We start from the raw sequence: 72,089 nt of genomic DNA, 5'->3' as shown, positions 1-72,089 counted from the left end.
CTGAAATTCAGCTCTAGTGTCTTTATTTCTGGAAGCAGCTAAGAATGCAGTGTTGAGCAACTTTCATCCTTAGCATGTTTTGCATTTACCTATCTATATTGTGCAACACTGAACCTGCTCTTGGAATATCCTTCATTTGTTTCACTAGGACTGAAATTATCAAACCTCTTAGTGATAAAGGTGGAAACACAGACAAGAGGTTGCCCCAATACTCAAAAATTCTTTGTCCTTTATCAGATCTATATCCTTGAATCTTGCTGAGCTTCTGCGATATGCAGCTCAAAGCAAGATCAAAAAATAGTTTACAAGTTATGATAGTTATATAGAATATGCTATTAGGCAATCATAAACAAGTGTAGTAGAAATGTAAGTATTTTAAAATGTCTATTTTAGCTTGCTCCACCTTATCAATATGCTGATGAAAATCAAGAGAAGAAAAGTTTAGCATTTATGAAGTCTATATCAGTTCTCCTCGGAAGGAGTCCGTGGCACAAGAAAACTTGTCTTCCCCCAGGTTTCCCAGGCCATCGGTCAGCATGTGAAACTCGCTAACGGAGGCCAAGCCTCATCCCCTTCTCCCACTTGCCCAACCTGCAGTTTCTTCCGGATGCAGCTGAAATGCTAAAATTGTTTTCACCACAGATGCAAAGGCCCAAGTTCTGCCAGTGACCTTTTCTAGGGCTCGCCTGGACCCCAGGTAATGGCTTGTCTCCTGTTCTCTGTGTTTATTTTTTCATAAAACAATTAGAAAAACCTCAGCCAAAAGAATATTAAAAGCATTAAGTCAAACACTCAGAAGTTAGGAAAGGTGATATTTAACAAGAAACTTTAAACAAAGGTTACTTATGCAAATTTAAAATGGCCTTCTTCTGTCAAGGTACGTGCAACTGGGTACTGCTTACTTATTTTTCACATGACTGGTGCCTTTTCCAGGGCACTCAATTAGCAATGCTGCAGGAATTAATCAGGCTTCTGTGGGTATACCACCAATGACAAAGGACTCTACATCAGTTCTTGAGGCAGGTACGAAGGTACAGGTGCAGAGTGCCTGTGGACGTGATCTAGGCTTGCTTAGATCCAGTAGCATCTTAGACTAATACGGATATTGCTGACATTCCCCGTCTAATCTCAAAGCACCTATTCCTCAGCTGTTAGCCTTGCTGCAACAGCGGGATGCCGTTCTGACACCACAGGGATGATATGACCACATCTATTTGTTCAAACTGGAGCACAGCCTTTCCTAAAAGTCTCTCTTAGATAGTAACTGCTCTCAGCTGAGAGTAACTTAAAAGTGCATTGCAATGCATTTCCATTTCAGCGATGCTCTGCGTCTTGAGGCCTCTCTACTTACAGGACAGAGCAGCTTTTTCCTTCACTGCAAGGTCATTTTTCTGTCAGATAAAACTGTACTATTTATGTGGTACTGTAAAACTGCAATTACTTGTGATATAATAAGCTTCCCCTGGAGTATTCTGTGGGTTATCTATGTGCTTCTGTGGCTGTTACCTCTATACATGCTGCAGATGTACAATTTTCTTTTGGCTTTGCTGCTACTATTATGAGATTCTATTAAGTTAAAAAACATCAATAATTATTGCTGATAAGTCCTCAGTCAGTGACGAAAATGATGGTGGTGTTCCTGGTGCATATTATATTTCAGGTGTTTTGTCTTATCTTCAGTGACATTTACAATTTAATACATACACAGCCATTCTGTGGAAACATTAGATATTTCAAATATATATTGAGAAATTGCTTTGTTCTGCTCCAGGGTTGAGTTTTTAAAAACATGCTGTCTCCACCGTTCCACAAAATCTTAGGAGTAGCTTTTTTCCTGCTTCCATGCTGTGCTCAAGGTAATCCAGCAGGAACTCCTCCACTGCTTGTTTTTGCACACTTGCCTGAAGATGGGATAGATGAAGACTTTACATCAGGTACATGCAGTTACCATCTCCATTTTTATGTACATGTACGGTTGTGTTCCATTGTTATGCTTTGTAAACTCAGTGCTATGCTGTATAATCTGATGTGGGTTCTACTTGATAGAAAATAGACAGATCCTTCTTAATTCTTTGGACCAAGATGCTTAGATCTCTACTACTTAATGACACAATGGTTCAGTTCACAGAGGAAAGGATATCACTTTCTGTAACACAGGGCACAAGGAACTTGTTGCTAGGTGTTAGGTTAGATCTGTAAGCAAGTGCTTGAACAGCCTGAAGGATTCTGTCAACAATCCCTAGACAGTTAAAAATCAACTAAGCCTACTGCACAGGTACCAGTGTTTTGCCCAGACTGACCCAATCACTTAGAGAGTGAAGACTAACTCAGTCTGCTCATTCAAGTTTTCCGTAAACATCACTGCTCTGCAGGTTGTTCCCAGGAGTGGGAACGTACTCCCTATCCTTACGCAGATCAATGTGTGAAGAGATCTCCTATTTAAAACACAGCAGCAAACTAAAACAGGTAAGCCATTCTTAAAGTTCATATTAATTTCACATTATTACCTCTGCTTTATTGTGAAAGCCAAGATTCAAACTGTAACATGAAGTGCATAATAGCTGGTTTTGTTCACAGGTTTTCTACCACTGCTTGATGATGAAATAGGAGACGTTACCCATCAGTTAGAACACTGGATTTCCAGACTTGAAGGAGGTAATTTATTTGCCTTTACTTTGTGCTGTAGCTTGATTAGTGAGCATAAACAAGATGAGCAACAAAATGGCTTCTTATGAAAAAGGCAGAATTCTCTGTGGTTTTATTGCATTCCATTTATATTTTGTTCTCTGGTAGATGGAGGTGTGATAACTCTCAAATGGAGGGGCAGTGGCTTTTCAAAAACTAGTAGGAGACACCTAGTTAACAGTTCTGGACTATGGGTACAAGCAAGGCAGAAATTTATCAGATTAAAATCCCTGCCTGTGCAGAAGTGCTCCGTGGGCACCTGATGCTCCTAACAGACAAACACGCTGAACACTAAAAACATACAAAAACTATCACGACCAGATGACATCTATCCTTCTATGCTACAAACCATCTCAGAGAGCTTATACAGAGTACAGAGACTCAAAAAAAAGTTTTCCTCTCCTTTACCTTTTCCTGGGTTTAATCGAAAGTTCCCTCTAAGGTGGAAAAGAGCAGGAATTACAACTGGCAGCAAAGTGACCTCAAAACAATGCATTAGAGATTAACAGCTTTCACCTCATCTTTCAGTCCTCCACTTGGAAAAGATGATAACGGCATCTGGAGGAAAAATATTTGCTAGCAATGGAAAAAAACCTGATCTCAATACTGCATTGAAAAAATGCAAACAGGCTGGAGGGTCTATTGCTACTCCAAGGAACCCAGCTGAGAACAAAGCCATTCTGTACTTCGTGAAATGCTTTAATACTTACACCTACCTGGGGATAAAGGAATCTCTAATGCTGAGCAAATTCCAGTTGCTGGATACTAGACAGCTGAGCTATACAAACTGGCATTTAAATGAACCTTCTGGCAAAGGGGAAGAGGAATGTGTGGATGTGTACACTGATGGCACCTGGAATGACAAAAGGTGCAACCAGAATCGCCTGATTGTCTGCCAGTTTTAGTGCTTCCCCCGCTGCTCTCTGGCAGGCTTCCTGCAATACACTTGCTTGTCCCTTGTTTCTTCATTTGCAGCCAGTCAACTCAGGTAAGGAAGCATGATAAATAAAAGTCACTCTTTCCCAGCCTGATTTGCCTTTTAAACAAATGCCAGCCATCAAGAGGAAATTACTTATAACAAAAGCAGTGGCCATTTTGCCTGTTCTGTTATTCATTGCCCACTGACTTTCTTTATCTGACTGCCTCTGGGCTCCTACTGCTCTGTTAGCCTGCTGACTTATTACAAGAGCAAAAAGTAGATTTCTTGGGCACATACCAAAAGCAATTTGCAGCCACAAGATCCTCCAGCACCCCTTTACCCAGAATCCTCGAAGTTGTGCATATTTCGATCCCTTTCTGTAGGTTTCCTTCCCCCAGCCTACCCATACAGACACTCCTGCTACCACTGCTGTTGCTCAGCCTGCATTTCTTTGGTCATCTTCACCCATAACAGATCCCCTGACATAATAAGCAGTGCTGCTAGGGTGACACAGAACTATGAGCACAAGAGGGTCTTGCCCACTTTACACTTCCCGTGGGAAAGCTTTAGAGTCAGCAAGTCTTTAATCTTCATATAGCAGAAATGTGGTGGCCAGAAGCCACCCATCCTGAGCCCCTCCAGCAACTCCTAGTCTGTTTCCTGACTCAGAGTGGTAGCAGCACAAGAAGCCCAAGGTCCCATGCCATGTGGGATACGTGTGGAAAGAAATGCACAGGAGCTGACAGCAGTTACAGTGCCCACGCGGCTTAGGGAGGCTGGCAGAGTCATGACAAAGTCAAGTTTTTTAAAACTAGTGCAGATTCAGATACAGCTAATTTGTGGGCACCACAGAGCTGCTTGGCAAACCCTTGCTTGGTGGATGCCTACATTTCTGAAGCAGCCTGTACTCTGCACTCATTGCATAAACTGCTCAGAACCTGCACCCTCCAGCTCAAACTACAGGATTAAGACAAAGCTTTCTGAACAATGTCGTTACTGGAGTCCAATCACCCACAGAAGTTGAGTATTCCCAAGGTCAGATTCATAATTGTGCAGTATAAAAGGCATATCCAGAGATGTCTATGACTTTTTTTTCTTTCCTCTGGGACAGCTGACTTCAACATAGCTTAGGCAATGAAGGCTCTGCATAAACTCCATGACATGATACAAAGGCTGGTTGAGAATCTGGACGTGCTTCCATATATATAAATCTAAATGCCTGGCTGTTAGTCACACTCACATGCACCTTTTTAGTTCCAGGTTGGTCATGGAGAGCTGAGCAAGGAAACATCTAGCTCTAGAGCCAGACCATGCTCTCTCTGATGAGGAGACAGAACAGTCAAAGTATGAAGGTAGCTGGGGAGGGAAGGCACGCTCACAGCTGGTATGAATGCAGGGGCCAGCAAAGAGAGTGCTTGGAACCCCGTAGCCATGCACATTGCTGTCATTCCAGAGCAGCAACTGGCCACGGACAGCATTCCTGCACAGACTCAAATTCAATTACTCAAATATTTTGAGTACGTGTTCTCACCACCTATTCTGTGACAAGGCATGGATCTTCACGGCCTCTGTTCAACCTTCCGCTTGATGTCATGGCCTGTAAATCACTCTTGCTGTTATTCTCTGCAAACAAAGCGATTTATCTTACAGGTATTGGGATAATTAATGCAACAGGGCTAATGTCAAACCAAGACACCTTTCTGCTTCAACAATTTGGTGCCTGCAGGTTGTTTACCTCCACAGGTTACTTAACTATTCCCTGCAACTATGTCCAAATCCTTCATCACAATAATGAGTACTACATAGCACCATGTTTTCTTGTTCTACAAGCTGTAAAATTATCCTAACATATGCAAAGAAAAAAAATTTGAAAACAAACTCAGTTTATCCAACGCATCTTTTCAGTGCATAAGCAGATCTACAACCAGTTAAGTAATGCCTTGTTTCTTGACAACATAGCCAAAACAAACTACTGAGCCCTATATCATGTAAGGTCTAGGTAGACTGTTATGTTACTGTGTTACCCAGTTGCAACAGCTACATAGAGGGGAAGTGAGCACTCAGGAGACCATAGGCACTGTTTCACTTTCAAGCTGTATTCTTACTCTTACTGACAAATGTTTTACAGCTCACCAGTATCTGCCTGCACCCATCAGCTCACCCACCCACAGTTTTCAGCCTTGCATGACTCCTGTTGTGAAACTCCGCCACGAGCACAAGGAAACAGGAACACAGGCATCCCCTCCTGCAGTAGTTTTCCACTCGTCATATTCCAATAAAGTTTAGGAAGTTTGCAATGATTAACATCAGCCTGAGAATGAAGCTGGACCCCCCAAAAAATTTAAAGCCGTGGTAAGTTTTTCTATTTTATCCTGCTTATCTCCAGGGGGTTACAGAGTTACTTCAAAAATAGAGCTAATTGCAAGTGTGCGAAAGAAAGTGGCTGCCTTCAGTGTCAGCCTAATGAACATGGGCCACAGCAGAAATATTCCTCCACCAATCTGTGTTTGGGCACTTTTCCCTGTGGACTCCCAGGGAAAAGGTTAAGGACTTAATGTGTCACTCACAGCTATCTATGCTAGCCCCATTCAGACACTCTAGCTGCTTGTAGTACCCAATGAGGACCTAAAACCTCAAATAAAGCAGATATTTCTCACCCTGCCTGAAGCTGCTCCCTCCAGCAACCCTGCCAAGAGCAGACAGGTCTGGAACCAGCAGTCTTTGGCCTGATAAGCAGATTGGTTCAGAATTTGGGCACGTAATCTTTTTTCCTAAATCTGAATGAGGGGGCAGCACAGCACCCACTGATTTGTAGAAAGACAGGATTCCTCACAGCTGGCAACTGTTTTCTTCAAAGTTGTTTTCCAAAATATTTATGAACTTATTTTAAAAGCATAATCTACCCTATCCTAACCTTAAATACTAGTTGCAACTTATAAGACTGCCACCATTTTCCATGTATTTACCAGTACTCATGCAGGTGCTGGATCACCCAGCTTGCTGACTACCTGTGCAGTGGTGTTCAATTCTCAGCCGAAGGAGAGCACTGTTTCCAAAGGTGAGTGTAATAACACCACCACCAGGATTACATTAAGTCTTATTACTCTTAAGAGTTAGTAGAAAATGGGATAAGCAGATTTCTTAGAAAGAAAATTTAAAAGGGACTTGGTTTTGGTAGGCTCAGTGAAATATTCATGTCAAATATCAAGAGAGATGGAAGTTGCATGTCAAGTTTGGGAGGAAAAGTGTTACTGATTCTGCCTTGCACAGTGGAAAACAATCTTCCCTCCCCACCCCTCCGACCCCAAGCAAATGTTCAGAAAATAGGTTTTATTTCTATAAAAATTATTCTTAACAGTTATTTTCTGCAAAAACATCCTAGTTCATATTTTCTGTGTTCTGTAAGAGTTTAACAAAATCTGTTGCTAGTTAGGTGACCCTGAGATCTAAAGGGACATTCTTGAATTCTGAACTTTGTTTTGAGTAGGTGCCAATATACACGCACCCCTTTGGACATATCAATTCCAAGACAGATAGTTACACAAACTTCACTGTCCCCACCAATGGGTTTTTAACGCAGGCTGCAGTTTGGCCTTCACATCTTTCCTTGTCGTCAGCCAAGTTCTCAATGGAGTACCGTGCACAGATTAAAGGGCCACTTCTCAGGGACTGTGCAATGCTACCTCCACAACAGCATGGAGCAGAGCCAGCTTAACAAAGCCTCTGAAAAGGTTTTATATGCTTTTTACCGATACCGCATCAGCCTGACTGTAGCCCTGATTTTGCAAATATTTAAATAAAATTCAGCTTGTAAGTAGCAGATGTTGAACATTGTTGGAAGAGAGTTGCATGTATGGACCCCTTGGATCTGCAATAACCTTAGGGGCATCAGCCTTCATGGTCTGAAGGCTGCACATGCTACTCATTAATAACTCAGATTCTGAGCAGTTATTATTATCAGATTTACATTACCGACAAAATAAGATAATTTACAAGGAAAGGCCAAGTGGTTTCCTGAAAAAAAAAAAAAAAAGGGCCATGATTTTTCACTACAAGTGACTGTCTCCTAAAGGAGCTTGTGCATGTGTGAAGAGCCAGCTCTTGTTTTGCTGATCCTGAGCAAACTGCGATCAAGGCAGAATGGCTTCATCCTTTCTTTGGGAAGGATTGTGCCACTTTAAGAGCACCAAGTGGGAGGTGATACAGGCACCACTGTAAAAACAAGTACCTGTGCAGGCTGCTGCACTCACCTGAGCTTTGCATAGCTGAGGGACACTGCCCTCACCCTCCCTGGTTTGGACGGGTTGGACACCTCTAACACACACTCTGGCTGCCCCATAGTGGAGGATGGACACCCAAACAAAGCGACTTGATTTTATCTGGAAGACTCGCAAGACACCTTGAGGACACTGAGAAGGTAAGAGTGGACAGAAAAGAGCTGAATGCCTACAGGGCCACACAGGCTTTAGAGAAAGCCAGAACTTGTTTCAGGTAGCCAAGTTGAAAAAAATGCAAACATGCAACTCAAATTCAACTGCTTGCTGGCCTTTCTGCAAAAATAAGAGGATAACCAGATTAGAAATAATTTAGCTAAGAGGTTGTCAGCAGGGAAGGTATGAAGAGGAAAATGTCTGGAAGTGCAAAGCATAATGTAATCCTTTATTTTCATTTTAAAATTAGCAGACCTTCAGCTTGCATAAGTTTATTCAAAACTGTTTAAAGTTAAATGTTTCAGAACAGGAAATGTCTATTTGCCTTATAGATGTATATAACCCCTCTCCGCAACACACTCAAGAGCCAGAAAACTAAGACACATGCCAGGAATTCTAAGATAACACATAAAGCCACCTTATTAGACAAAATACAAAAATCAGAATTTACATGTCCATAAAAAAAGTCATTTGTGCATACTTTAGCAGCAGAGAAACACTTCTGTTGCATTTTGACTTTCATTGTAGTCACCTGCTTACTTTGGAAGTGAGATGAAACATACTGCAACTAGAGGCACGATCAACAAAATCCTGCCAGCAGTGTGCTATACTACTTTTTCATTATTAAATATGATCTGTCTTCATCATACCTTTCTTTTTAACATCTTCTCCCAAATTTTGCACATCTGATCTCTGCACCCAAACTTCATATTGTTTTCAAAATTCTTTAAGCTAGATTTGCATCCTGTAATGACTTTACTCACAGAAAGCTAAATATATACAGGTTTTACTTAAAAGTAATCAGAATAAACTACAGCATGGTTTATAAAGGCTAAAATCATTTTGAAAATGAATACTGAAATATTTATAATTAGCACTTCATTCAGTTGTTATTTGTAGAGGAGATATAATACAAGCAAATTCAGTGATATGTCTTTTAATATTTTATGATTCTGGGAATTTTCATAACACTTTTAGTTTGAAAGGTTTGTCCCTCTAGAGATCAAAGGAGTGTTATTAGATCTTTCTGAAGTTTTACATAGTTGAAATACAAACCTTCCTCTATGGCATTAAACTCCTGAATTTGATTTCAGGTTTTTACAGGAGTTTTAAGTGACACTTAATTTGCAGTATAGTTGTCTGTTGATCATCACCCTCATTTTGAGTCAGTTACTGTGCAAGAAATCCAGGTCTCAGAACTTTTCACATTTCTACTCTTTGCTACCTCTTATAACAGTCACAGAAGTGCACAGGAATTCACCTTCCTGCAGCTGCACACTATGAGACATTGCAGCATTGATGACCTCTTCAGAAAACTAGTCATGTGTAATGTCTTTAAATGTTAATAGGAAGTTGGCAGTTATGTTAGCGAATAAGTACACAGTAAAACTTGTTTTCCCCACTGGAAGGCTAAAGATTTAAATCACTGAGTGGAACAGGAAACAAAACAAGTTCACTGCTGTTGCTAGTTTAGCCCTTTTGACTTGTTCTTCCATTAAAATAAGAACATGCCTGGGACAAGAGGTGTTCACACCTCTGCAAAATGGGAAGTGTTCTGCAGCTCCAGTTGTGCTAAAGCAAAAGAGTTGATCTGTGTATTTAACTGGGCAGTTCTCACATCTAGATAATAAAACCCCTCCCCACATAAAGCGCAATAAGCCCTGTTGGTATAACATACTGAAAATTCAATATTACATATATGCTTTTATCTGATATACTTAATCAGCATAATTTAGTGGAATTGCTGACCTGCTAAAATACCAAAAATGATTATATAAAGAGATGACTAATATTCAGTCTTTAACATTTCTGATACATGTTTTTGTTTAGTACTATTGATTATGGGTTTTCATCCAATCTGACTGTATTAATCTCCACCAGGCAAACTAGTGATTGAATGCTGTCACTTGATTAGACAAAGATGAGCCTGTGATTAAGATATTCCTTAAAGTGCCAATACAACTACGTTATGTAGGACTTGTTTTGTACTGTCTGCTCTAGCTTCAGTCCATTGCAGTAATAATGAAAATTCAAGCTTACACTGAATAGGACCCTGCCTTTGGGGATGGAGAAGGAAAAAGGGAAGGATTGATTCTCACTTAAATATTACTGAACAGTACAATGAATGGCCTAGAGCTCTCGTAGAAAATTTATCTGGCTGATTGGTCTTTTTTAAAGGCACAATCATTTCTTTTAATGTAAGAATATCTTTTCTCATGCCTCCTCCTCCCCTCAACATGGAATGTGGAAGAGGCTAAATAAGTTGTGATTACTTGACAAGATACATGGTAAACACCAGTGCCCTGCTACCAGCTTCAGGGACAGCAGCAAATCCAAGCCTCCTAGTATGTGTTTCCAGACAGGTTTTTCAAATGATACTTACTGCTGAGACACATATGCCTTCATTTGTCAGTATTTTCTTGCCTAAAAGAAAATCTGGGGTAGAACCTGGTGCTGTTGCCAAGAGTTTCAAGTAACACTAGAAACAAAAAAATCTTACAGCAGCCCACCCAGCACAGAATTAAACACCAAATTCACCTGTTTGGACATTAGTCAAGGGTCTAATTTCCTTGATGTTCTTCCATAAATACTCAGACACAAGCCTGTAAGTGTCAGCCTCAGGCATGTTTATGCTTGCTTTACAAATATTTAGTAGCAAGGTTTTTACTCAGTAAGAAGGGTACTGAGTAGTTCACCAGTGGGGGATTTGGTCTTTTGTAGGCAGAGGTTCTCATCTGCCTGAAGTCATTCAACTCCACAAATCACTCCAGACTCGCATGATTTACACAAAATAATTTCTTTCCAAAAAAATGTAAATATTGGTGTAAACCTGAAATGCTGTTGAGGGAGATGAGGGAATTGCAGCTTTTCTGTTGGAACTGAAGATGAGGGAAGGCAAACAGTCTTTACCCACACTTCTTGTTTGCTTCCAACTGAGTCTTTTGCTCAGATGCTTTCTGATTGACATTGTGTTGTAGTTACTAACCAGGATATCCTGATAGAAAAAGGAGAAAATTAACTCATTTCACTGATATGAAACAGGCCTTGCAGACTTTGATCCATTCTGCCTTTTAGTGGCTCCACTTACAAATTTACTAGGCTCACAAAGTATTGCTTAAAACTTGTTTTTCTGTTCCCGGAGGTTAGCCAGCAGTACTAGATTTATAACCTTTCCAGACAGATAGAAAAAAATATTACATGATAGTCAATTACGCTGAAGTTTGGAGGAAGACAAATTACACAAGTAGGTGCCAGTTCTGAGACCAGTTCATCTTTCTGCCCCATGTGAAACATCTTCAAAGGAGCAACTGAGAGCACATAGACTGGGAGGCCACAGCCTCCCACAAGCATGTTGCTCAGGAACCTTCTCATGTTACAATGACGCCTATAAGATTCACAAGGCTGTTTTGAAGCTTTACACTTCTGTAGACTGCAAGTCAGCCTTGTTTTGTATAACACTGTTGCTATCTTCAGCATTTGGCCTCATGATACTTTGAGGAATCATAGCTTTCCCCCCTGAGTTGTGATAGAGAGAGAAATACATCTGGGTTTTCATAAGGTTTTCCTTTTCCCTACTGTTAGCTCTCTAAAATGAAAAGATATTCATGAGTAACTTACAGAAAAAAAATGCAAGAGTAACAGAGGGAAAGAACTGACTTTTCAACCTAGTTTCATTACAGCTAGACAATCCATCAGTGCCTGCAGCAGGCAGGAGAAGATCTCTTAAACAGTTTCAGCAGGTGGATGAAGTTTGGGGTAGATTCATTGCAGGGCAGAAGCCACAAGGCAGCTGTCTCAGCTGCACCCTGCCCATCCCCTTCACTGGAAGGGAACAGCCCACACCAATGAGTAAATTATCCCATCTGCCTACATGTGGTTTTGCTTTTTGTAGCCTTAACCTTTGATTATTAGGAAATCAAATAGTCAGACAATATTTTCTGGCTTTTCGATATTTCAGCAGGCTCTAAGCAGGCAGATAAGTACATCAGCTAAATATACTGTAGTGCAAGTCTCTTGTTTCCTGCTTATACAGTCTTCTGCAACAGCTGTGTGCCACAATCTTAAAGATATTACAATTTATAAATGGATCTGTGCTAAGATAAGGGCAGCAGTGAAGTAATCCACAATCTAAGACATACATTTTTTACAAGACCTAGTTTAGATTGTATTAAACATATACAGTTCATGGAAGCATACCAGCTTTATGTAACAAGGTTATAATTTTGTTCTCTGTGGAGGGTATAAGGATAGAATTGTGATATTCCTAAGGATTCTATTCACTGTACTAAAATGACCACTTCTTTAATATCCAAAAAGGTCTCCCATCAACTATAGTTCAAAACCAAACTAATTTGTGTAGCTTCAGACAAATCTTAAACAAAACACTGGAAATAGAAGGTATAACCAGGAATCACACCTCTCTAATAGGCCTCTTTTTTCTCCTCTCCAAATTCCTGCATTATTGTATAATTCTCTAAAGAAGTCATTTATTGCATTCCATTGGTTGCTTTCAGCTCCAATCCTTGCAGAGGCCTTTACTCTTCTACCCAGTTGTTAAACTTAGGGGATAGATCTAGAGCATCCTTCACTCAAAAATATTTTGTGGTTTAGAGACCAGATTTGATATGCTCACACATCCACTGATGGGGATTGTAGTTGAGATAAAGAACTTTAAAAGCTCCAGTGACAGCATGTATTTATTCTGAAAGAAATACCACTGCTTTTGTATTTCTAGAGCTATGTTTTCTTTGACCACTATTTTGATTCATTCATACCCTCCCATAATCAAACCTTAGAAGTTTCAAAAGCTGGCAGGGATACTGGGTGTTTGGAAAGATTATTTTACCACATATAGCCTGTGTGCAAACACTGCCAATGTGAGAAACACCTTGTTAACTGAGCAGCAGTCCCAGGTCTTTTACAGCTGTGCTGACTGAAATGCAGGCAAGCAACATTTAGCAGGGTCATTGAGTCATGGTCTCCAGCTGATTGCACAGCACTGCAGTTTAGCAGACTTGCTTGTCAGCACCTGCTTCTATTTGGGATTGATTCAATTGTCATGAATGTACATTATTTATGATGTATCTGACTGAAAATTATGTAATATAGAAATACCGATGTATGACATGACCCTCTTGCCATATAGGCATCATTATGAAGAGCTGCTGATGTATTCAGTACCCAAACAACTAAAGCAAGCTGCATGTGCGCCCCTGGGCCGTGCAGCTCTCACTCACAAGCCCAAAGCCTTAAAACATGAGAACATGAGTGCGGGGAAAACGCAGATTAGGTAGGTGAAGGGCAAACTAATAGTTTGGGGACATGATATGAGACCTGCTATCATTTACTAGACATCAGCAGCTTTTCTAGCTTAGGCCAATGTAGTCAACAGCTCTGACAGGCAAACAAGGCCCTTGGCAAATGAACTGCTGCTCTTTACAGCCTTGACTCTTCGGAGCTGTCTCTGCACCTCATAGACCTTCCCATCACCTCCCAATTGCTTTTGCAATATCACTCCCACCATTATCTTCTGACTGCAAGGCACTTCAGCTCCTCGGAAGGGCCAAGGCAGACAGAACCCCAGCAGGGCCTCCCAGTGAGCGCTTCCCCCTGCAGACACACATAGGGCTGAAACCATAGGGCTTACTTTCTCAGCAGCAGCAGAAAGCAGAGCCTTCCTTCATCCTCAGCATCCAGGGTGTCTTAGGACCTCTAGTTCTCACACAACATGGTATATAGTTCAGGTGAAGATCACTGGAAGTTTGTTTTGTGGGAGTTTAACCGGTGTGACCTTCCCTTCACAGCCAGGATTTAAGGAAAGGGGCAGTGCTCTGCTCTCCTCCTCATCAGACTGGGCTGCTGAGGGAGCAGTGGGTGCCCTCACTGAATTTTTTCCCTTAGCCAGATGCTGGTGAGGGATTAATAGAGCAGAAAACAAGCACAGGTATTTCCCATGCAAACTATGACTGAATAACTGCTTGTCCAAACAGGGGAATTGCAACAAACTGAAAACAGAATGAGGAAGAGAATGAAATAACAGAAAGAATTGAAATAAAAGCTGGAGAAGGAAGCAAAAGTAGCAGCAGCAATAGGTTAATAGAAAGTGCCTGACAGAGAAAAAAAGCAAGAACAAGAGACCACAAAGCAAGTCAGAAATTAAGATACATAAAGGAATTTATTGATGGACAAAGAAAACAGAATTGGAGTACAAGAGGCCCACATCTGACATCCCCAGTGCAGCAGCCGTGTGCAGCACGAGGCAGCCCCCTGAGCACAAACTTCCCTTCCCCACAGCTGCCTCCCCTGGTGTGAACAGCCTCACACTTACCTTCATCCACCAACTGAGGAGAAAGAAGAAAAACTCAAGAGTGCCACAAGAAAGGTCAGCGTACCACATAGCCTGATGAGCTCCAGAGCACAGCCCCCCTCAGTCAGAGCTGCAGGTCTGAGCAGATGAAGACCAAGCAAAACAAGCAGCTGTTTTGTAGCTCGGAGGACACCAGACAGAGAACACAGCTGGCTGCATGGAACAAGCCTTGTGGGCAGCATTCCAGCACCAGTCCTGCCACAGGTATGTGTTTTAGGTGGCAGCAGCCGTGAGCACGCTCCAGGCTCTGAGCTATAGAAGCTTCATCCACATCCTCCATACTTTTCCCCAGTCTGCAAGACCTGACATTGGTCTGAACTGTAAAACATCACACAGCCTTGAGAGAGCTGAGGTTTCTGAAAGGTCTTAGCACCGCTGCAAGGCAGACACTGACCCTGGCTGGACAGGCACAACTAAATCTGGAAAACATATTTTGCACTGTCAAAGTCTCTCAAAAAAAGCTGAAGGGGTACTTCAATAGCAAGAAGAGAAAGTAACATACAAGAAAGGATCGCACTAGAGAGCCAAGGTCTGACTGAAGAGCAGCCTAGTTCATTTAGCAGCCAAGAGACACTCCATATAGAGCCTGCCTCACAGATAGCTAGCCTTCTTTAATAAATATCATTACCTAAGTCCTCCAGGATTTGTTACCAGACATCTGCTGCTTTTCTTCACAGGCCACAGGAAAAAACTCTGAGCTGAGGGCAATTTTAACATTGTTAAGGCATGTACAAAGTTACCAGCAACTTATTAGCTTCTGGTATGCACTCACATTCATTTACTCTCTCCAAACAAGCATATTCTATTAACCCTGTTTCAGTCTTCTCTTTCTCTCAAAGGTCAGGATTTAGTGACAAAAACCCACTATACCTCTCTCTCTCTGAAAAGCAATGCACAAACCTGAAATCTCCTCTGGTGAGATCTAGGCCAAATCCCCTGGCTGAAGGCAGCAGTGCAGCCTCTCAGGAAACCTCTTCACTGTCAGAGCACAAGAGAAAGAAGTTATGGGGTGAAAAAACCCTTCCCAGCCCCTGCCCACCACCTTTTATGCATTCACTCTCCTCATGGCTTCATTACGGCTTTCAGGTGTGTGGCTCCTGTGCTGAAGAATTCCATTGAGCTCTTGATTAACTGGGACACACCTGTTGACAGTCCTGGCTCTTTGTCTCAATACCAACATGATTGAATTCCTTCCTAACTGGTCTACTTTTTCTTTTTCTGTTTTGCAAAAATAAAAACTTGTGACTTATTAGCTCTGCTGCTGCTCTGCACATACTCCCCAGTGCCTGGCTGCTAAACCTCCCTGCATCTTGAGCTCATACTTGTTTGATTAAAACATTTCAAATAGAAATCAGTTTTCAACAGATTTAACGGTTTAATTAAAATGCTTCTATAATCATTCTCAAAGTAAGTAATTCTTTACTGAGTGTCCATTGAAGTTCTCTAGCAAGCAAAAAGTTTATAAAGCATACTTTATAGCAAAAAATAGATAAAATATGCATTCTAATTGTGGATAACTTACCGTTCTCCCTTCTTTCTATTGTATTCTTTTATTCTCAGTTCTAGCTTTCATATATGTCAGTGTAATAATAATTTTGTACAATGATGTGGGAGGGGAGGACCTTAAAAAAAAAAAATTAAAGAGAAGATGACAAACGCCCAAGTGTCTGGAATGGAATTTCAAGGTAGACACAGTGTTTTACACCAGAATCAGCAACTACAACCAAGCCAAAAGGGCAAGCTGGTGATCCACTGAGGCTCTTGTGGGGACAGAGAGAGAGAGCAGGAGCACTTCCGGGGCCTGCAGCCGGGGAAAATGGGTTTGTTCTTCAGGATTAGAAATTAATGGGCAAGAGAGTCTGATAACCCTATGCTGGGTAAAACAAGCACATCTATACAGTCATAATGCCTACTTGCAAGAAAGTCATGCAGTGCATTTTTTGCTTTACAGCTTTGGACTTCTGACATGGAGGAAATCACAGTGGAAACGGTCCTTGCCCCATGGGAAATACTGCTGGTCATTTTTGCTGCAGTGCTGGTAATGAGTTTTCTCATGTTGCTGCCTCCCGCTGCGGTGGTGATCTGGAGAATGAAGCACGTTCCGCAGATGTCGCTGCACGGCTCGGTGTGAGCCAGCCCTGGTCTGAGCTGTAGCGCCACCAGTCCCTTGCACGGATGGTTCAGAATGATAACACCTCTTGGGATCACTCTCACTGCCCAGAATTCATCCAAAAGTGATAGGTTTCCCAGCCTATTGCAGCTAACTTCTCATGAAGAGAGAATAGGCGTAATTTTGTCTTCATGTGCTACAGTTCTCAACACTTTGCCTTCCATTTTTTGGCTACATTATAATTACTGTTCTTGGCTTAGTTCCTAGACTGACTACTTCTCTTGCATTATGATGAAGACTGAAAGGGAAGCTAGCATAATACAGCATTGTGTTCCCTGAACTAATATCAAGAAAGCCTGCCTTTCTATGGTTACTCTGTAAATATTACCGAAGCTAAGATGACTGAGAGTTATGCAGGTGGACATGTCAAAAGCATGCAGTATACTCCGAGGAGGCAGTGGTTTAGTCTGGCTGTACTGTGAAACCTAAACCAACCCCAACAGAGAATGGCGAGATAAATAAGCATCCTACGTTTCTTTGATCTGATCTGAAAACTTATTGGCCTAAAATGTTTTTTGTTTCTTTCCTTCTATATGCACTTTCCTTTCTTCACAAATCCTGAGTGCCAGAACACAAAGCCCTCCCCATCCCAGGGCTGGAACAGGAGCATGGGGGTGGCCTGATGCTCAGACATGCCCGGCCAGACACTGACTTAAGTTTAATGCAAACATACAGCAACTATTTGCCTGAATTACATTATGCAAACTTACTCTGGGAAACACTGTGATTAAGTTTAGTTTTTGGCTGTGTTGTAAAGGCGTACTGGTTCAACATCCCTTTCTCATATATAAATAATAACTTTGATGGTGGCAATAGAACAAAATTGCTACTGTACAAGTTTATAGGGAAAAAAAAAAAGACAAAAACCAAACCAACAAAAACAAACAAACAACCCCCCCCCAAAAAAAAAACCCCACAACAACACCACCACCACACACACACACAAAACCCCCACACCACCCAAGCTCCATCTTAATATCAAATTCATGCCACATCAAATTAAAGTTTTCCAGCCTAATTCTTCCACATGATGGGATGCTCATTAGCAAGATTTCTGATGCACAGATTTAATAGTTTCTGTTAGTTTATGAGAGCAGCAGGTTTGATTTCCTCATGAAATCCAATACCGAGTTTCTCTTCTTTTGTTGATTGGTTTGGAAATTCACAAGAATAGCTCAACAAAACTCAGAGAAAAATGTTTTTTAGCACCAGTAGAAAAATTATATGGGAAAGTGCTCAGTGCCTCACCTATTTTAAATAAAATCAGCACCAGCTGATAACGGATTGGCTGGAAGTAAAAGTCTCAAAGACATTTAACAGTTGGACTCGATGATCTTCAGAATCTTTTCCAACCTAAATGATTCTATGATTCTGTAATTTCATTTCATACAGATTATTTGTTTGCCAGAAACAAATAAACCAACCCACCAGTGACTGAAAACACATCTTTTTCTTTAAGACTACAGAATTTTTGTCTCCAACACAATGACTTAAGTTACTGCCTCATAGTTTATAAGCAGCCCAAGCAGCCAACTCATCCCTTTGTTGGTGTAATTATCTGCTACACTCATACTCATATGACTGTCTGGTTCTGGGCCCAAAAGCAACCGATGATTTTTTTGCTTGTAATGACTGGATTCCGAGTCTGAAATATGGTATGCAATTTTATATATCTGAATCATTTAACTGATTAATGAGGTAAAGGTCAATTAACCATCATGTACCGCATAACTATGCTGTCTGTATCTGAGAGATTCACAGGAAAAGGGAAAAGGTAAAGAAGAGAAAGTAAACATAGACCGATGAACTGTACATCTTCAGATCTACAGCTTCAGCATTTGCTCAACAAACAGAAGAAAATTAAAACAAAACCCGAGGCACAAATTTCACTGAAAACCAAGCAAGCAGTAACTAAGATTTTTGTTTAGATTTTGTAATAATTCACATGCACGTCTGTTCTGTAGCTGTAAACTCTACAAATAAACTGGATTTCCAGTGCTATTTTGCCTTTGTTCTTCACTTGCACTGAGTACGAGGCAGCCAACAGCCTGGGTTTTCTGCTCTTCACACTTCTTACCCTGTGACTTTGGTTTTCCAGAGCAGACACACACATTGTGGGGGGGGCAGGTCTGAAAAAGGGAGAACTCATGGAAGTAAGAGGATTGAAGCAGGAAAAGGTGGGGTTTTTATTTAATGAGAAGAATCAACAACAACAACAAAAATCACTTGGATATTTGTTCATGTTTAAAACTCTTATCAATTCAGGTGACCAGCTAAATTTCTGCTAACTCTGGCAACAGCCAAACCTCCCCCAAGTTTAGCCCACATTTGGAAATAAAATGAAGAGGGGAAAAAAAAAAGGCGGGGGGGGAGGATCACTAGCCAGAACTTGTGGAAATCTTGGGGTAGAACCAGCAGCTGCCCTGGCACTAGGATGCTGAGATCAAAACATCTCAGCTCGTCAGCCCTGCGCTCAGCCCCAAACCCTACAGCTCTAGCAAAAATATGGCCTGTCCCAACTCCATTACCAACTAGACCATGTTTGTTTTGTGCTTTCTCTCCCGAGCTAAGCCATAGCTTGCGGTAACCACAGCCTTTGCCTCAGGGAGGCCTCACAGGTGTGCGTGCCGCATATGCCCAGAGATTGCAAGGAAGTGTGAGCACAGAAGAGCGCTTGCAGCCCCAGATCCCGACGGTGGGCACGGCCATTGTAAGAGCAAACCAAGGGTAGATAGGACTTTTTTTCCAGAGCCACCATGGTTTTGACCCAAAGGGACCGAACAGAGGAGGTTGAAGCTGATCCCTGGCACACTAATCAGAGAGCTTCTCATGCAGGTCCCTCAACACTCACCTCCTTTATCTTTTTGGCAGAGAAGACATGATGAAAATATCTGCTAGTTTAGGGCAATCCCCATTCTCACATTTTGTACTGGACCAAGATGGTACATTTTTTCCTGCCGTTTTTGCCTCATTACAACAAGCATATAGAGCACTTTTCAGCTCTTAGAAATGCATTGAAGTATACCTAAAGGCTACATCTTCTGTCAGATGTCCTAAGGTGATAAACACAGAAGAAATCTTTGTTGTCCAACCAACAAACTGCAGTGCTTCAAGTCTGTAGTTCATGCAAAACACAGCACCTTGAGCAGCTGTACATACAGCCTGATTTAACCTCCAATCAACCAGCCACATGAATAAAGAATTATACCCCTACAGCCAGTAACTGTTGGGACTTGCATTGCTTTAATGGTCATCAGAGCAACAACAGTGATTAACTGGTAACTGTAAAAGCAACTAAATGTATGGCCTGTCTCAGTAAAGATGATCCCTGACAGACAATGATTTCTGGTAACAATTATTGTGTTTAACTAATGACTATATACATTAAACAACTCTAATTCTTATTTAATTCCAGCTAGACAAATTTGAGCCATAAAAGTGATCTTTCTTTGAAACACCTCTGTCATGAGCTATGTGATTAGGTTTAGCCTATATATCTGTACCCAAGAGCTGAGGTCAAATTATGACTATGATCTCCAGTCCTTTAACTAAATAAAAGCTGTGTGTTTACATGTCTTAGCAATGATTTCACTGCTTCGCTTCTCAAAATACCCACGTCAAATTGCAGACGGCTGGTTGGTCTGTGGCACAAGCTTTTTGGTGCTACTAACCACAGATGATACAATCAGCCTCCTTGTCACGGCTGGAGCTGTCGATGCCTTGCTCACCAAGCTCTTTGAGGAAGGTGTTTAGATGCTCTGTCTGAGTTTCAGTGAAGGCTAAGGTGCGCAGACAAGTGCTGTTGGCAGGGAAATAGGCAGATTTAGCTCCACTGACGGCCATCTCAGAGGCTGGAAAGATCAAAGATGACAACAAACAAACAAACAAAAAAGGCTTAGATTTTTACTTAGCTTAGATTTGTCCTGATCTTTAAACAAGCACCGGCATTCCCATTTTCCAGACTGAAGACTTCAACTTGGAATAAAAAGGCCTAGATGATTGCTTTTGGTAAGCCTTGGGAAAAAACCTGCTCTAGCAACAAGGCGCTGTCAACAGTAAAATACTTTACATTAACCATAGGAGAGACAGGCTGGTCTTTTTGTTTATGTATACACAAATTTATTTTTAAATTAAGGCAATAAAAATGGAGTCAGACAGCCTGCTTCAGGTCAAATTGCTCACTGGACGCAATGGGAGCGATCTAAAAGCCCTTGGGCTGCCACGAGAAAAAGGCAGCATTGCTGGCTGGGGGCCAGCCGCTGGGTATGTACATACAGTGAACAGTGCAGGCGTTGGCCAATTTCGCTGAGGTTCTTCAAGTACTGTTGCAAAATAAAGAACACTTTCATGTTCTGCTGTCGTCTGTCCAGTGGGTCACACAGACCTTGTGCAACGTAGAGTTTGTGTTAAGGTGGGACCTGTTTACTGTTTGAAAAAAAGGTGCATCTTCCCACAAACTTTGCATACATTTCTTATTCGCTACCCCAAGCTGAAATAGCAATGCTCAGGCCTTTGCGATAATTTTAAAGCTAACATGATTTCTCGTTCAGCAGTTTGCCAGCCCAGCACTTGCTCTCACAATGTCACACATGCCAAGGCTGTCACACACGCTAGGAAAAGATAAACTTTTATTTCCCCCTTTTTTTAAACTAAACCAGCAGAACCTCCAGTCTCTGTGACCATAGGTGTCTGAGAAATACTCACGGTTACAAACAGCCAGTGCTTTTCCTCCAACAAGCTGTGTTGTCCAGGAAAACCCAGTGGCATTGCCACATACTTCATATAGTCTGCTGCTTCTAAGGAATTGGAAGTCATAACCCTTGAGAAACAAAGACAAGGAAGAAACAAACAAACGGTGTCTTAGGCTACATCATGGTAATGGTAAGATGAAGAAACATTCAGCTAATTAAAGTCAATACAAAAAATACCACCTCTCCCTGCCCTAAGGGAGAAAAAAAAATATAACAAGGAAAATTATGCATTACACAATAAACACTTTTAAAATAGTGAATAGATACAGTAAGCCCTGAATATTACCTTGTTGCACATGGGTTTGCAGTACTGAGCATTGTCAATTGTGACGCACACCAGCCCGCCATTTCTAGGGGCTAGTGGGCGTGGGCACGGAGGCAGCTGCTTGCAAACTTTTGAGTGGATAAAAAAGAACAAAAGAAAGTGAGAAAGCAACGTATCAGAATGAAAGTGAGTATAGAAGTCTCCCCCTTCCCAAGCAAACCATAGGCACACTTATTGAACTGCTCTCACTAGCTGATTTTGCCAAAGCAAGTCCCCTGTCAGCCTCAGTTACACTTCAGAAGTGGGTCAAAGTGGCATTTGCATTCATAGCACTGACATTCAGTAATATTATGTCCAAACCCATCCAAATATTTATCGGAAAAAGGACGTGCCTGTTGCCAGACACCAAGGAGGCTCTTGCTGGAGCCCTGCGCTGCTGCTGGGCACAGAGGCTGGGCTGTGGGGAGGGTGGGACCCCGCGCGTTGGTGCTGCCATGCCCCCCAGATGCCTGCTGGCACAGGAGTTGAGCACTCTTGCTTTCTGCCTTGTTGCTGAGATATCTTTTAGCTTATTTTTTTCCCACCCTTCAAGAAATGCAGACACTTAGCTCATGCTGACTGCAGGTAAAAAAATAAAATTTCTTAGTGCTTCTCCGCTGCCACTTTGTTCAACACCCAGCAAAGAGGAGCATCGGTTCAGGAGGGGCCTCACATTTCTCTTGAACAGGGCGCAGGAGATCAAGTATTTCTTGCAGTCTCCAGACAAGGAAATTGATTGAAGCCTTTTCACCTTTGGCAATCATTTCATTAAAGCATTTTGAATATTTCTGCAGAGTAAGGAGAGAAAAAAGCTAAGCTGAAGAGGAGAGGCCTTGGAATTAATTTACAAAAGTGGTCGAATATTTTTTCCTAATGCAGAAGAACCATCTCGAAAATTATACAGCTTTAAAAATCACTCATTTCCCCACAATATTTTGGAAAAAATCCAATAAGTTTTTTTGAAAACAGTGATTAGATAGGGTTTTTCCATTATATTGAGTTCAAGAGGGAGGACTGGTGTGAGTTTGGGTGGTTTTTTCCTATATAGGAAAAGATGCCTTTATAAACAACTTTGTCTATCTTCTTTCTATATAAAACACTGGTTTATTATTCTTGTCTTCTGAATGTTGGCATCTCACAGAATGAGGGAGAGAGAGCATAAAAATACGTATTTGTGAATTTATGTAAACAAAAAAGTTCCTGTATTTTTATCTAGCTATTGCCCTATACCCATATAAATAGCTTACAGTCCATATGCGCGTGCCCATGCTCATATGGCCGATGCAGCCAACCTCTTACCTCAAGACTCTCATTCATATCATCTATGGTTGCACTTTTACATTCACTTGGACTGGCAAAAGCTCCAATTTCAGCAAAATCTAAAAGACAAACAGAAGCAGATATATAGCTGGTTAACCGTCCCTCCTGATACATGAACAAACCCCACACGCCACATAACAGTACTTGTTTATGGCAATTGTGGTAGCATGATTCTGTAGTCCTAGTGCTACTTTGCATACCTGAGGCCATGAGGGTTCAAGAACCTGTGCAAATATTAATTTATTCTAAACGGTTAGCAATATGATTGCCTGTTTTTGACCACCCGGGGCTGGATACCCAAGTTGGATGCCTCATTTCTCTAAGAGAGCCACTATTTAAATAATTATTAGTCATATTCAAGGATGGCAGTATCTTACCTGTAAGTAGCACTGTTAAACTTATAAAAAACAGTGTTTTCCAGAGCAGGCAGGAGCTGAACAGCATTTTTTTCCTAAGAGCTGGGGCTGTGGAATCTAGCACAAAGCTGCACATCTGTGGGTCACTGGTTGTTTACCATGTGCCTTGCTCCGAGGCTGTGCTGTGATAAGGCATTAGCATCAGATGGGAATGCACACATTGCCCAACTTGCTGGGAAGCCAGTGAAGAGTTTGCCAGCAGTGTTTGGGGAGGGCAAGGGGAGGTTACTCGTTATCATATTGAGGTGGCCTGGCTTCCCTGCTGCTGTCAACAACACTGGGAAATTTTCAGATTAACTGGTTTACTATAAACATGTTCAGTGTATGCACACAGTTCTTGCTCTCTCTCTCTCCCCACCACCCCACCATTGGTCTCACACACACACGCATATATATATATATATATATTCATATAGAAGACATAAGTCTGCCTTACCTGCAGGGCTCAACCCTATATCTCATGCTCAGGAAGAAAGCTCAGAACATTAGGTGATCTGATTCGGACCAAGGGGTTGTGCTCTATATCCTGCAGCATCCAGAGTTTAGCTAAAAAAAAAAAAAAAAATTTTAAAAAAATCCTTAGAGCAAGAACCTACTTTCTGTGTGTTAATCATACCACTAACAGCATATCTGTCTCTGTGTGTATATTACATCAGCAACTGCATGGTATTTCTAGTTTTAGTTTTGTTTTGTTTTTAATGTGGCCAGGAACCTCATATGCTTATATCCATTTATGGGAAAAGCTGAATAGCTAGCAAAATTGCCACAAAAGTTCAGTTATTTCTAACCTATACACTTACTAGCAGATTAATCCAATTACGCAGATAATGCTCACGTGCTAGAGGTGTGACTGACTGATTCCATCTGTAAAGTGCAGGTTTCAGAGTCGCAGCCTTTCAGCCACCAGCCTGTCCCGCACACCCCACGGCCAAGCCCCACGCTGACCTCACCTGCCCAGCGGGACACACATGCACCTGCTCCAGCCAACACTGTAATGGTTGTTACTGTCACTGCCAGAGCAGGACCATCCATTTGCAGATGTTCAGTTTTGTTGAGACAGGGACATTCTGCTTTCATGTTACATTACGCAATGCATTTACTTATGCAGCACTTTTTCAGGTTTCTTTTTATTCATTTCTCATTCGCTTGTTTCTGCTAGTTGTAGTGTAACACCTTACGACCAGGCGATCCTCAAGTGGTAAAGCCAATGGTGAGGCCTCCATCGCGTTAACAAAGCCGTGCTTTTATTTGCCATCTCAGGGACGTCTCGATGATCGGTTATGTATAGGACTGCGACACTTCCACAGAACAGTTCTATGGAAGCATGAATGGCAACTTGCCTTAACAGGCCTTTGTGTACATTACGGATAGGTAAAAGTTCATTAGCGAAACAAGTCTTTAATAATGAAGGACAAGGTTTATGTTTCTAGGCAGACCAATAGGACCTGGCTCCAAACAGTTTACATATTTGAGGCCAACACACACAACAATCTTCTTCCTTGCAAGATGAGCAACATAGAGCTGGGAAAATTGTCCCTGGGAAATTTTTGCCAACACAGTCTTTAAGATGTAGCTGCACTTTAAGATATTTTTCTGCCAAAATGTATCCAGTTGTCCAATAAGGGCAGTTGATTAATGCTCTAAGTCCTCACGAGATCAGGAGCTACACATGAACCTACCACTTGCTCATCTCCACTGACACAGTACATATAGTGCATTAGTGTAATTAATAAAGTGCTGGCTTGAACAGATAAAAGTTGTGTTTGTGACATGCTTGAAGAGAATGAATGGCGGCTTTTCTTTAATGAGCATCACAGTCAGGCACACTCTTTCCACCTCAACATCTGTTTGGTAGACACTGTACAAAGGAATTTAGTTAGGAGAGAAACATGTGGTGATAATATTTCGCCAGTGTAGAAGAGCTAACAGGACGCTGCTTAAAGCACAATGCTGGGATTAAGTGACTCTTGGGGGTCATACATAGGTAACCCTTGTGTTGCAAAATTAAGTTCATCCTTGTCGCCTATTGAGAAAACTGATCACAGAGAATAAAAGTGATCTCACATCCTCCCAATTTAAACAAACCTGAACTAATCCACAGTCCTTTGCAAAAAGTAGTTTGTCACCTTATAGGACAATACAGCACACCAGCACAGAAACATCCTTGCCCTCAGTCTAGATCACAACCAATCCACCATGCACAGCAGCTACCCTGACCTGTCCGAAGGAGCGGCTGTCACTGTCTCCAGCAGGACTGACAGGGTACCAGTACCAGACTGAGTACCGACTTCTGGCACAAACAGGGACACACTTTTTGCACAGCCTTGCTCCCACAGCTGTGGGACACACAGCCATCTAGTGGCTTGTTCTTCAGTGAGAGACTGCTGGACAGGGGAGTGGTCCAAATTTTAACTTCATGCTCTCTATATATTTGTTAATGTTCTGCAGTTATTTCGATGTACTTTATTTTATTCCCAAATTACAGCAAACGTGGTAAACCATGCAATAAACGTAACATTTAGGAGCCAAAATTACAAGAGAATACTGTATAGCACGAACCTAGAAGTTAAAAATCTAACAGTTTTTCACCAAGTTTCTATTAATCACAAGGACTAAACAGAGATCACACATGTCGTTAAAGTCATATCACAAATTCCAAAAGCTAATAAAATTCAGCTATGTTGGTAAACTAAAAAGCTACAAGAGTATAAGAGGCTGAGTTGAGATGGACCATCATACTGCAACATGAAAGAAAATAGAAAAAGAGGCACCTTTAGATACATGGTAGGAAAAAGCTTTTTATTCTATGATTGTTTTTTTAATAGGAGAACACATGTTTCAAAACCACAGGTAATTGAAACACAACAGTAACAGCACATACCCAGTGAAGGGGCTTTAAATACTACATATATGTAACCATCATCTACAAAAGAGGCTGCCATACAGTTATGTGATATTCAGCCTTTTCCTACCAAAACAACCCCCAGCTGTATGTAATGCTAACTCCAGTGAGGAAATTGGACCCCGGAATTTCCCATTGTCTAGTTAGAAGCAAGAGATCTGCTGATCCTTAGTCAGAGTTGGGAAACTTGTCTTTGCCTTTGCACATGAAAGGTTAGAGGTTCAGCCATTGGTTTGCATACCTGAGTCATACTTTGCCTTTATCAGGAGAACCAACAGAGCAGCAATAAAAAGTAAACTGTATTTTGTTGTCTTATGCTGATTAACAAAACAGACTCTGTCCTTTGTATCTTAGATAATGAAAGACACTGAGGGTTAAAAAAATCAATTTCCAAGAAAATATCCTTTTCTTTCTTTCTTTCCATTTAAAATCTAAAATTCCTTTTGTTGAACACAAAGCTGTCAAATTTGATTTTTGGAAGCATCCTCATCATTAGTGGACTTCTCTTCCATTCTGTTTTTAAAGGGTTACTGCTACTGTCAAAACACAAGTTTTTTAGGCACCTCCCATGAGAATTCATTTCTTCCAAAGTGACCATAACATGCAGTCTTCTGGTAAACGGGCTTTTTTAGGTCCAAATCCCTGTGTGTATAATAAAAAGAAGAGAAAATTCTTCACATTAAGATACGTCATGATAACTACCATTAAAATCCTGATGTCGGTATCAATTCCATGCCCTTAGTCAAGCAAGCATATTCTGGAGATGCAAGCATACCAGTAAACATGTCCGATAGAGAACCATAAAAGTGACAACAAAACTTATATGGGAAGTACAGGAAAAGTCCTTGCTATTGAGAATTTTTAATTTTAACGGAAAAGATGAAATAACCTTGAATTCCTCTTGTAAAACAAAACATATCTTTTTCACAGCAAATTAACTTAAAATTATAGGAATACAAAAGTTATTTTATTTGAATTCCACATACTATATAAGGCCAAATGCTGGAAGTATATGCTTCATATGAAATTTGAAAAGTGCATCTGTTATCTTAAAAGATATGGTACACTGGTAGATCCATAAAAAGTATCAACTGTGAAGAGTGACAGAATGGTAGAATGAGAGAAAGTCTTTTTGTACTGCATGGAACAATCCCACGCTAGTTCAAGATGCTGACTCTTAAATTGTTACATCTAATGGTTTTGAAAGAAATCACTTCTAGGATGTGATCACCAATATATTTTAATTTTTGTGTGTTTCTATACCTGACAATGACTCCAGGCCGAAGATCAAAGTTTTTGTGCACAATGTCCAGCAGCTCTTTCTCTGTTTTTTGGGAAGTTCCATAAGTGAATAGTGAAATGGACAGTGGGTGAGCTACCCCAATGGCATAGGAAACCTATGGCAAAAAAGAAACCATAGCAAATAAACACAGCACCTCGGCTGGCAACAGTATGCAACAGAATAAAGCATTCACTCATGAACCATCTTAAGAAAACTAAGGCCTCTCCTTCACTTCCCATATTTATGCAATCTGTATTTGTAGAAGAAAAACAACAACAACAAGAAAAACAAAACTTTGAAAATGCTGAGTTCTCTGAATAACTTTCTTCCCCGTGATGTGGTTGCCCCATGCTTAATTCTATGACAGTAAGTATAAGAGGGCTGAGGGCTCAGTAACTGTCCAGAAAAACAGCCAATAAAATGAAAGCTAAATTAGAAGTTCCAGCTTCAAGAAGCTGATAGCACATTAACAACATTATAGTGGTCATGAATTGAGCACATCAAGGTCTTCCTTTCTTCAACCCCAAGCCATCACCAAGACTGCTTCTACTACAGTGTCTCATACAATGTGTATTCAAGGTAAAGTTGAAAAGGAAAAATCTTTTTTAGAAAAGCAGCATTCATAGCGAACCATACCTGAACCAGTACACGGCGACAGAGCCCAGCTTTCACAAGAGACTTGGCCACCCAACGGGCTGCGTATGCAGCTGATCGATCCACCTTCGTATAGTCTTTGCCAGAAAAGGCACCACCTCCATGGGCTCCCCAGCCACCATAAGTATCCACAATGATCTTTCGACCAGTAACACCAGCATCACCCTGAATCAGTAAAAGAATTTATTCACTTTACAACCCATTTTATTACAACTCTCAAACAAGGCTACGCATCCTTCAGCGGACTAAAACAATGTGTAAGTTAAGTTCACCACATATGGGTTGCTGTGGGGTAGGAATGAACTTATTTCACTGAGTTACAGCAGCTATAAATATTTTTTAAAGCCAGATTCATAAGACAAGACATTCGCAAATAGTGTTTGGTAGTCAAGCAAACAGGCTTACACCCAGATAGCTAGAACATGCACTGCCTGCTTCAAAAGTAAATATTCCAGACAATACGGAAACTTTGGTTTATAAGTTACCTGTCTACCACATCCAAACTGAACACAGAATATTGCTGACAAACCATGTGACATATAGGGACCATTGAGAGATTTTACACTGTTAAAAAAAAATATAATCAAGCTTTTATATCTTTTGGTCAAAATCCAAAGTTCTGTGAATATTAAATAGCTTATGTCTTTTCTGTATTTACCATCAAAAGGTATGCACCATTACATGTAGGCTGGCACCTAATACTTCCTTTGCAGTAACACAAGAGAGTGTCACACAAATATGTACTAAAAACACATTTCCAAGCCCAAAATAGTTATAGTGTAATTTAAGCTACACACAACAGGTATGGAGTAGTAGGCAGTTATAGGCAATTGAGAAAGAAGGATTACTTCTCTCTAAGAACAGATACTTATAGATGAATGTTCTAAAATATTAAATAAGGAAGCACAGATAACCTTTTAGCTGCCTACACAGCTATCCTGATTGCTCCTCTCAAGTACTTGATATTTTCATTTGATCTTGGTTAGCTGATCGGTACCTCACTGATTGTCTGACCCCTCAATTTACTAAATGCTTAAGCTTTCTGGTGTGAATGCAACCATGGTCAAATTTGAAATTCAGTTTCTACCTGTGCAGGCAGGTTTGAAATTCTTTGCCTACAGAATATCATGCCAGTAAAATTCAACCGCTGGAATGTTTTCACAGCAAACACAAGCAGAGAGAGAAAGTTTTTCTTTAAAAGACTGTGCGTATACATAGAAGGAAAACTTTGGTACTGTTTGTTCCATTCTGCTAAGAAAGCAATGAGACATAAATCTGAATTGCAGATAGCTGAGCTTGTCTAAAGGAACCTGTCCTCCTGAGGTTCTGCTTGACTCAAACCTTAATTTCTGGTGGCACGGACAGTTGCAATGAGAACACCTTCTGTGCCATCATGACTTCACTGCAAAACTGAGTGAAAGGAAGAGAAATGGACAGCTGAAAGGAAAAAAAACACCCCTCATTTTAAAGGTGCTGAAAGAGCACAAATGCATTTGTGAAGCGTGTGGTAGTCACTTTTGCAACAAGCTGTAATGTCCTCACAGTACCAGCGGGTGTTGCGGTAGGGAACACGGTGACAGCAGCGAAATTACTAATTTTGCCATAGCCAGAATTCAGGGTATCACCCTGCTTGAAAACGTAAGGTGAAAATCCCAGATGAAATACATGTGTCTTCCTTAGATGAACTGAGCTGGTGACTAAGACAGCCTTCCATAGCTAGCATTGTTAAAAATAAAACTTAGTAATACTCTTATGAAAAGTAATCAGGAACTTAAAGACATAAATGACAAAGAAAGAAATAGTTATTTCTGGTTGCTGCAATGCTACTATAAATTGCACAAGAGATGATAGCAGTTGTAAGGCCATGGACACACGGGCAGATTGACCCATGCTAAGTAAACTTATCCAGGTTTACAAAGCTACAAACATCCACTGCAACATACCTGTGTTTGTATGTGCAAACAAAAGCAATACAGTTCCACCACAAGAGTAGAAAAGGTATTCCTGGTTGGCTTAGCAAATGGAACATTTTTATATGGGTGCAGCTCAATGTACACCAGAAAATTTTCATGTGTAGCCTTATTTTTGCACGTAGCTATGATTGCTGCATTGGTTCATTTGCTCCAAGCTGCAGCTCAAGTTTGCCTCTTAATTTGTCCATAGACTAGGATGTCAATGATAGGCAAAATTACAGTGATACAACCAATTCAACTACACAAAACTACACTTTTTGTATAATCATTATTATAATCACAAAATCATAATCTCAACACCTTCTTACCTCTTCCACGGCACTAATGTAAAAAAAAAGACAGAGCACCTTAGAAATAATTCTGGAAAATTCCAGTAAATGAATGAACTTGAACAGCAAAGGAAAAACAACGTCTAGTTGGATTTGTTGTAAAATTTGACCTAACTTCAGGAAGGAGCTTTGAAATTTTGCCGTGATAGTTCTGAAGGAAACTGAAACCTAAAACATTGAGAATGATGAATTTGTTTTCAAAACCTAAATCTCAAAAGTCCTGATCCTACAGAATGTAGAAGTTCTGCATGACTTATGTGAGTGCAGGATCAAATTATAAATTATAAATTATAAATTATAATTATTGCATAGATAAAGCAAAAGTAACCATTATGTTCTCACCAGGAGAAGCCTATCAGGGGCTGATTTTCAGAACAGATGGACACCTTCAGCTCTCATTGGTGTCGCAGAACAGTGCAAGCGATATAAATCTGAAAACCAGGTTTACTATAAGAGACTTAAACCTTCTCTTGTCCATCTATCTATAAAGCTTGCTTTCCATGAGAAAGGATTGTGTGTCTCACTCGGTGCTGGACTTAAGAAGGTTTGAGAAAACCCAGAGGTGGGCTGTACGTTCCACAGGCAATATAAGATTCAGCTCAACTTGCCTGCCTAGTCACAACACATGCGTGATATAACCATGCCCTCAAAGGCTGCTTTGGAATGCAGTACATGAAATCCTGGGTGCTTCTCCCACATAAAACTGCAGTTAAAACTTCCACTAGACAGCTTGCTTCTCACAGCCTAGGACAGACATGCCAAAAAGGTGAGCATTTCTTTTAAGACACACATCCAATGACTAAGGCAATCTGATAAAAGCACCAAAATAATACAACACAAACCTGAGGTCCTCCAATAACAAAACGTCCACTAGGTTGAAGGTGATAAATAGTTTTCTCATCCAGATATTTTGCAGGGACAACAGCTTGAATCACACGATCCTTCAGGGTTTTGCGCATACTCTCTAGTGAAATGGTTTCATCATGTTGCACAGATATCACAATGGTGTGAACACGCACTGGGATGACTGCTCCATTCTCCTGGATATACTGAACTGTGACCTGAATAGAACAGGGGTAAGGAAGATAAAAACAAAGTTGCTGTAAAATCAATTACTTGTCTCCATCAAATGACATGCTCTCCTATTCCAAGAGAAAAAATCTAGCAAAATGTCAATGCTGACATTATAATGATCACTGCTGACATTGTTACCAAGGTATGAGAAATTAAGCCTATTGCTTAATTCTTTCTTTGTGCAGTGCTGAGGGAAAACAAAACCAAAACCAACCAAACAAAAAACCAAATGAGAACAAACAAACAAAAAGAAAAAAACAAAAATGAAAAGACCCAATATGGACAATCTCATTTTCTATGAAATTGTCCCAAATTTGTCTTTTGGTTGGGATTTCCAGCAAAATGCCCAAGTCTCAGCAATTCGTGTTCTCAGTGCATCTTCAAAAAGGCCAGCCTGAAACCCTAAATACAAATAAATCCTTTGGATCTGGTGTCACTTTTCAAAAGATCACAGACCACTTTGGTTTGAAGGGAGATGCAAGCATACATAAAGAAACATAAAATGTTTCTTCACTGGTAGATGGTTAAGTGCTCTTAGTACTCTGATACAGGTTAACCATTTTCAAGCAGTAAAGGAGACAGTATCATCAGCAGTGGAAGTGCTTTATATACTACTTGTAGGTTATATAGTAGGAATCCTGATACTCTGTACACCATCAATTGTTGGTTTTTTTTTTTTAAAAATAAGACTTCTAGGAAAAAGAAAAGGTGTTAGTTTTCAACTATCTGGACTATCCATAGCAGTATTTACCTGTGTCTTAGAGTCAGGTCTCAGCCAAGGAAGTTCTCCGTTACGCCTCAGCTCTGCTAACCTGGCATTCAGTTTATGAGCAAGAATAATTGTTAGAGGCATACATTCTTCTGTCTCATCTGTTGCATAACCAAACATCAAACCCTACAGGAGGAGAAAAGATACTTCAATCACTGTTAAAAACACCACAATGAAAGGCAACACGATTTCATGTGAAGCAAACAGTAAACAGTACCCTCAGGTTTACTTTCTACTGTTTTACATAACAGCACAAGAAGCCTAAACTCAAATCAGGCTCCAACATGCTACAGTGTAATGAGAAACGAACCATGTTCCTAGAATTTTTCACTTAAAGTTTAAAGGTTTACATGTTAAGCTGGAAACCTGGACAAAAATCGAGAAGATTATGTGAAAAACAAACAAACAAACAAACAAACCAACAAAACCTCAGAGGTTCTTTCACAGAAAAAAAATCTGTTGGAGCAAAACAATTTCAGGACTATTCTGTCATAGGAAAGGTGCTCTCATTAGCCTGGATAGGTTGTAGAGGCTTTTATGTATGAATACAGAGACACTCATACTGCAGTTCACATCTGACATTTCAGAGGAATGGGATATGAATACTCCATGAAAGACGTACCACCCAACAGTTAAGGCACCAGCCTCAGATTTTCAATGCCACACGCTTCTAGTCACAGCTTCTATTGTTACTCAGTCATGTTCCCTGCATCGAGTTACAACCTGTTAAATAGAGTTGGCAGCATTTTCTTCCTCTTCATCCAGTGTCAGTTGTGATTAAAAAAAAAGACAGGAAGATACTTTGATACAATGGGAAGGGAGGCCATCAAAGTACCACAGAAAGTCAGATATCTTTTCATCTTCTGTAGTATTATGTCCCCATGACAGCATAAAAACATTTTAGTTTATTCCTCAAGGGGTTTTTGAACAATATTAGCTTGGCTCCCGGACTCTGATATCTCCACTTATGTTTCTCAACAGCATTGTTATAAACTAGATATTACTACTAATGATAACTACTGTAAATGTTAAACTCACTCATACTGGCATCAGTCAGATTATGGAGTTTTTATGTTAGCATCTTTCTCTTGGGAACACACCATAATTACCTACATATGTTATTTAGCTCATAGAAATGCAGCTTGGACAGCCTTAATTATGTGGAACATCTATTACAATAGCTGCCTCTGGGAAATAAGTGAGAATTAAAAGTACTCTGATGTATTTGCGTTCATCGTGCTAATGTTGCAGACAGTTGAAACATCGCCTAATTTTTTGCTGTGTAAAATCTCTAGAGCTCTGTGAAAGTGAAAAGATCCTTTGTTTATTCCATCTTTGAAGACAGGTCTGGCTGCAAGATGTATAGTCTAATGAATCTAAAGCTACTCAACAAAAACACTAAATACATAAGCAAAAAACCTTTGCTAAGTTCTAAAGGGCACATTCTCTGCTACTACTACAAGCTGCCAGAGCTCTCCGGACTTGCATGGAGTGCTATAACAAACACCAGGCAAAAGTCTGCACTCCAAGAATTTGCAAGTGTTTCAATAAAATTATGCTTTTTATTCTTGGCTAACTCAAGATGGAAGCATGGAAACCTTCCCATGGGTTTTGATTTAGAAAATAAGGCAATGAGGTAGGGTAAACTTTCCATTCAAACAGCTTTGGTGTTTAGATGTAATGTCATGTCTACCTGATCTCCAGCACCAACATCCTCTTCATCCCTATGTAGATGAACACCTTGGGCAATATCAGGTGACTGCTGTTCCAGTGCCACTAGAACGTTACAAGTCTTGTAGTCAAAGCCTATTTGGAAAAAGGAATAGCGGCAAATTAGTGTTTTCTGTCACAATTAAGGGAAGCAACATGGAACCATATGACAAAATTTTCATTCTGAAGGATACTGCATTGAGAACTCACAACCTAACTGCTATTTTTAGTGACTTTTTTTTGTCAATACAACAACATTTAAAACCTTTTTTTGGGAGGGGGTGGGGCATATAGGGTTGTCTTTATTGCCTGTTACTGCTTGTTTTCTCTCGTATTGGCAACCTGTGCCCAACCAATTCAGATTATGAATTCTTAACTGCGGAAAACTAGTCAAAAAAGTAAATAATCAGCTTCTCCCAAATAAATAGTATTAAAAACCTCTACTTAAATTCCTAGGAGCTGATGTTTTCAGCAACTTAAGGCTCTGCTCTCCAATACATTATTTTCAATACATGCAAAGCAGTGTCTGTACCTAAATCTCTTGTGGGAGTTTGTATGAGAGCCACAAACAGAGAAAAAAACAGATTCAACTCTCACAGAAAATCTGGAAGTGGGAATTTATTTTACATTACTTTCAAAGACCAAAAGGAAGGTTTTAAAAAGAACTTGAAAGATTTACAGAAGATTGTGGCAAAATTCTCCATCTCTTCCTAGGTATATTAATAGTAACTTGCTTCTCTCCAAATCTAACCTTTCCTAGAACTATTGCTACCGGCAGCTGCTGAACAAACTCATGTTCAGACAAAACAACATATATACATGTCCATATTCATATGAATCATTTGAAAAATGCTCTTCACTCTCTTATAAGTAGGCTATGTAGAGAAGAAAATTATATTTCTGTGTGCCATTGTTTAACTTTTTTTTTTTACTTCTGCATAGAAATGTTTTTTTACTCGGTCACTGCATCTCCCCTTATGATTTCTGGCAGCTAGGATAAAAAGGAGATTTATGACCTACTAGATTTGCCAGCATTTTCTGAAAGCACTGCTGTTACGTGATAGTAGAGGTAACCTGCAAATGTGCTGCTATAATAGTCTCCCGCCACAATCTCCATATAAATTCAACAGCAATTAAAGTACTGCAAGAAACAACTTTTTTTTTAACCAAAAGCTCTTAAAAGAAACACTTCACTGTAACAGTATACTTGGAATACTTGTAATGTATAAACTGACATACAGCAAATCAGGTTAAATGTGTCTGGTATATAAAGCGTTTTGTCTTTTTTATCATTTGTACATTACACAAAATGGATTTGGACTGCACACTCCTCAGTCTAGGAGGAGTTCTTCAGAGCTAACAGAGCACCTTGCAAAGTGAGAACCCGCTTTACATCTGGGCATTCTAGATGCTACCACAGTACATACACACAGCGTTACAGTGAAATGAACTAGGTTTCTTCTTCCCACTCTTTCACATTAAGATGCTTCAATCAGCTTGCCAAATGAATAACCAAGATTCAAGTTCTTGCAGGTTTGAAAGAGCAGTAGATTCTGTGGCTCAAGTTGCAGTTAATTATTCTGGCCTAGTACCACAGTTCCAAATATATTCTGCCTGCTCCATTTCAGTTTTAACTCATATATGATGGTTTTTCTACTTACTGGGATAAAGCCAGAAATCGTATCACGTAGCACCATGTAAGCAGCTTTCACACAGGATATTCAGTTTTTATCAAGCCCATATATGGAAGTGGTGACAGACCTGTTTTGCAGTTGCCTATTGCTTGCTCTTCAAGGATTTTATGAGTTTTTCCACCAACCTTTAGCTGAATCATCATAGCCAATATTTCTAATTGCATCTCGGACAACTCGTTGATAATCCACAATAGCGTGAGATGTGATCTCCCCACAGAGCAACACCATTCCTGTTTTACATACTGTCTCTGAAAAGAGAGATGAAAACAGGATTACGACAGCAAAATAAACCAGCCCACTAAGATAAATAACAATGTTTGTGATGATGGTGATTTTGAAAGATCTACTGGTTATATACAGTATAAGTCCTTTCTACCCGTATTTTTAGCGTTATAAGCTCCTTCTACAACAAGTCTTTTCATACTCACCATATGTCTGAAAGTAAGGAAAAGACTAATATGTCCAATTTACAAATGGGAAAGTCAAAAACTGAGCATGATTCAGTGATATGCACAGATTTTAGTGAAGTAGAGCATTAAACTGTGATTTCTAAATGCACTTAATCACTCTAAGATACATACTGAGGCTAAACAAAACTCATCAGTGATCAACCACTTTGAAAACTTGCCTCTAGTCCCAGAAAGCAGAATCTGAAGATGGGGTTTATTTACATAATACATGGACTGAGATAATGACCTGAGAGTTGATAGTACAACCCTTTCTGAAGAGATTTCAAAAAACAAGCAGTTATGGGGACTTGGACTGAAAAATTAGTACTTTTTTAGATGTAGTAAATGAACTTTTCAACAAAACATTCAAATATTCTTTCAAAAATCCACTGTAATGAAGCCAAATCTGTTTCTCCCAGGAAAATTCAGTCCACACACAGAATTAATTATCCTATCCTTCTACAGCTTACTTAGGCTTCAGTCTTTACAAAAACTTTTACTTTTTCTTCTCATCTCTCCTTCTTTTGAAGACTGTAATTCTCATGTCATTTTTTGAGAGTAGAATGAGCCAGCAAATAATAGCATCAAGCTCTTTGCAAACATCATAAAAAAAGAACAGTGACCGGGTGATCACTTAAAGAAAAGCAGCAAACTTACCACAAGCAACCTTGGCATTTGGGTCCTGTTTGAGATGGGCATCTAGAACAGCATCGCTGATTTGATCGCAGATTTTATCTGCAAGACACCAAAGCTGTGATTCAAAACCATAGCACTCAATATGAAACGTGGACTGTTTGCATCACTGTGAATAGGTAGATATTTCAGCAAGGAATTCTTTTGTTGCTTATTACTGGAGTATTTAAGCTAGCTAAATAGAAAGACATATGAAACATCCCGCAAGCAAAGTCAGTAGATACAATAGGGAATTAACTTACTGTTGTAAACTAACAGACTACAACTTTACCTGTAGTTCATTCGTTCTTTCTTTCTTTCTTTTGTTCTTTCTCTCTTTCTCTCTTTCTCTCTTTTTCTCTCTTTCTTTCTCCCTTCCTTCCTTCCTTCCGTCCCTCCTTCCTCCCCTCCTTCCTTCCTCCCCTCCTTCCCTTTTTAATGAATAATGAATCTTAATCAAATAATGTAGCTAATCTGATGAATACAGAACTGCAGCACCCATAACAATGCCTTCCACATTAAAATGGCAATTTTTCTCATATAATTTAATTGTATTGTTTAGATGTTGCCATAACATGCTCTATGGCAAAACAAATTAGTCTCCTGCCTTGACAATTGCAACGTAATCTGTTGGAAAGCAATGTTTTGTTAGAGTATGTCATTAGAGACTTTCAATACATTTAACCTCAAGTCAAAATAAATTCTCATTTTTTTTCATGAGAAAGGTGTCTATTTAGCTAAGAGGGACAAATCAAAGACTAGAGAACTAATGTGATTTGGACACTCATGTTCCATATTAACCACTTCAAGACAAAAAGAATCAACACAAGAGACGATTAGCAAATGTAGGCTGCATTGGAACTTTCGGCCTTGAAAGAGCTGTACATGGGTTACTAAATTTGAGACAACTACTTCCAAACAGGAATCAGACACCATTCTTGCAATTTAGTTAGAAGTCCAAATGAACCTTGTTTAGCAAGACTGGGGACGAAGGTGGCAGGGGTGATTAAAATGTATCTCTTCTTGCTCTCTTTTCCATTTATATAAGGAAATACAGCCATATTTTCAAGGATAAAAGAAAAAAAATATTGATGAAAATACGTAAATTTTTATTACCTGGGTGGGACCACAGAGCAAGTGGGATAGGATGACCTTCTTAATGTAGGTCCAATGCCCTGTAGTAAACTCCTAGTGACTGGAACGTCTTTGTAGTCTTTTCACCAACCAGAGCTTCTATGCTAGGAACAATCTTTATCCCTGTCCTTACTCCAGATGAAGCATGTCTCACCTGCGCTAGATGCCAGTTTCCAACGTTTGTCTAAGCTCACTGTATGGCACATGCAGGGATATTATATGCATTATTTTCAAAACTTTAAAGAAGAGTACAAGTAATACCATATGACTGATTCCTCCTCTTTTCTCCTCGTGGCATCTATCTGGTACAAAGAACCTTATGTTCGCTTTGCGTGCTGTGGTTGAAATTAATTTATGGACTAAAACTCTCATGAAATGTCTCCAGGGAGCATTAGCCATAGTAGGCAGGGAAATCAAGAAGTGAAGATTTAACAGGATGTTTTCATGGTGTTTTTTGAGGGTTTTTTTTGCATGAAATGTATCAGTACCTACACTATTTCATGGATACTGGTAGATAGAAAAGCAGATCTCCTGCTTCTGTCTTACCGAAATAACACAGCAAACATTCATGAACAAAAAGCACAGCCCACATTTACAGAAGGAGAGAGTTTGTCTTACAAAACTGTTACTCTGAAAAGATTGTAATAAAAAACCAGATGAATGGTTGTCAACAGAAATGAAATAATCTCCATACAATTGCATTAGTGAGACTGCTACAGAAATACTAGATTTTGGTGGTGGTATTCCAAAGATGACATTAAGAAACTGTGGGAGGGTTTAGGAAATACTGAGAAGAATGTCCCAAAATCAGAAAAATCTGTCTTACAGGATTAAATCAATCAAGCTCAATCTAGTTTTGAAAGGCTGAAGGAAAGGCAGACTACCAGAGGAAACCCTTATATAGGCATCGGGATCACAGTCTCTAAAAATCTAGAAATAATATGCTGAGAGAAAAGTCTTTGTCTGATGGACAATAATGTAACTAGAGTTGATAGCTGGAAATCAAAGAGAGACAGATAAAGATTCAAAAAGGAAAATCTAAAAAGGCAAGAGCCATTGAAACCGTCCATCTAGTGGTATGCAGGAGTCCTTGTTCCTTTGAATGTCTGGATAAAAACTGGTTAACTTTTTAAAAAGTATGAATGAAAATCAACCATCATTTACTGGCATGTTTGAAGAATCCTTGCATGAAATATTATTGTGTATGGGCATCAGACCAGATTATATATCAGAGGTCCCTTCTGGTCTTATATGAGAATTTAAACAATTAAAATAATATACTAGAATAATTCAGTCTACTATTCTGATAGCATACCTTTAGATTAAAATAGGCTGAGACAAATCAGTTCAACAATTCGTGTCATATCTGATTGTTGGTGTAACAACTGGCAGTTCTAGTGCACCTAGATCCAAATTCAGATACAGATACATATATCGAAACTGGAAAGAGAAATCTAGCTGAATGATTGGCTGATTAATGCATTAAAGGCATGTCTATCATTAAAGGTCTCTGGTGTAAAATAAAACCAGGCGTTCTATTTTTAGCAAAGCTTAGCAGGCTTTGTGCACCCTTCATTCTGTTATTTAAATTTCTCATCTCAGCCATCCCGTTTCTCTTATTAGCTGCTAAATGTGACAGAATATATTTGTCCATCATTTCCTTCCTTTTTTTGTTCCTTCTTTATTGGAAGCAAGGAAAGCATAAAGGACTTCCTCTAGTGAGGTATTATCATCTTAAAAAATTATGTAATAAGTAAGAATTCAGTTCATGCATACCTTCATGTAGTGAATTACTATCCAAGAGGATAAATATTGCAAAAGGGATGTCTAGGCTGAGGATTTCTTGACTGAGCAGGAAAGCACTAGATAACCATGAATTCTTTTCATGAAAACAAATCATCCCACAGACCCAGCCTTATGGCAGAGATGTCAATTAGCCGTAAAATAGCTCTTGCTAACTGTAAAAGGAATGAATGAGTCTAGGGAAGCTGATGATAAACCCTACTCAAATGCCCACTTGTCAAATTATGAGGTAAAGGAGGTGTTCAATATCTCCAATAATTAGGAGCTTCATAGTTTTCCACAGTTGGGCATAAATTTGTTTAATGAATCTAGACTATGTAAGAGCCTAAAACAAGCTGTGACATCTGCAAGTTCTCAAGACCTCCCCAAGAATTCAGTTTCACAGATTCACCACACACACACACACCATCTACGAACAGCAGTAATAACTGAAAATGTAATTCAAAAAACCTCTGCCCTTTGAAGCACAACAAACGTGTACAACCACACTTCTGGCTTTGATGGTATAATAAATATAATAAATGTTGAACTTTTCAAAATGTGGGGTGGATTTTCTTAAAAACCTGTGATCATCAAAATAAAATTTGGTATTTTTAATGATACATCATTTATATCAACAGAGAAAAATAATTTTAAACTAGAATGTGAAATTATATATTCAAAATATGATAAACTGAGCAATTCCCAGTTTTCTGGTGACAAATTAAAACAGTCAAGAAACACAGATACTTATCATGAGCACTTCATCAAAAAATAAGGTTTCCACCAAAGAAGTTTCACTAGAAAGACTTTGAATAGCTGAACTGAGCTATATTACAATTTTCCTATTTAAAAGACTCTTGAGGAGTCCTAATTGAAAACTGCAGTGGTACTTCAATATTAACACTACATTGTTTAAACGTCTTGTACATCTGTTCTCTTTGTTCGATATATAGTTTACTGAAATAGTATGTATATTGTTAAGTGTATACAATGTTAGATATTGTTAAGTGTATATAATGTTAGATATAAGACACGCAAGCATTGACCTGCTGGAAAGATCTGCATTTTCCATTTTTTGGTTTTGGGTTTTTATTGTGATTTTTTTTTTCTGTGGATATCCAGAAGATACACATATATTTTAATATGGTTGAAAATCTGAGGGTGCTTTTAGCAGAGGTTTTCCCTTATATTTTTAAAGAGATTCCTTGATACTTGCTGGAAAACTAAATGACATTCTGTTGTTGGGCAATTCTACCTAAGTCACACCAGATAGTGAAAGGAATTAGTCCCAACTGGTTTGGCACCTGTAGGACATTGTGGGTCAGAGAAGCACACAATGCCTTTCGAAGCACAGTGAAACCATTGTGCAGCACAGACAGATGCTACTGGACAAAGCAGAATGGAGTAGTGACAAAAACCAAGATGTATATTTAAAAAAAGAAAAAATATTTTCTTTTCCCCATGCTGCTATCTATGTGATTTTATTTCATTGAAATGAAGAAGTCACATGTAAGTCTTCAGAGAGTTTGGCATTTAAACCACTAAATGCTAAGATTAAAGGCCTGGAAGGAAGTCTCAAATTTTATACCCGAGTGATTTTGAAGAATTTGCACTGGGAAGAGTCTTCAATGAAGTCATTGGGGAGCATGGGTAATAACTGTATGTTAATTATTGCCAGCCATTACTTGCTTCTATGGAATTTGGGCTTCTTAGTGACATAGAACTCTTAGGCATTGTACAGATATAAGGCAGTTCTCTGTATACCCAAATAAATAAGCATGTAATTTCTCCTGCTTTGTTTATTAAGAAGAAGGTCTCCATTAAAGCACTCGGTCCTCAGCTAATATAATCAGAACAATTCAAATTTCCACCAGACAAAGATCTAGTTCGGGATCTTTACTTCACATAATGCCCTCTAGCAAAATTATACTATCACATACAGAAGAGAAATAATCAAGAGCACACAATCCATTTGATATCAAACAGAGGAACTCAAAACTCATAATAAAATTCTTGTGCTACTGATAATGTCAGAAGTCCAACTACAGCCTCAGATCCTGGGACCCATTTTAAGAAACAGCCAAGATTTTCCTGGGTGATAAAAAACTAATGGCATGTCTATACCTCTTTTGTAAAACCAGCCAGGGAAAAGAGTGGTTTGCTAGGACGTAAGGTTGATCAATTTGCTGTCAGGAACGAGAGCTATCACTGAGATGATTAAGACCTATTACTGGGCTGTGTTCAGGAACAAGAATTCACAGGACCACCCAGAGCTGCATACTGTCAACCTGTCCTCCCTCAATCTGGAAAATGTGGATCTTTGTCATAGGTGTTTGGGTTTTCATGAAGAACCTAGGCTGTCTAAGAAAGTATAAGCATCACAGTCTTGAAAATATCTGAGTAAATTTCAGTTTCCCACTCCCTCTACAATACACCTCTTGGGTAGCCACTTCGCATCTCACAGTATTCAAAGATCTGGCAACCTCTGCCAGATGAAAGGCTGTACACAAATCTAACAAGTGGTACCTTTGCCTGCCAAGTAGTTCAGCACAGGAGGAAAATAATGCTCATGGGGCTTAAAAGAAGGCCTACTGAGGGCCAAAAGAGTTTTTGGAAATAAAGAAGGGAGCGTGAATAAGAACTAAAAAATGGGCTAAATTCTAAAACAAGAAACAAGACAAAAAGAGAATTGGTAAAGGAAGCAAACCAAGGGACAAAGCTAAACCTGGGGACTCACTTGAACTCTTCCTGTTCTGAGACTTATCTATTACTGCCCAAGGGGGATTAAAAATTATGATTAGAGTAATACAGATTGTGACATGTTATATTTGGAAATACCATGAACAATTTAAAATTACTGTATTGCATAATGTTATTTTCCTACAAAACTACATTGCGCTATAGACACTGGATGTAATTATATATAAGTTTGAGATGGGACCTATGTCCCAAGTACCAAATAAGGTTGTCATTTTCTAATTGTGTTACATCAGAAAGAACCCCAACTGGCTTAACTTGATGTAGCTGCCTTGACATTGACAGAGAGGTACTCAATTGCATCAGCCATGGATTTGACCTGAAGTAATAAGTTAATATTCTAGAAGACTTTCAGAATTATAGACATAAAATTCTCACTACTGACTTTTTTTATCCTCTGGTATGTCATTCCATCCATTTATGATTTACTCACATGAGTACAGATCTGAAAAAGCCTTGCTATAGCAAAAGGCACAGGACACCAAATCAGCTTCTGAAAGAAATACACTTTTCAGGACATCAAACAATCCATTGTCCCTTGGCCTCATTTGGGGGAACACTTGCTGTTGACATAAGGTACATGTTTATGGCAGATGAACATTTGTTTTCAATAAAACCGAACTAACCTCTGCTGACCCTACATAAAGTTTAGCAAATAACTGTCCACTATTTGCTCAAGCAATTGCATATATTGCATCAGATGATGGAATGGAAGGAAAATAATCAGCAACTTTGCCATGTACAGCTGCTGAGATCATTGATTTTTAAAGGCTTTAAAATAGCCTGCTTAGAGATATTCCTGTCATTGGTGACAGTTTTAGAGCATAGCATATATGCAGGACAGTTGCACAGGGCCCATAAAGATATGGAACTTGAGAAGCAAGCTATGTGTTCTTATCCATATGTGAAACTGGAGTCTATCAGAGATATAGCAGTGTCTACACAGTAATACTGGAAGAAATTTCAATCAAAAGGAAGGAGCAGCAACCATAAACCCCACTGCCCCCTCAGTGTAACACACACCCTGCAAAGGCACGTAAACTCCGGTTGGAAGCACCCTAGTTATAGTAGTTCTATAGTCTATATGGACAAGGTCCAACAGCAATAAAGTAAAAAGTGCCCTGTTACAAATAACTTCCATAACAAGATAAATAGCGGAAGAATTCTTCTTTGGGCTTTTAAAATGTTTTAAATAAAAATATTAATACTTTTACACATTTGCCAGAGTTGGTTTCTTACCTGGATGCCCTTCTCCCACGGACTCCGATGTGAACATGAAAGCCCCTTCATCATCCAGCGTGTAATCACATAAACCATCCACTGGCCCATTCATGATCGTGATGCTTTTCCTGACAGATTATTATGAACAGTGGCTAAAGAGTTCTGCCTTCAGTGCCTTCTCTTAAAGGAGAAGGTTCTTTACCAGCAGGACTATTGCTGTCTTCACTTATTACCTCTTAAACTAACTTGAATTTCAGTGTGTGAAATCAGTGTGTGCTTGCATCTGTGTACACATGCAAGGAGTATGCATGCGCCTGAAGCCTGTATCCCTACCTAGCCTGATCTGTCAGTCCCTGAGCTGCTCCTATATATGGAAAAGTGAAAGTGCCTAGAGAATCATGTGAGGAAAATGGAAGAGCCCATTTCTTGGCAGGGGAGTTAGTTAACTTTAGGATATTTCACTAATTAACTCAGTTCTTGGAAACATTCTAGACTCAACCCGTGCGAGATTGGTTATCTTAGCAAATCAACTGAGCATGAAGTAGTCCAGGAGTCCTGGTGACAGCTCAGGTCAGCTGCTTCTTCACTTTGTCTCTCCCCTAATGCTGGGATCTGTGTTGGTCTCGCAACTGTGTGTTGCGGTTTTACAGGCATAGATAAAAAGATCCACAAATGCAGGTTTTTCCTAGCAAGAGACTGGAAGAAGTTTGCTCTGCATCATATAACTATATTTTCGTTTTACTTTTTCATCTCTTGAAAAGTAGAATTCTCTCAGGAAACTCTTTTTTTTTTTTTTCATTTTCATTCCTTCTTCATGTACATTTGAGAGACGAAGCATCTGATAAGATCTAGCATGACGAGTGTTTCTTATTTATACAGACCCCTCCCTTCAGCCTTTGCTTTTCTTTTCCTCTGTCCTCTCTTCTATTAATTTAGATCCAGCTTCTCTTTTTGTATTATATTCTCATATTCCATAACCCTTAGAAACACACTAACTGCCACATCTGAGTACTCAGTGCTCAGTTCTGCTACCAAAAATTTCTTCTACAGTCAGATGGTTCATGTCTGGAATATGCTGCTGGTATGACAGGTATGAAGACGGATGGCATTTTGTGGGTATTTGTGCCATTGGGTTAGAATACAAAAAAAACAAGCCAACATACCCATAGGGCAGATCCATAAATGCCCAGCACTACTGTGTCGTTATAAAAAGTGTAATTATTCATAATTTCTTTACAAAAACCATTATTGTCTCAATCTCAGACCAAATCATTTGTGTATCAAAATAAAAATGTCCCTTTACTTCAGTGATCACTGAATCATGCTCTCTTAATCATTCGTTTAGATGTTACAGTAAAGTACCTGATACTTGGATTGGAATGAGTAAGATGCTGCTTGTTCCACAGCCCTTGCAATTTTGACAGCAATGAAATCATCACTCTTCAGTTTAAAAACCGACTTAGTGTACTTCAAACCCTTGGTGAGTATTATTTTAAAAGATCACTTTATGTTGCCGCTTGGATTCAAATTTCTGCATTGCTACAAATTTATGTAAGAATTCATTAGAATTTTCACTTTCTGCCTACATTCCTGAAAACAATAACCAATGCCTGTGAATGTTCACCAGTAATCTACAGTAGCATTGGCCCCTCTCTAATTATCACTGAAACGGAATCATTCATTTCAAAGACATTCTTTTGGTTTTGTGTCGTACAGAATTCATTTCATGGAATGAAAAGCACTGGTTGCACTTAAAAATATAGAATTCACACATCAGATACACATTATGATGCATAGCTTTCTCTAGAGTAAATTGTCATCACCCTATTGACATGAAGATTCTATCCAAGCATGAATAAATTACCCATTAACACTGTAGAAAAATGGAATTTGTAAAAAAATAGAAAACCAAAGGGTAACTAATTATATTAATGCTAGTTAATGGGTAACATGCAAAAATTATATTAACTTTTAAAGTAAAATACACCAGTGATAAGCATTCATTCTTAAATGCAAATGTTTGTTAGTTTTTTTTTCTCTACGGACACACAGAAAGACATAATGGGAATGGATGAAACACCTCTGACAAAAACTGGTTTTCTACACGTGAGAGTTTTCATTCTAATTCTACAAGCAATCCTCCAGCAAAAGCACATACGATAGAATATTGTCAGTCTGTGAGTTCCACCCTCTCTTGCTTCTGGTAGTGCTTTTTCCTGGTTCTCAAGGCCACTAAAGGACAGAAATTGTAGTTCAGGAATCAGTATTCTTTTTTTTTCTAAGGTAACACTTCAGCAGAATGCAGTTACAGGCCTCTCTCATAATGCTCTTATCCCATACAAAAATAAAAAACCCACGAGCTTTCAAAATCCTGAAGAGTGCAAGTAGTTTGATGTACATGAGTAATGAGTCTTCAGGCCCATTTTTTTTTGTTTATTTTGCTTTTACAGTTCCTCTTTTTTGGGCTCACTTCTGGCTACTTAACTGCATTGGTCCTTGAGACCTTTGGAGGGTCACCTTCATTAAAATAGTCTGTCTTCTAATAGTATCGTAGAAATGCTGCACAGCTGCATTTCACATAACTTGCATAAAACCTCCAGTTTGAACTGCTTCCAGATGTGATTTTACTATTAAGAGCAACACATTTGCTTTATGGCCATGAAGCATCTTAGCATGTTCTCTTCTAGGACATCTGTGACCAACTCTTAAACCACAGTAGAGTTAGGTAATGTTTAATTTGGCTTCTGTTCCCAGGGAATTTGACTTGTTAAATATTTGTAAAAATGTTGTATTTTTGGCACAGATCTTTTGTCTACACCAAAAAAAAAAAGATAGTAGACAATAGTAAAATAGTGATTTATATCAGCATTTTTCCCTATTCCATTTTATTGGTAATGACTTATCAGCCAATGTTACAGGCTTTCAAATTTTCTGTAAACTTTACTGCCACACTCAACAGCTTTGTGGGACTGAGCCCTAAGAAAATCAGTTCCTCTGAAAATCTCTTTATAATTCCTACACTGCTCATCATTGTATTAAGTATCTTTTGACTATATTCTATGACCTTTACTCAGAAGATACCTAATGGCAAAATCCTCTCAATCAGTAAGACACCCGTGCTTCAAAATAAGGCTAAAGATGGGGAAATTGTGAAGTAAAAATAACACTGTCCTTCTGTATTGCTGTAAGTATTTATTCATATTGACTACAATGTCAATCCCAACCACCACAATAGCAATGTGAATCTTTCTATTAACTGTAAGAGTCTTTATATTTGGCACCATCCCATGGTTTTGTTACTTTTACTCATAGTTCTGAAAAACTACTCCCCTTCTAGTTCATATAACACTTAACAGCTGCCAGAGGCAGAGTTTTACTGCAGCCTTGAGAAAGACCTGAAAATAAAGTGAACAAGAGTTAACTGAGAAAAGAATTTTATGAATGATTGCTATTGATGCTGTTGATTCTCTAGACAGATATGACTGATAAATTGTCTTGACCCTAGACCTCTAATGACATATTTTCTTTAGATCACTTTACTTGCTCACCTTCTTCTTTCCTACACTTAACTGCTTTTCTCCTCTACTGCCCTTCCCTCATTTTGTCTTCATTATATCCTTTTGGTTAAAACACATTTCCCCCCTCCCTTTTTTTTTTTTTTTTTACTTTTTAGTTACTCCTGTCTCTACTGATGTCCCATTCATGTTAGAAACTACTGAGAATGGAGCCTACATGGATAACTGATGTCTATAGAAATGAGAAAATGAGTTTGAGTTAATAGCTTACAGATAAAACTATAACAACAGAAGGGGAAGGAAGAAAGTAGGTACCCTTAAGACCTGAGCATCCTCACTTCAGCTGCAGAAGAATCATATTTTCACTGGAAGCAGTACAGGTTTAGACTCATTCACTCATACTGTTTCATCACCGTGGTAACTTTCAAGTGACTTCTTTTGAGTGAGGAGAAAATTGTATCAAGAACTCTGAGGAACTTCTACATGACTAAAAGCAGTCATGGGAAAACCATGCTTAAGCTATGTCATTTGTCTCTCTCTCCACAACTTTCAAATGCAAAGGACAATGATTTGATTTGTAGAGAGCACACACTTCACAGTAACTTTAAACTGCTATTCCATTATCATTAAAGGACCCAAACACACCTTAACAATATACAGAAATACTTAATGTACACAAATAACACATAGAAAAGCTTTTTCCTAAATACTTCTGTTTTGTTCTCTCAACTTTATAATCAGATAAGACTTTATTTTACTAATCTTAACTGTTTAACGGGCTAACAGTTTATGTTTCTTATATTGGTATTTTATTCTAACTTTACAAAATCATGCCAGGATTTTACTTCTAATTGATGCCTGTGGAAATAAAATGGTTTTCCAGGTGTTTATGAAAACCACTTTAATACTAGTTTCATTTGTGCTATTTACTAGGAGTAGTTCATACAACACAAACAGTGCGTTTTCAAGAAATTACTGCAGTTCATCTTTTTTCACAGCGATGTCTTTGAAGGCTATTTGGTTTGTTGGTGAAAAGACTTGATTAAGCCTGTACATTTTAGTTTGGAGGTTTGAGGTGGATGTTTTGTTTTGTTTGTTAACATAAGGAGGATTTGTTTAGCTGGGTTTATGTCTTCTGCATGAAGAATGACAAGCCTAGTTAGAGCAATAGAGCTTGAACATCAGGAACACAGAACTCTCACCTGCTTCAGAACTCTCACCTCTATCTGTTATTACCTGAAAACGAGAGTGGCTCAAGGCCTCTCAGATGTACAGGTGTAGAATTTCACTGGCCCATAAACACTCAGGGTAAAATAAATACTGTGGGACAGAAAAAACAGTTGTGATTGTAGAAGGAAAAGAGGTAGTACATATTCTGAGATGGGTGTTTGTCAGCCAGCATTTATTCCTTCGTGTCACCTTTCTCCTTCTCTGCAGTATGGGACCTCCTGTGAACCCTCCACACTACCATTAGCAATTCAGCTCTTCATTCTTGAGTTTTCTTATAATTTTTTGAGTGAATACCAATTCAATTCACTGAATTTCTTGATGTGCATTCTGTGTAACTAATTCCACAAGTACTTCAGCTTTAGAGAGATCCTCTGCTGTGTCTCCCATCTGCCATCCCTTCTACTCCCTAATAAATCTTTCCAGGTTCTTCCATTACTAACATCAAAGAAAAGAATTAATTTTGCTCCTCTCCCATGTGCTTGTCCTCTTTGCATCTGTTTGACCTCAAATTCTCTGTTCTGACACATCACTGAATCATAGAATGTTTGAGGATGGACGGTCTCTAATCCAACCCTCTGCTCAAAGCAAGACCAACTTGAACAGGTTGCTTATGGCCATGTCATGAAGTAACGTGCCAGGGCCTTATACATGAAGTAGCAACTTTGATTTGCTCCTTAGGAAAAAATTAAAGCTACTTTGGGAGTTAAATTCTGCTTTTGTTAAAGTCATCTGTAGTCTTGGTACTGATTTCACTGGGAGCATTATTTCCTCAGAACTGGGACACCAGGCAGAATTGAATACAACTTAATTTTCTGTTTATTCACTTAAAAAGTCCTAGTTGTTTATGTCTCCAACCTGAGATCATTCCTCAAGGCTCTGTAAACTAAACACCTATTTACAAACATAGGCATTTTTAACACCTCATGATAGACACCTCTGTTTCCTGCATAATAATGACAAATAACAAAAAGTCTCTGTTTTCTAATCGGTCTTCATAAATTAGCATTGTTATACCAGAAATGATGGAAAAATAGCAAGATTAGTTAAAGTCTTCCCTTACACTGTTTGGTTCTTACTGCTTTATTTAAACAACATTAAACCATACTGGTATATAATTAGTTCTGCCTTTAGTATTTGGCAGTTTTTCCTGTTTACGTTATAAGCTCTGAAGGGCAATGTGCAAGCATTTGTTTGTGTTACGTCCTTGCATGGAGCCCTATTACAACAGAGTCATAAATTCTCTGGGTCCTCCAGAAATGATGAGGAGGTAGATGAGAAAGAATGGACCCTATTCCATCTTCGCCTCACACAGCAAAACATTTTTTTCAGTTTGCAAATGTAAAAGTGTATAACTTACCCGTTTAGCATTTTGCTCATAAGCTATTATGCAAAATTTAATAAATTAACCCATTAATTTTTAAAGTTACACCTTGGACAGGAATGGAAAAGTCTTCAATTACAAACAGTCTCCCCTTAACCTTACAGAAAGCCATCTACATATTCTTCCTGGATGTTTTTTCCAGTTGCTGTGGTCAGTTGTTTGGCTAGGGAAAGACTGTCATCTGACATGTAACAAAGTACAACCCTTAATTTCATTGCGTGGGGTGTGACCACACATCAGATATGCACACAGCCACAGTTCCTTTCTGGAGGAATAGTTACGACTCCTTGCTGCTAATAACAGGTCTGATCACCTGTCCAAACTAAACCCCATTACAGCCATAGATCTATATCTCAAAAACAATTTGGCTAGGGAACTTCAGCTGCTTTCCAGCAGCTTGGGATCTATACTGTGCTCTGCTTTCATGTGTCTTGTGACATTATTAGTGTACATATGTAAACAATCAGGATTTCCCCAGTGCCTTAGGAAGCAGACTGATGCATTTAAACAGCCATTACCCAAGAGTTTTTGCTGCAGTGTTTCATAGATGTTTACAGTACAGGTGGTCTTTGTATTTTGAAACAAATATTGACTCTAGTACATGAAGTTAGGTTTCAGAAAGCTATCTGCAAAAGCAGTTGTGGGATTTGTAAATTTTGGCTTCCTGACGAGGAACAATAGGTTAAATTCAGACGCTTTTGACTTTTTCTAGATATGTAATGCAAGAAGAGTTTTCTTTCATGCGGTATAGGACTGTAATTACTTTTCTGAAACATTTAGTGATCAAAAACCTTCATATAAGTCTACCCTGTATGCACAGTATATGTGAAACAATAACCAATATTTGCAGATATACCTCTTTTATGCTCACAGTGAAAATATTTACATGCTTGAACTGCTTGATACAGGCAAATGCATCCACTTACGGAGTACTAATCTACAAAATAATGCATAGCAAAAATTTTCATTAATTTTGTGTGACTGAAAATGACTGCTTGAAGCTGTGAGCTCCAGAATTAGGCCTGTATGGCTACCTGGAGAAGAACATACAACATACATCCAGCAACTTTTTAGCTATGATTCCTACCCATGGGTTATTCACAGCTTTTTCAGAAACGTTCTCACCATCATTGTTACAGAGCTAAAATACACTACCGGTACTCTGAGGTCTGCAGGAAACTTCTAACTAAATAATCTGATTGGTCACATCTTTCAGAAATCCCCCAACCTGACCTTGTTACCACAGTTGGTTGAGCCAGGGAAGGTGGCCATTCAAGTAGCAATTTCACATACTTCACCTGGGTAAACATATCAGCAAACAGCAAACATCATTATCTTCCACCTATGTCTGAAAGATTTCACTGCTACTAGTCATTTAGCAGTTTCAGATAAACAAGTCTGAAATAAAATACAGCCAAAAATACTCTTGCATATCTGTCTAAGCAGGGGACATCAAATAATGGATGAAGAGTATGTAGCATCAACCGACACAGGGATACAAATGGTACTAGACAAAAATTCATACAAGAACCAGAGCACACAAACATTCCTTCAGATTCCCATTCATCAGTGCAATGTGGAATAGAAAATTTCAATCTCATCAAAAGGTCTTCAGGCTTATAGACATAGTTGAAATCTCAGTTTCATTGTGCCATTTTTTTTCAAGTCCTTTGCCCTGAAACAATCTAAAGTCTCAAGATTTTTTCAGATTTGTAAATAAATAAATTTGGTTTCTTAAGGCAAATAAGACTCCAACATCTATTACTGTGTGCTAGCAACATTTTAAATAGCATTCCAGAAATTCTGCCTTAAAATTTTTTGAATTAGTTTTGGAACTTTGTGTTCAGAGGAAACGCTGGGGAATATCAGCAAAACCTCACAGGATGCGCTGTGAAAGATATACCATGCTCCCCCACCCCCACCATCTTTGTTTTGGCTTTATTTTCCAAAAATTATTAAAATTATTAGGCTAATAATTGATTAATAACCAATTAGAAAGGAACAAGTGTCCCTTAAGTGTTAAGATGTCTCTGCAAACATTTTTTTCATATGCATAAGTACATATCTTTGTTCACATACTTTTTGTACAGCATAAGGTATTTTTCCTATTACTTTCTCCATCTCTAAAACAAGTATTTTGACATCACAGGATGCTTGAAAGCACCTAAACGTGATGATACCTTGAAATGAGACGGATGAGTTGAAGGTGCTTAGAATAATTAGGCTCTAAACTTTCAAGATAGTATCATGGAGCTTGTTACAATTATTGTTATAAACTTTCATATATACTGGGCTAAGTGCACAACTGAGTCGTAATCTATGCCATAGTTTTTGCAACAGAATGCTTATCATGAGAGTGAAATACAAGTAATATTGTTTTAAAAAGCAATTTTTTCAAAAGTCACATGCAGGATTATTGAAGCTTAAAAATATAAAAAAGATAATCTTTTAATAATGCTTCCAGAGTGATTACTAATAAAGACATACACACCTTGCCATTTCTTGTTCCCCATGTTCTTTGTGACTGACAGCCTACTCTCCGCCTATTGGAAAACACAGAAGAACCACCAAAGAATGCTAAACCAACACAGGTGCTTCTGCTGGAAGTAGATGTGTAACATTTTGTCTTTTCTGTGAGGGCAAACTTGTACCCTTCTGCCAAACAGCACTAGGTATAGCTAAGAACTTAAGTGGGACTTGTGAGGTGCAATAATCTAATTTTGAGCCTTACCAACAAGAATGCTTTCAGCAAAAAGAAATGTCAGGACTAACAATGTCACACCTTACCTGTTTTACTGAAACATGCAAAAAGGACTAAAACAAACGAACAAACCTCCTGAATATGTTCTGGTATCGGTGTTTGCAATGTGAATTAAGACTGTAAAATTCAAAATGTGGTTCTTAAGGATTAAGATTGACAATTTTTTCACTTCTGCAATGCAGAGTATTCAAGTTATGCTCATCACAAAAATCACAGTACTCCAGGAAATGGACCAGCAACACTAGACCTTCTCAAGGAAGCAGACCCAGTTTTAGTCCTCTAAAGGGAAACTAAAGCCTCCAGCTCTACTAGACAGGGAAGGAGGACAGAACTACCAACTATTCTCTTTACCATTCTAAACCCTACCCTACATAGGGTACCCATGGGTAGTATCTCATAGCCAAACACGTGCAAGAGCACATGCGCACTCTTACAGTATATCTCTTTTTTCTTCCACTCCAATATTTTCTCATCCCTTGGTTCTCTTCCCCTGTTGCAGCTTTTTCCACTAATGGATTTAAGGAGTGCCGCAATTTCCTAAATTCGTGCCAATCATTGATTCTGTTGCCTATGCAGAGGATTGTTTCCCATCTAGCTTTACCAGGTTTCTGCTACTGCTCCTTACTTATGTCCACAATCCACGTTGCTTGTAAGTAAACACCAGTGTTGCCTTTGGCCTCCCAACAGTTAGCTAAGAAGTCAACCAGAAAACAGAACAGACCTGCCATAACCAAAATCTGTATTTCTATCAGCTCTTAATAGAAAAAGCATTAGACCTGTACATATTAGAAGGTATTGGCAGTGAAGTGAAAGAAGATCACATTTTCTGCTTCTGAAAATTAGTATCAAAACTGGCACCACGACAGACAGATACATATACCCACTGAAAAAATGCAGAAGAACAGCTGTCTCAGAACTTCACAGCAGTCTTGGCCCCAGAAATTTTCAGCTGTCGGTGCCTAAGGGTAACTTTTCAGTGCAGCTATGTTTACAATGAAACAAACAAGAGATCCTGTTTCCAGGGTTACAATTATCAGCTAAATAAATAGCATTTTTTAAACTTATCTATTAAACACATCAGTGGCAAAACCACAGTTGCTTAAGATAATAATGAACCAAATACAGGTGTGTCTGCATGCAGCCAGTAATTTCTGGAAGAAAGTATATTCAGGAGGTGGAGTAGAAATGAAACAGCATGATTGGAGAAGCCCAACACACTCCCAGGAATGTGACTTGAAACTGAGCAAAGAGGAGCTGCAGTGCCCCTTTGCTGCAATGGGAATAATTTATTATCTGAATGTTTCCTCTCTCCCACCCTTCCCACAACAATTAATCTCTGACTTCTTCTGCAGTATTTTTCCCTACATGTAGTTTGTGTGGATCAATTCTCTCATGTTTTAATATTAATAGGAGATGACTTCTTAGAGGTGGAACTCATGTTAGTAAGGACCTCACTCCTCTTATGATTTCAACGACAGCTTTTTCAGCAACTTTGATGAGAACAAAATTGAGATCCTTGGAAGACTACTTCCTCCGTGTACCAAAAAAACCCCAACAAGTTTTGCTTCAACTCTCTTTGAAACAAAACCACAATAACAATCAGCTCCATTATAGAGCTGACAATATGATTCGGTTCATTAAGAAAAATGGACTAACCAATATACTGATCAAGTTCAGACATACTTCCTCCTCCTCCTCCAGAAAAAGCTAATTTCTTTATCTGGAATCCACTAGGCTAGGTCTAAATTATAATGCAATCACTGAGTAAAATAATTTATTTTGCCCAGAATACAATTTGTTGAACACAAATTGATTCTTGCATCAAACTAAAATCACATATTTTTCACACTTTCCCAAGATTATGGAAAAAAAAAAATCCTTTATAATAGCAACTTCTGTTAAGATCCATAAATGACTACATGCAGAAAGTCAGAAAATCTCCTTGGAGAGTTTATTAAAAGATTCCTAAGCCTTCTAAATACTCCCTAGAGAGGGTAAGATTATTCAGGTAACTTTGGTATGATATTCCTAAATATTGGGGGTTTTTTTCTAAGTCAAACTCAATCTTCACATCATCAGTTAAAGTACAATGAAATTTTAAATTATGTCAGATGTAAAGTGATGGGGAAGAGTCTCGATTTTTAGTGAAGTATGTATTTCTGTGTCAGTAGAGATATCAATACAACCTTTGCAATAGATAACAACTCAAAAAAAGATTAACCAACAAGAAACAAATGGCAACCTTCTCTAGTTATTATATTACTTTACCATTTGCCAGTAGATTTACTTTCAGGTGATAATGCAAACATGTTCGGTATTAATAATAAAATGGTTTAACATAATCACTTTTTTTTACCTTCCCCTCAATTAACTCATGTCCATATAGTTCAAGGACTAACCTAAGGAAATAGTCGTCTCAATTTTTTTTCAAAATGGCCATTGGTTTCGGGTGCCCTACAACTAAAGATAAAATGGAAGCACTCAACATCTCCACACAGGCCCTAGTGAACATAATTTCTCATGACACATCCTTTAGAGTAACTTATTTCAAATAAAACATCACATAAATGACAACAATTCTGATCTCTGACTGACGTTAAACACTGATTTTGGTAGATGATAATGATTCTACAAAGTGCAGGTTAACAGGGAAGACCCACAGCATTTAAGTTGGATATACATGTGAGAGCTCTCAAATGCTGTGAATCCATCTTCTGCTGCTTAAAAAGCTTGCTATACTGTGACAGCTTGATTAAATGACATGTTCCTCTACCTCGCCTTTCTTCCACTACTATTAGCCCAATAATACCTATATAAATGTTTATAAATGTTTATAATAGAATAGATTCTTCCATCATATGAATTGAAACAAAGACACAAGTTTAAAGCACAAAGACTGCAAGGGGATTTATAACGGTGATACCAGAAAACAAACACAAGTAAAAAAAAAAAATCAAACAAGTGTACTGGTAAGATATCTTAAAACATAGATCCGTCCTTGTCAGCAAATAACAGGATTAGACTCTTTTCTAGCTGTAGTCAATAGACACCGCTGTTCTTTATCTATACTTCAGCACAGGAAAAACTTCACATAAGTAAAGAAATTAATAGCTGACTTCATATATGAGTAAACTGTATTAGCAAAGTTCAGAATAATTCAATTTTACATTTAAACCATACTAATTAATCCAACTCTCATTATCATTAGCAAATTACTTTACTTTTGCTTACAAAAAGATAAGTTAGTTCCTTTAGACTACAAAAGAATATCATCCATCATAAGACAGGGGACTGCAGACTTAATAAAGCCTATTCTGTTAAAAGAGAACATTAAAATATACTTGCTGCAACGTGTATCTCCTTCTAGGAGAAAAGCTTCTCACATTGCAGAGCTGAGTTTCCATCTTTGTGAGCAGACTGATAGTTAATCTGATTTATTTTGTCCTATTCTGGGCTTCATATCTGTTTTCATCCTTGTGCTTCAGTATCACTGGAATGAGAACAGCTGTGAATGGGCACGTTACTATCAGCACATTCTTTGGACGATCTGTACATGGGGTCTGATAGCAGCCTAAATAAGTCTGCATCTATTCTGAAGAAAGGAAAAAAGACAATTTCATATATCCTCTGTCAGTACTTAGCATCAGTACTTTCAGCAACAATTTCCATCACCTGCTTCTGAATTCCATCTTCTTCATTCCACAAAAATGTATTCAAAGGGAATGCAAGATGTAGCTTAAGTTCCATTAGGTAATTGCATTTTTTTTCAATATACAACCTTAAATTTTATGCAGAGGTTAAACTGTATTAACACTTCTGGAATCACATCACGTGCAGTAAAAATAAAATAACATCTTCTCTGTTCTCTTACTGTTCCATGGTCTAGCTTGCTATGCTTCAAAGAAGGTGACAGTTCAGAAAGAGAAGGCAAAAATGATTTTAAGATGCCCCAATTCCTCTCCAGGCTTAGACACCCAAACGAAAGTCATCTTTGTTTTGAACTACATTTCCAAGTTACCTACAGGCTGCTTTGCACTGAGCCAAGAACCGTTTACCCTCTGGTCCCACATCCAACATCAGAATTCTTATAAAGCTGTACAAGACGACTAATGCATTAGGTCTGTGCACACCAAATCCTGAAAAAATGGGAAATCCTATAAATAACATTTGAACAACTTATGTCTTCTGTACATAATATAATAGCAAAGGAATAGGCAAATTGGAATCTCACATTTTATTTTGACGCTTGCTAAGCAATTTTCTGATAAAGGTTTCCATTCAAAAATTCAATTACTATCTAGGAAGAGAATGGGGAATATGAACTGCAGGATCACGAAGAAAGGGTCACAGTTAAAAATAAGCTGAAACAAAATGACAAACAAAAGTTGTAGTTTTCATGGGTTGTAAATGAGTGAGACGCCAGTGTGTTTATTTAGGATGCACTCTAGTGGACACACATATAACAAAATCAAAGAAAGACAGAAATATTATGAAAAGATAGAAAATGAAAGCCACATGTTGGAAATAGTAATAACTAGTAATAACTGTCTTATAACTTGAATATATTTCCCAATTAAATATGAAGGCTGCAGGAAGGCTGAAATTTTCATAGTCAATATGATCGGACAAAAAATGTAAATTGACACAAGTTACTTATCAATTTTTGGAAATAATCTAAATAACAAGATTCAGTTATACATACTGGCTCAAAAGAGAAACTCCATCTATTTATCCAGTTACTCCATCCCTTTGAGGCTGGCACAAGAAGCTGTTCTCCATACAGTGTGAATAGGTATAATGAGAACTGTAGTATCTTAAAACACGGCCTTAAAATGAGACTGTTTTAACTGTTACTAATAAATATAATCATAAACTGTGATAAAATTGGTTTACTGGAATATCAATCGTAAGGGCATATTCATCCACAGAAAACATTTTGGACTGTCATAGAAATTGCAAACCTATACAGATGTAGAATAAATGCAGATAGCAGAGCCTGACCACCTAGTCACAAAAGTAGTTCCATTTTTCATTACTGAAAAAGCTACATGAACATTTTAAAGTATTTATACCTGGAAAGTGACATTTTTTCTTTTCATCTCAAAGATGTTCATATGCAACATGCCAATTAATAGAATCCGAAAAACAATATGGCAATAAAGAGGGCAACAGGATTTATTTAATAAATGTACTTTATTATTTTTAAGGGAAAAATATGATATTACTATACTAGAAATCAATAGTGCTTACCTTTTAAAAAATTGATAGGATTGTGCCTAGTATGAGCTACATGAACAGAAAAAGTGTTTTAGAGCAGAAAAATGTTTATTTCATGATAGATCTTTGTCTATTTGGTATATAGATATTTTTAACAGTTTGCCAAAGACAGCAAAACCCTTAAAACCAGCTATAATATAAGCAAATTAAAGTGAAATCATCCCAAAAATCTCTTTCATACCAAACCTGAAGAATGCGGTGAATGCACTAACTATGCCTTGAATTTGTAATGAAGAGTATTTTCATTCTATGATATTGGCAATTACTTAATGTTAATTGTCCAACTAACCTGTATTATTAGAAGACACTGAGATGCAAAGGCACGTTTTAACAAAGCAGCACAGGATTTCTAAATGTGGGTGTCTTTTCCGTTTGTAATGAATAGACACAGAACATTCTTGACAACCTGTACCAAGATATCAGCATCACAGAAATTTGTTCTTATAAAAATTAATGGAATCTTTAAGGATTATAAAACTTATTTTTATAGATAAATATGGATGAAGCTAAGTAGTCTTCAAATTTTTAGATGTGAAGTTTTGAGCACTAATAATGATTTTTAGTGAAGACAAACCAGACACAATTTACTGATTTGCAAATTCAAGACAAATCCAGGAAAGATTATTTTAAGACTTGACTAATCAAAACTGATACTCCGACACTTGATGCTCACAAAATATCAGATAATTATAAAGCCAAGAGCAAACACCTAGTGTTACAAAAAGCACCTCATGATTTCTAGGACAGACAAGGTCTTTTAGCACATCTGTCCACTGAGTCACATAGACTTCAATTCATCTCTTCCCGATAAACTGGAAAATCTTCTGATTTGATTTCTGCATCTAGTTTGACAGGCAGAACTCTCTCTCCATCTTCTAATCTATAGAGCATCCCTTCTTTCTATCAAAAACCATTCAAATTCTTGGGAAATCCTTTCTCAATAAACTTTTATTATTTTAATATTGATTCAAATTATCATATTGTAGCCTCTATTCCAGTTAATTATATCTATAATTATTACATTGTTACACTCCAAGAATCAATTGGCAATAAGTAGAGAATGTATTTACTGCTTTCATTTCAATTGCAGTTTTCTTCCTCTGAGTCAGCCATGCTAGCTACAGTGGTTTAAGAACAAAAAGGAAGCATCACGGGCCAGCAGTAACAGGCTTTATACAAACACCCAGAAAGCACAGAAACTGAAACAATGGGTATGTAAATCAGTTCTATAAAAATACATAAATTAAGACATTACACTTCAGGATCAGCAAGTAATGAGTAGAAAATATATTTACTGTTTTCAGTTCAGTTGGGACTTTCTTGTTCCGATTCTGCAATGAGATCTGTTGTACTCTGAAAACAAAAAAAGAAATTCAATCAGTTGCCAGCATTAATTGGGCTTTGTAAGAAGAGGAAAAAAGAAAAGGAAAAAAAGCCACTTGACAGACAAGTCAGTGTTCACCAATACAATTATGTATTCTTCCATTCAGTGAAATATGATGAAGTTTATCACCAGACTTTTATTATAAAATCCAGTGACTCTGGATAAAGTATTATGATTCTGAGAACAGAGTAGTTTCAATAGTACAAGTCTATATATTTTAATTTTATTGATCTGTTCTTAATTTGTAGTTTAATTCAACAAACATTTACTGTAAATCCAGAAATAACATCACCAAAGGCCAATGTAACCCAACTTTAAACAACCTTAGGCATGAAAACTTGGAAGATGGTGCATATAAGATGCAGGCAAGTTTACTAATAATTTTCACTTCTGGTTTTGCAATTCTCTTATTTAAGAACACATAAAATATGCCTGAAGCCTCAAGAATACTTTTTATTATCAGAAAACTATGAAAACTGAGGCTATATGAGACATTAAGAACTCATCTGATTTACCTTAGCAAAAGAAACACCTGTGAAAACCTGACCCTAAGAATAGTCATAAGTATGTTCATAAATATGCTTAGAGAACTAGCCTTAGTGAGTACTGTGTGCCCTTAGCATCTGATCTTTTATGTTAAATGTTTGATCAGATCTCTCTGCAAAATAGTACATTCTTCTGCATACAAAAAAATACTTCGCACCAACGGGAAAAATATAAATAACTTCAATCACTCAAAACCGACTCATCTTTTATGATCTAGTAGATACTGTATATGACTATCTGTTCATATGGCAAAGGTAGGCTGCCTCCTCTCTGGGGATATTCATACTTTAGTTTATAACATACCTGAATACAAAAGGGCATTTTAATACTTGAGAATTTAGACAGCTACTACCACATAGTCTTTTAGAATGGCTTAACTTGTACCAGAGAATGGGTTAAGGACAGTTTCGAGCTTATGGTCAAAATACTGTTCCTTAAAACCATAGGAGAAAACCAGCACAGTCTTAGCTGCAACAGTTTTAACCTTTGATATCTCGGCACAGAAAAGCAAATCTGTAGGAATCAATGATTTATATTCTCCCTGTTCTTTCTAAACACTTACCTCAAACTGTCCATTCTCATCTAGTTCCTCAACTGTGGTCAAATTAGGCACTTCAGGTCTATCTGTAAGTTCAACTATCATCTCCTCATTTTCCTATGGTAATGAAAACCAGTTTTCAATTAAAAGTATTCCATGCAATGAATAATCATCCATAGGGAATATCTCAGATGTGTTAACATTATGTATTAATATAAATACTTCAGAGGCATGCTATACAAATGTGTTAGTATGTCAGTATGGTCTTTGTATGCTTGTTAAGGCTATTTTTATATATATTTTTTAATTAACAGGAATTTTGATGTCTATTTCTACACGTTCATTTTTCCTGTCACTTTCATACTGTCATCTTCTTACAATTATGCTCTGTCTGTATTTAAACAGAGTACTCTAAAAACATAAATATCTCTAAAATACTATGTGTTCCATATAAATTTAAGAGATATTCACATTTAAAGCATTTATTGAGAGAAACATGTCAACTATCAATGTATGTTTTTTACTGAAATAGCATTAAAAGACCATATATGTACACGGTCATCTGTATATGCATTCTTCTGTTAATATAAATTCCTGTGCACCAGGAGGAGTTCAGAATGAAGAGGCAACCCAATTCCAGACCACAGTTCCTTTTCCAGGTACAGCAAACGGACTTTATGCTGACACACAGTAAAACATTACTGTCTAGACACTTAAATTAGATATGCTTAAGTTATAACACTTTCTCAGAAACACCATCAAGGAATGTGAAAACATCAACTAAGCTAACCTTTTGCTAAATTTTGCAATAAATTTATGCTCTGTTCTGAACACATACCAAATAAACCTAATAGACCAGACCAAAATCAAGTATAAGACCCAGACTGGAAGCAAGGTGTTTAGACATTTCCCCCATTTTCACTTTTTTTTTTAAATTATGTGTTAGTTCAACACCCATGGGTTTCTGCCTTGTGTTTCATATTTAGTGCTTGCATCTGGAAAAGACAGCTAACCAACAGTATTTTCAAACCATTGACTAAGCTTTGGCTTAAACCTCTTGATCTTCCTGCTGCAACAGCATTTCCTCTTCTTCCTTCTGCCGTTCCAACTTTTCACGTTCTTGTTCCAACTGAGCCTGCAGTCAGTTTAAGAAAGTAAAAATTAGATGGGAAAAAAACCACATTCATCTTCCCCACCCCATTGCTTACAACGTATTTCATAATTGAAGTTTTAAATAAAATAAAAAAGGAAGCATAAAACTGCAATGTGAATAATATAAAGCCCTTCAGTATCATCTGACTCAACATTTTCACAGGTTTTAGTCTTGCATGGATAGAAAGGGTTTAGTACCAAAAGAAGAAGAAATAGACAACTGAATTTAGTGAACACACTTAAGGTACTGTCTCATTACTCATGGTTTTTATCAGTCTATATTCATTATCTCCTACACCTTGGATTAAGCTCTTTGATACTTCCTATAGTATCTAGCACAGATAAATCCACACAGAATCAAATCTATAGAAAAGACTGGTGAGCAATGCCATTAACATTAATCATCTTCATAACTGACCTTTAAAATTTCCAGTTGAAAATACCTAATACAAAGTGGTAATACTTTGTGAGTGTAAGTCCTATCGCATCAAAACTTCAGAAATTGCAGAATCTAATTCTACAACACTAAGGCCTAGAAAACAGTGTTTGCTGTAGCATTTTGTGAGTGGTTACTACAAACATTGCCATATTATAGTCACTAGTTTTCACATTCCTTTTTGGTACATATCAAAACATAACTGAGTATATGACTACAGCCAAAATTGTAAGTTAGATTAAAAAATGTGTCTAATGTGAGTATTGTTCAACATCTTTGCCTTAGTTTACATGAAATAATTTATTTCATTCTCTGTGAATTACCTCTAGACACAATCTCATATTTTTCATTCCATTTACTATTCTAAATGGCTCATGAAATCCTTGAGCATGTAACTTTTGGTCTGCAATTTAGTAAATTTCAAACTTAACAAGTGCAAGTGAAATAGACTGAATGCATCTTACACTAGAACTGGGCTTAACAAGATCAGCACAGATTTAAAATTACACTTTTGATTTTAATATTGTGAAAGTCAGCCATGTAAAAAAATCCAGTCAGATAATGTCAACCTTACCACAGCAACAGGGGCTTTGCACTCAAATTCATGTGAATCTTTTACAAAGCGTGGCTAGAAACATGGATGCTATCTTTATATCTCATATTTTAAGTCCACATAGTATAGGATTCAAATCGCTTTATGCCAACAGAATGTTCAGGTAGCTAAGGAAAGAAAAAGGCACCTCATTGGATGAGGCTATCCATACTGCTTATACACGTAATCTTCACTCACTGATTTCCAACCATTTTCAGGACTCTATAATTGTGTATACATTCTCATTACCTTTTTTGTCTTACTGATGCTAAGTTGCAGCAGCTTGAGACCATGATCAGTTCTTACTCCCAGGTCTCTTAGCAGGCCTGTCAGAAATTTTTGCAATGACTTCTAGCTTTATTTGCAGCAGCTCATGTTCATAATTAACTACAGAAGAGAGTCTACTTATTTTAATTTACTTCTCATACAGGTATTAAATTGCTTGCTTTTTACTTTAGGTTTTTTCATTCTTTAATAACATTTTACTGCATAGTATGTAAGTTTTCCTTCCCATGTGCTGACTAATTATTTCAGTTATTATTTAGAAAGGTGTGATGATAATACTTGTTTTATGCTACCTTCCATCAAAATCATTATACAGAGATTAGAAGTATACAGAGTACTGAAAGATGCCACAGCATCATACACTATTTATAATTATCATTATTAAGTATTATTAACCTGACGTTGTTCTTCAAGTTTCTGCTGGATCATTAGCTCTTCTTCCTTCATTTTTCTTAACGTTTCAAGTTCTGCCAGGGCCGCCTCCTGTTCTTGTTCCAGCTCAATCCTCTCCAACATTCTCTATTTCAGAGATAATACAGAATCAACTAAAAATATATAGAGATTAAATAACATGAATTAAGTTGTCATGATTTTTTTTCCCAAGATGGATCACCTTTTTTTCTTCATCTAAGGTTCTCTTGTAATTGTAAATCCAATGTGCCAGATACTCTATTGGGTCTGCTGGCCGATGCTCTACAACCTCTGCCAGTCCCTTTTTCAAACAACTTCCCAGGCATCTCTTCAGATACTGAGACTCCATTCACATCTACTAACAACAAATAGATAAACATTAGCCATCAATGTCAGAATTAAATTAGGGTTTTTAAGAATTATTGCCTCAGGCATCAAATACTGAATATGATATTACTCTTTTTATCAACCTGGCAATTAATGTAAGAAAGTTACTCAAATTTAATGTTGGTTTAGTTCTTAAAAGCTTCAGTGATAGACCAGTTATACCAAGCACTGCAGAAAAAATGCTCAAAATGCCCCTTTCTATTTAGGCATGTATAATTCAGAAACTGCTTGGAAATATACTAGTAATTCTAGATCAGCACGATACTAAAAAACCTCAAAACCACAACAAGACATAGAAAACTTCTATACAGATATTGGAAGAACAGCAAAGTAGTTCTGTGAATGATTAAGGACAGTTTTTAGTTTGAACTAACAAAGCTATCTTTATGCTATGTATACGATAGCAGGGCCCGAAGCAATTACTCTATACAATTATGAAAGGAACAAATCTCCGTGCACACGCAAGACTTTCCTGGCCCTGTGCCAGTAAACACATAACATATCTGAAAGCCGATGTCTGCAAGGCCGAAACACCCTCCGTTAGCTGGCAACGGGGCTGGAAGCGCCCGGCGCAGCGCTGGCCCGGCAGCGGATCCCTGGCTCCCTGGCTGGGAACGGCGCCCGCGGAGCAGCAGGACCCCGGAACGCCGCGCAGCTCGGGCGGCAGCGGAGACCCAGGCCCTGCACACCGTCCTGCGGGAAATGCCGCGGGTACCGAACCTCTCACCCGCTTCGCGTTCCCGCCGGCTCCTGAGGTGACGGGCCCGGGGCGGGCTGTCAAAACCTTGGGGGCGCTAGTAGGTCTTAATTGTCCCGACCATTTTCACCTGGAGCCTCCGCCCACGCCCTCCGCCCCGGCCTCCATTTAAGCACCGGTTGGGGCCCTCCACGCTCCTCACTCCCGCTCCTCTTCGGATCTCCTGGCACATCTCCCTGTGGCAGGAACTGCGTTACTGTTCCTGAGGTAACTACCCGGCCTGCTGCAGCCGTCCTCCGCGCCTCCGGCTATCCTTCCCTCAGAGAGCAGCCTCGCTCCTGCTGCTCCCTGATACCAGCTCCCGGAGCCCTAGAGACAAACCCGCGCCTACCGGCCGCCCGTCTCCGGTCCGCCGGCTTCTGGGGGCCTCTCCGCCCGCTCCGACGCCGTAACGGCGACGCGTTTTGTCCGCGGTGAGGGGACTACGGCGGGGCGCGCGCCGCCCGGAACGCGCGGGGTTGCTAAGCAACGCCGCTCGCGAGTGCAGCGCCGGCACTGGGTGACCGGCAGGAGGCACAGCGGGGCGGGGCCAGCTGCCGCGCGGCGGCCACGCGCGTCGCGAGGGGAGCCCCTGCCGGGGCAGCGCGGGCGTTGCGGCCAAGGGCGGCACCTGTGTAAATACAGCGGTGGTGCCACGTGCTTGCCAGAATTAAAGCAGACGGATATCTTTCTCCCAATTGACAAACTTCTTGGCCGGCATTCACCTCAAATTTCACCCGCCATTTGTTTCACGGGCAACTTTTAATCAGGCGTTGAAAAAAAAAAAAAACAAACCACCCAACCTTGTAAATAGTTGCAGCCGATAGAGTTGATTCAGTGTCTGTATCAATTCAGAAGCTTAACCGCACTGACGACATTGTTGTCTTCTCCAGCAAAAAATGAACGATTGCAGAGGGAAGCTTTCCCAGGACGAAAGACGGCGCCGCAGTAGCACCGCACACCGAAGCGGCGTTTAACGGTGAGCGGCTGCCGCCCGTGTTTCTCGCGTAACGGGTGGGCAGCGCGGGCGTGAGCGGGGAACCGCTCTGCCCGGGGGATGTCGCTGGCGCTCTGCGAGCACGTTCCACGGGGCGGCGGAGGCGGAGCCGCCGTTATCCCCGGGACGGGGGGGAAGGCCTCCTCGGGCTTTGGCTGAAGCGCCGCCGCCATGGCCGCGCAGGCGCAGAACCGCCGCCGGGCGCCGCGCATGCGCGGCGCCCGGCGGCGGTTCTGCGCCTGCGCGGCCATGGCGGCGGCGGAGGAATGTGTGGGGCAGGTGGTGCTGCCCGGGGACGTGCTGCTCCTTCCCGCTCACCCCGACGAGGACGCGGAGCGGCTGCGGCTGAGCGCCGGAGCGGCGCCGCGGGGCCGGCTGCTGTGCGGGCCGGGCTTGCGGCGGTGCGAGGCCGGGCTGCTGGTGACCAAGTGCGGGCTGCTGCGGCACCGCCAGGCGGGCGGCGGGGCGGCGGCGGCGGGAGGCGCCTACTGGGTGGACTCGCAGCAGAAGCGGGTGAGGCCGCGGACGGGGCGGGTGGGAGCCCGCGATTTGTCCGCGCGTGGCTGACCCGCGTGTCCGCGACCCCCGTTTGCAGTATGTGCCGGTGAAGGGCGACCACGTAATCGGAATAGTGACGGCCAAGGCGGGAGACCTGTTCAAGCTGGACGTCGGGGGCAGCGAGCAGGCGTCCCTGTCCTACCTGGCATTTGAAGGCGCCACGAAGAGGAACAGGCCAAATGTGCAGGTAGTGCTTTTGTTTACTGAAGATAACGCTTTGGCGATGCCGTATGGTGGCGCTTCTGTTACATCTTACTGGTGTTTCTTAGCAAGAAATACATTCTTATAAACTGCACGTAAAACGAGGAGTACAGATTTATTTGCAAAGGTTGCACTGTGGTCCTCCTTGGAGGTTTTTGCACGGTTAGGCAGTGGGCTTTCTGAGGTTTCTCAAGAGAACATGTAAGTAGTGCGGTTTGATATCTGGCAGATGATAGGCTTTTTCACTCCTTACATTCTCACTTTTCCTTAATACTGCTAGTGGTAAATGCAATTTATGAGTAATGTGCATCCAGGGTGGCATTCTGAAGTTATAGTTTTAAAACAAGCTTTTTTAGACCATCTGAATCTGGTAGAAAACAGTAGGGTTTTTTAATAATGATGTTATAAACAATTGTGACACATCATGCCACAGCTTCTGCATTGAACTGAAATACCATCACTAGAATGTAAAAGTGCACTGTAAAGAAAAAAAGTTAATGTGTTTTGTTGTTGTTATTGTTTTCCTGATGGTTACAAGAGCAGGTTGATTAAACTTCTCTTTCTACAGACTTTAAGAGTATTAGGAGTTCATGTTTGGTATTTAAAAAAAGAGAGGAATACTCCATGGAATAAAATTCTGTACTTTTGTATCTTTCAAATTCCAGTAGTAATACAAGATAACTGTTCCTAGAGAATGTTGTCCACAGTAGATGAAAACATGAAAATTCCTATTATACCAATTTTTCTACCATAGATTTTAAAAAACTATTTTCTGGCCTCATGGGAGGCTCTTTAAAACTGAGGATTTCTTATAAATGTGCAATATGATCTTCTCTAATATGTTTGCTTTTTGATACTGCTTTGTTTAGGTGGGAGATCTTATTTATGGTCAATTCCTTGTAGCAAATAAAGACATGGAACCAGAAATGGTCTGTATAGACAGCAGTGGAAGATCAAGTGGAATGGGAATAATTGGACAAGATGGCTTCCTCTTTAAAGTTTCCTTAGGTCTGATTAGAAAGTAAGTACTAAGAAAAGTAAGTAGTATGGTGGGTAGGATTTGCACAACTATTTCCTCTGAGCGGTGTGAACAATTTGGTAGTCAGACTAATTGTTTTTAGTGCATTTATACCAGTTTTACTGAATAGAATATGGATATTGACCTAGAGGGAATGTGTATTTTTCCCCCTTAAGAGATTTACATGCTCTTCTATAAGGTGTTCTGGGACCTTTTTAAAAGTGATGTGGTGCCAAGGCAGTGAGGAAAATAAAGCCATTGACCTGGGGAAGTCAAACATTTAGGGTGGGGTTTGGGGTACGTACCTACTACCTTGGAGTTGAAAAATTGGAAATGTTTACTGTCCTCATTCTGCCTAGTGGAATAATGTGGGATATAAATTTGACTGACAGCTGACAAGAGGAGTCTTTCCACACCAATATGCCTTATTTTCTGACTTCTAAAGAAAAATAAATTGCATTGAAATAAGGACACAGATAAAAATTTGTGGGATTTTCACTTAAAGCTGACATGCTAATCCAGGAACCATTGCATAAGCTTTTAAATGTATTGTGAACTTTGGAGTTACTTATGCTGCTGTAAATATGAGATTTGTGTTTTATCAAAGAATACCAGCTGAATCTAATTATAAAAAACCCCCTAAATTCACAAGTACTGTATTCGTTTAGGTGCATATATTTTATGAGAGGAGAATTAAAAATCTGATACTGTGTTGCTGTTTGGATGCATATGCAAATTGATCATCTTACCTTTTGATGTTGCTTTAATAGCTCCTCTAACACCAGTACTGCAGTTTAGTTATTGATAATAATGTAGTGTCTGTCAAATGTGAGCACTTCTTTCTCTGACTTTTTAAAATCTTGTTTACAGACTTTTGGCTCCCAAATGTGAAATAATTCAGGAGTTGTCACAATTGTATCCATTTGAGCTGGTGCTGGGAATGAATGGAAGAATATGGGTAAAAGCAAAAACAGTTCAACAGACTTTAATTATAGTAAATATTTTGGAAGCCTGTGAGTATATGACTGCAGAACAGAGAAAACAAGCGCTTGCCAAGTTGTCAGGGAATTGATAAGAGAGAACCTTGAGGATTTGTTTGAAATGACTAGTGGTGTGTTGGTTATTTTTGTATTCAGATTTATATTAAAAGTCATCTTTTAAATTAAGCACTAGACTTCTGTTGTTCTTCAGTTCCCTTTATCAGCTCAGCTTGTTTGGTCTTGTGTAGGAACTTTGTTTTTACTCACTTCTGTGATTATGAAACCCTGTTTATGAATTTTCTGGCTGATGTGGAGATGGTCTTCAAAAGCTTCCATTAGCTGTGAATTTTGAGGTGTAACTAAAGTCTTTAGTAAGAAAACTGGTCAATTTGTAAACTGCACATATTTGGGGGTTTTTAGTCATTATGATGTTTGTTTGGTGTAGTGGAAAGTATCCTATGCGTCATTCATATTCTGGTCAGGTACTCTATTTATACAGTGACAAGAAGTGACTAATATTTTACAAAATTTGGGAATAGAAATGTAATGGAAAATACCAGAAAATAATTACAAGGTGTAGCATAAAATAAGCATAGGGTGATAAAAGCAGATGATTGGGTAACACCTAACATATGGTCCTGGTGACCTTACCACTTTCCCTTAAAGATAACCTGGCTAGTAGTCTTGAGGAAACCATGATTAGGACATAGCTTCAATATGAACATTTGAGAAACCTGATGATGGTTCACTGGAGGTAAAAAAAATATATACTTAACAGCAATGCTATTTGAAGTCACTTGCAACTTTTTCATAAGCGCTTTTTAACTAGAGATTAGGTAAAGGCTGCTTCAGCAATAGCCATGTATTTCTCAATTCTAGACATTTTAGTTTTATTTTGTTTAGTTACAGCATGAAGGTTCGATATACCTTGCTTCCTGTTTAACACAATCAGCTATATTAGGCTTTGTGTAGTAGTTCCTCACATGCATATAGAGGAAATGCTGTCCTAGGAAGGCTAAGCTGTCATTCTGTTTTAGTAGAATAGTTTGCTACTGTTGTTTTGAGAGAGAAAGGGAACCCAGGAGTAATGGAAGGGGAATTCCTGATACCTGCTTTCTGTGGCAGAAGAGGTTGACTGTGTGTACCCAATGAACTGCATTGGAGCTGTTTAAGCAGCTATTTAAATCTGTGGTGTTTTATGGTTCTTAATAAGCTTAATAGTTTGATAGCAATAGTTAATAAGAAATTAGAAAAAATAGACAAGGGTAAGCCTGAATACCATCTGAATTCCAAGTGGAGACAAAATTCTTTATCTGTATTTCATCCAAAGTTTAGCCTGTGGTATTTGATATGATTTTCTTTGGCATGTCATTTAGAAATAGCTTCAATTCAGAGCTGCTTCTCTGACTCATCTTTAATATGCTTACATAGAGCTTCCCCTGATTCAATAAAAACACAGCTCTAGTGGTTTCCATGTGAGTCTAATGGCTAAGATTCAGGATTCTTTCCAAGTTTCACTGGCTTCCCTATTTAGCATTTAGGGTATTGCTCATCTGGCTTGGTAGATTTTTAGTCACCTTTTTTCACCTGTCTTTTCCCAGCTGAATTTACTTTCATTCACATCCTGTAAATCCTTTAGGCCTGTAATCTATCTCTTACTACTGGAAGGCTGTAATTTAATTAAAGATTCCACTAACTCTGTTCTTCTTCCAGTGATTTTTTTTCAACTTAACCTGCAGGGGCTCTGGTCAGCTAGTCTGTTATTAGAACAATAGCTGGCATAAGCAGAAAAGGACCTGCCAAATCATCTCTGGGTGCTAACTTTGTTTCTGTTAATGTTCTTGGATCATCATAATAAAACCACAGGAATGAGGAATGAAATGGATCGTTTTCTGAAGAGTTGCGGCTTGAAATGCAATTAGTCTTACCACTCCCCCTTTTACTTGTCCAAGCAACCTTCCTTCCCTCCCGAGAGTCTGAGGTTTTAAGCCTAACCCACAAGATACAGGAACAATCCCCAATTTAAAAATGCTGTTTTGATGTGCAACATAGCAAGTGGTGACCTAGAAAGTTTTCAACATCATGAGTGCCCTGTATTATTCCACCCATTATTCTGTCCCACTGTCAACTGCTTATCACCCAACTATAACCTTAATTAAATTTTACAAGCAGGAAACAAAATACATTAAAACTTCTTGGTTTTATTTTAACAAAATGGTATACTCACAAGGTACTTGAGTTTTGCCCCCTACACAACCATTTTAAGTATGTACTACACTTAAGTTAGGTTTATGCAGGGGCAAAAATGACAGTGGATGTGAGCAAAATTGGTGTTGGGAAAAATGCTTGAAAGCAAACACATTTTAACACATTACTAAAAGAAGGTAGTATTGGTGTGTTGTGTCTTTGGGGTTTTGGTTGGTTGGTTTTTGTTTTTTTTTCCTTTGAGAAAAGAAAACTACATTCCTTAAACAAATTACTAATTTTGACAAGCTTTATCTAATGAACAAAATGTTCAGGCAAAAATTTGTATGATGTCTTTGAACTTTTAGTTCTGGCAGAGTGACTAAATTGGTATCACCAAAAAGAGTGACATGGAGAATAGCTTGGTTCTAGGAAGAAAGGCTGCTGGTGAGTTAATTCTATATTCTGCTGGAACTGTTACAGGGAGTCCTTCACATTCCTGTTAATTGAACACAAATATGTTTCAGGAAATGGAACTTGCAGAAGTGATGCTGTGGACTTGAAATCTACCTTGCGAGCAGAATGTGTTTATCTGAATGTATGACCTTGTCAATTTAAGTCATTATTTAGACTCATTCATTTCAGATACTCTGTGCATTGGGTGCTTTGTTATATTGCTTTACTTTCAAGTTGTTGTGATGGAAGTTAAGAAGATCGTCAGTGTCAACATGGACACAGTCCATATCCCCAGAGATGAGTGCAGCCCCTTAGAAAGTTCACAAGGAATTAAATGGAAAACATAGATTAAATGTGAAATACATAGTTTATGGCCCTTCCTGGGTTGATGTGTAATATGAAGACAATAAGTAAATGATAACAGAAAGTACAGTTATGCAGTGTTGAAACTAAGTGTGAAGTGTGATAATAAAACATATATTTAGCAGAAGAAGGTTGTGCAAATAATTCAATGTGAGAAAAGGATTAAGAGGTTAACTCTAAGGCTATGGTTAGTGTGTAGCTGTAGCTCTGCTAGATTAAAAGTTTAGTATGCCCAACTAGTCATTCCTGCCTGACCACCAGATGTTGCATCTGAGGCTTGCTGGCCTGTGTGTGTGATTACTAGATATGGGTTCTGTCAAAATGGCCCAGATAGGCATCAACACTTCTAATAGCAGGGTTGTTTTGTTTTTGTAACCTAGATGTTGTTTTAGCAGAAGAGGTCATGGAACTTCTCTCTCAAATTTTAAGTGTTAAGGGCAGCTCATCTACTACTGGGGAAGTGTAAAATGTATTAGAGAAAGCCCAGTTCTCTTCCTTGGTGCTTGAACAAGTAATTCTGAGTAACAGCCAAATCAAACAGTAAATCAACAGGTTATTTTAAACCTTAAAGATTGGTCATTTCCAGGCTTTACATACTTATATAAAAAATTATGGGGAAAAAAGCGCCAGTTTTTCTAGCTACATACAACCAACTTGGTGAGATTGTTATTTGACTTTGTATAGTCTTAAGGATGATGTAGGACACTTTATTTAGTTGTATTAGTAACACAAGCAGCTTTGTCCTTACTAATGGCTTGTATAGATTGCAAGATGCATAACTATTATTCTATTGAAGTCAATAGTAAGGAATTAAACGTGTCAGCTTTGGTCCAACAACTTGAGAGAGAAATAGCCTAGAGTCATGTTGGGTACCTGGATTTCTAATAGGTGTGAGTAGTTGATGAGGACTGCTGCAGAATGACTGTTTTCCTCT

General features: G+C 38.9%; 4 protein-coding genes across 6 annotated transcripts in view; 2 read left to right on the top strand and 2 right to left on the bottom strand.

Moving 5' to 3' along the window:
* The window catches only part of LOC135991182 (pulmonary surfactant-associated protein A-like), a 4,166-nt gene extending 576 nt beyond the window's left edge, over positions 1–3,590 (top strand). Inside the window, exons 2-5 of the mRNA XM_065639503.1 lie at positions 515–697; positions 1,772–1,934; positions 2,578–2,655; positions 3,214–3,590. Of these exons, the coding sequence (XP_065495575.1) occupies positions 1,790–1,934; positions 2,578–2,655; positions 3,214–3,590 (600 nt within the window). The 5' untranslated portion in view covers positions 515–697; positions 1,772–1,789. The remainder of the gene's footprint in view (positions 1–514; positions 698–1,771; positions 1,935–2,577; positions 2,656–3,213) is intronic.
* Positions 3,591–26,094: 22,504 nt separating this feature from the next.
* MAT1A (methionine adenosyltransferase 1A) lies at positions 26,095–44,092 on the bottom strand. The gene is made up of 9 exons (XM_065639319.1): positions 43,786–44,092; positions 36,856–36,933; positions 35,875–35,997; positions 34,039–34,151; positions 32,328–32,471; positions 31,345–31,563; positions 28,183–28,365; positions 27,528–27,661; positions 26,095–26,906 (listed from the first exon to the last, which is right to left on the bottom strand). The coding sequence occupies exons 1-9, from the start codon at positions 43,877–43,879 to the stop codon at positions 26,804–26,806; spliced, it is 1,191 nt and encodes a 396-aa protein (XP_065495391.1). The 5' UTR covers positions 43,880–44,092; the 3' UTR covers positions 26,095–26,803.
* Positions 44,093–57,926: 13,834 nt separating this feature from the next.
* DYDC1 (DPY30 domain containing 1) lies at positions 57,927–65,561 on the bottom strand. 3 transcript variants are annotated; one of them, XM_065638885.1, is made up of 6 exons: positions 65,202–65,561; positions 63,478–63,633; positions 63,261–63,383; positions 61,454–61,534; positions 60,424–60,516; positions 57,927–59,284 (listed from the first exon to the last, which is right to left on the bottom strand). In XM_065638885.1, exons 2-6 carry the CDS (start codon positions 63,622–63,624, stop codon positions 59,237–59,239), a joined length of 492 nt encoding a protein of 163 aa, XP_065494957.1. In that variant the 5' UTR covers positions 63,625–63,633; positions 65,202–65,561; the 3' UTR covers positions 57,927–59,236. The 3 variants fall into 3 exon arrangements, with proteins under 3 accessions (XP_065494957.1, XP_065494955.1, XP_065494956.1); XM_065638883.1 differs by having other exon boundaries at positions 63,478–63,630; XM_065638884.1 differs by lacking the exon at positions 65,202–65,561 and adding an exon at positions 64,751–64,823 and having other exon boundaries at positions 63,478–63,630.
* Positions 65,562–65,644: 83 nt separating this feature from the next.
* Positions 65,645–68,961, top strand: EXOSC3 (exosome component 3). The gene is made up of 4 exons (XM_065638886.1): positions 65,645–65,908; positions 65,991–66,140; positions 67,024–67,175; positions 68,043–68,961. Exons 1-4 carry the CDS (start codon positions 65,645–65,647, stop codon positions 68,242–68,244), a joined length of 768 nt encoding a protein of 255 aa, XP_065494958.1. The 3' UTR covers positions 68,245–68,961.
* Positions 68,962–72,089: the final 3,128 nt, after the last annotated feature.

This window comes from Caloenas nicobarica, chromosome 7, assembly GCF_036013445.1.
Source record: "Caloenas nicobarica isolate bCalNic1 chromosome 7, bCalNic1.hap1, whole genome shotgun sequence".
NCBI lineage: Eukaryota > Metazoa > Chordata > Aves > Columbiformes > Columbidae > Caloenas > Caloenas nicobarica.
Note: the sequence above shows the minus strand (reverse complement) of the source record. Positions and strands in the feature narration are given on the sequence as shown.

Coding starts and splice junctions, on each gene's coding strand:
- MAT1A (XM_065639319.1), bottom strand. CDS start 43,879: ATGAATGGGCCAGTGGATGGTTTATGTGATTACACGCTGGATGATGAA. Junction 28,366..31,344: donor TTGTTATTGGAGGACCTCAG/GTTTGTGTTGTA, acceptor TTACTGATTCAG/GGTGATGCTGGTGTTACTGG. Junction 26,907..27,527: donor CGGCCTGGAGTCATTGTCAG/GTATAGAAACAC, acceptor TTATACACACAG/GGATTTGGACCTAAAAAAGC.
- DYDC1 (XM_065638885.1), bottom strand. CDS start 63,624: ATGGAGTCTCAGTATCTGAAGAGATGCCTGGGAAGTTGTTTGAAAAAG. Junction 63,384..63,477: donor CCTTAGATGAAGAAAAAAAG/GTGATCCATCTT, acceptor TCTCTGAAATAG/AGAATGTTGGAGAGGATTGA. Junction 59,285..60,423: donor ATGAGAATGGACAGTTTGAG/GTAAGTGTTTAG, acceptor TTTTGTTTTCAG/AGTACAACAGATCTCATTGC.
- EXOSC3 (XM_065638886.1), top strand. CDS start 65,645: ATGGCGGCGGCGGAGGAATGTGTGGGGCAGGTGGTGCTGCCCGGGGAC. Junction 65,909..65,990: donor TGGACTCGCAGCAGAAGCGG/GTGAGGCCGCGG, acceptor CCCCGTTTGCAG/TATGTGCCGGTGAAGGGCGA. Junction 67,176..68,042: donor TCCTTAGGTCTGATTAGAAA/GTAAGTACTAAG, acceptor TCTTGTTTACAG/ACTTTTGGCTCCCAAATGTG.